Here is a 72,089-nt window from a genome sequence, read left to right on the forward strand (position 1 = left end):
ACCACCTGCCGGTCACCCTGACACGGAAGCCGGTCACCCTGACACGGAAGCCGGTCACCCTGACACGGAAATGAGTGAATCTGAATTCTGGGTTGGTTGAAAGAAAAAGTGTCTTAGTTTCTGCTATATATAGTTTCTGCTATAATTTTTTCTCTTACGTCCTCTGATAGTCGCGCTGCCCACTCATAAAATCTGCACCTCTGTGTATTGGCCTGCTCCACAGGAGTTAGCTAGGCAGAAGATTTTGTTAGAATATTCTCAAAACTTTGTATAGACACACCTACAGGGGGCTGTCCCTATGGTCAATACCCCCAACTAACTTCATTCCCAATTCAGTTTGCTGCTGCCTAGCTTAGGAATAGGCTGGCTTTTCCCTTGCTGGGGCTGCGGTCTCAGCCTTTTTCTTCTTTTTATTTTTTGTCTCTAGAAAAGTAATTTTTCTTTTAAAAGATAGCTTTTTATTTGTTCCTGCGCTTAGTTAGTCGGACTTCAGAAGACTACAGCGTTTGCGGAACTGGGAATCGCACTGGTTATTCTAGAGCCTTACGGAATCCCAGCCTGCCATTGAGCGTTAGCAGGTTATGGTATGCCCAGGCCTCGCAAACGACTATGTCCCTGACTACAAGGTCGAGCCTGCGAAGTCACTATCTTCGCCGGGATGTCTCAACCGCGGTATGCCCGCGAGTTGCTACGGTCCCCTTCGGCTGACGGCACCACCACCCAGAGTGGGAGGCTTCCTGTCACAGAGCGGTACCCACGTTTTTTTACTGGACCGGTGAGTACCATGCTACCCCAAGGCCCAAAAATCGGGTCAGGTTTTTCCTTGTCCCGCAGAGTTTCACGAACCGTGAATGAACAATGGCGCCACTTAAAACGTAATTTTGTAGTGCCAAGGAGATTTCAGTACCGATATCCCTGGGCGGATCCGGTGGATTCTCACTGGACTGCGACTCCTAAGGTGGACCACACTGTGTCCAGGTTAAATAAGGCCACTTTGATGTCTGAGTGGGACTGGGCCTGATGTGGAGTGGGCCAAGGTGCTTAAGCGCACTCTGATTGCTGATTCCGCCTCTCCTGCTCTGGAGATGGTGGATCAAATGGGTCAGGCTGTTTTATATTTGTATGACGCGGCATTGGATGAGGCCCCTTTAGTCGCACGACTTTCAGCAGTTGCGATTCGTCGTATCATTTGGTTAAAAAGCTGGTCGGCCGCCCAATCTTCCAAGAAGACGGTGTCTGATATCCCTTATGGGGGGAGTCGTCTTTTTGGGAACTCTCTGGATGAACTGGTCAAGGGGATCACTGGGGGCAAGAGAACTCTGTTGCCCCAGGTGTCCAGGGGAAAATCATTCCTCGGCAAGCGGGGTCCCTCCTTTAAACCTAACCAGGGGTCCTTTCGTGCCTTCAAGGCACAAGACAAAGGTAAGTCCCTCAAGGCCTCTAGTGGCCAGAAGAAGCCGTGGGCGTGAAAGTCAAAAGCCGCCCACTCTGGCGCAGCGGCTCAGTCCGCTTCGACCTGAAGGGGCGCCCTCACCCGTTTCAGGGGTGGGGGGACGTCTGCGCTATTTTCCCGAACCTTGGCTGGCCAAGATTCAGGACAGGTGGGTTCAGGAACTCATTCGGTCAGGGTACAAGATCGAGTTTCGATCACGCCCAGCAGACAGATTCTTTCCCTCAAATCTTCGTTTAACCCCCGATCATTCCCGAGATCTCCATCGGGCGGTTCAGGATCTCCTCGCCCAGTGGGACAGATTTCGGGGTTTTTACTCGAATCTGTTCACAGTGCCCAGAAAGGAGGGCAAGGTTCATCCGATTCTGGACTTAAAGTTCCTAAACCACTTTGTGCGGGTTCAGAAGTTCCCGAATGGAGTCCCACCGGTCGGTGGTGGCATCCCTCGGTACCTCCGATTCGCAATAGCGGAGGAGCACTATCAGTTTGTGGCGTTGCCTTTCGGCCTCGTTTCGGCTCCAAGGGTTTTTACCAAAGTTTTGGCTCCTGTTCTAGCCTTGTTGCGGGTACAGGGGATTGCCATCCTCGGTTACCTGGACGATCTCCTATTAAGGTCGAGCTCCAGTGCCATTCTGTTCCACGATCTGTCGATCATGGTTCAGACGCTCCAGGAGTTTGCGTGGACTGTCAATTTTCAGAAGTCGACTCTGTCCCCTTCTGTTCGCCTCCCTTACCTGGGAATGATTCTGGACTCCGCCCAGGCGAAGGTCTTTCTTCCAGAGGACAAGCTCCGGAACCTGCAAGACGAGGTCAGGTCCCTCAGGGATAACGAGTTATCCTCGCTTCGGACCTGCATGCGGTCCCTGGGCTTGATGGTGTCAGCTTTCGAGGCAATCCCAATTGCACAGTTTTACACGAGATCTCTTCAAGCGGAGATTCTGGTCCGGTGGGACAGACATCCTCAGTCTTTGGAAAGGAGGATTTCTTTGAGCCCCCTAGTCAGATCGGATCTCCTGTGGTGGCTCCAGTCGCCGGCTCTTTCGTCCGTTGCTATGGACTGTGGTCACCACGGGCTGGGGTGGAGTTCTGGGCAAGTTGTCTGCCCAGGGTACTTGGTCGGAGGGGGAATCCTCCCTGCCGATAAATGTCTTGGAACTGCGGGCGATCTTGGTACGCGGACATCATGCAACTGGTCGTCGAGCCTCCCTGGTGGCTCCCTCTAAGCGACAATCTTCTGTCTCAAGGGCCGATCTTCCATCCTGCTTTACAGTCGCTGGCTTTGACAGCGTGACTGTTGAAAGCCAGGTCTTGAGAGACAGAGGTGTCTCGTCGGCGGTCATTCCTACCTTGCTCAAGGCCAGGAAGGCCTCCTCAGGTAAGATTTATTATCGTACCTGAAAGGCTTATTTCGCCAGTCGCAGGGGTTCCATCCACACTCCTTTTCGGTAGCGAGAGTGTTGACTTTCCTGAAAACTGGTGTGGAGCAGCGTCTTGCGCTGACAACTATTAAGGGCCAGTTGTCTGCGCTGGCCATTCTTTTTCAGCCATTCTTTTTCAGCGCCCTTTGGCGTCGAACTCCTTGATACGCACCTTCATTCAAGGGGTGCTTCATCTGGCTCCCCCTAGGAGGGCACCATTGCCTCCTTGGGACCTGAATTTGGTTCTGTCCGTTTTGCAACGTCCTCCCTTTGAGAACATCCAGGAGATTCCTTCCCCCGGTGCTGTCACGGAAAGTTGCTTTTCTGGTGGCGATCACATCTGCTCGCAGAGTGTCGGAGTTGGCGGCCCTGTCTTACCACTCCCCCTATCTGGTTGTTCATAGCGACAAAGTGGTCTTGCGACCTCATCAGTCCTTTCTTCCGAAGGTGTCCAACGAGGACATTGTCTTACCTTTGCTGTGTGCGAAGCCTAAGCATCCTAAGGAGTTTGCCTTGCATTCCTTGGATGTGGTACGGGCGATCAGGGTTTACCTGTCGTCTACTGAATCCTTCAGAAAGTCGGATTGTCTTTTTGTCCTTCCTGAGGGACTTCGGAAGGGTACGGCTGCGTCTGCGGCAACCATTTCAAAATGGATCAGGCAGACGATTGTGCAGGCCTATTCACTTAGGGATCAGGTTCCACCTTTTTCTGTCACGACGCACTCTACCAGAGCGATTAGTGCGTCTTGGGCCTTCCGCCATCAGGCGTCGGTGACTCGGGTGTGCAAAGCCGCGACTTGGTCGTCCGTGCATACCTTTACAAGATTTTACAAACTTGATGTCTTGGCATCAGCGGATGCCTCTTTTGGCCGCAAAGTTTTGAGTGCGGCAGTGCGTTAGGGGAGACAGGGTAGTTTTTGGCTTGTCTTCTTCTGTTGGGGTTTTTTCCCCCTTGTTTACTTTGCTTTCCTGAGTTTTCGCTCCTGTTGAGCTTTCTTGTTGCCCAGTGTTTACCTTTCTGGTTCAGAAAAGGTTCTTTTCTCTGACCTGGGTGCTGCGTTGCCTTTCTTGACGGTTACGTTTTCCCACCCCTCACATCTACACTGCTTTAGGACGTCCCAGACCTGCAGATTGTATGAGTGGGCGGCGACTGTCAGAGGACGTAAGAGAAAATAGAATTTTTGTAAGAACTTACCGTAAAGTTCTTTTCTCTGAGTCCTCTGACAGTCGCTGCCCCCCACCCCTCTTTTGGGATTCGTGGATCTCTATACTGCTTGCTACCAAACTGAATTGGGAATAAAGCTAGTTGGGGGTATTGACCATAGGGACAGCCCCCTGTAGGTGTGTCTATACAAAGTTTTGTGAATATTCTGCCTAGCTTACTCCTGTGGAGAAGGCCAATACCTAGACGTGCAGATTGTATGAGTGGGCGGCGACTGTCGGAGGACTCAGAGAAAATCATTTTACAGTAAGTTCTTACAAAAATTCTATTTCTATTGGGATTTTATGTGATAGACCAACACAAAGTGGCACATAATTGTGAAGTGAAAGGAAAATGATAAATGGTTTTCAACATTTCTTTACAAATAAATCTCAGAAAAGTGTGGCGTGCATTTTTATTTTATACTTTGTAGAACCACCTTTCCCTGCAATTACAGTTGCAAGTCTTTTTTGGGGATGTCTCTACCAGATCTAGAGAGTGACATTTTTGCCCATTCTTCTTTGCAAAATAGCTCAAGCTCTGTCAGAATGGATGGAGCGCGTCTGTGAACAGCACTTTTCAAGTCTTGCCACAGATTCACAATTGGATTTAGGTCTGGACTTTGACTGGGCCATTCTAACAAATGAATATGCTTTGATCTAATCCATTTCATTGTTGTTCTGGCTGTATGTTTAGGGTCGTTTCCTGCTGGAAGATGAACCTCCGCCCAGTCTCAAGTCTTTTGCAGACTCTAACAGGTTTTCTTCTAAGATTGCCCTGTATTTGTCCCCATCCATCTTCCCATCAACTCTGACAAGCAGAGATGCTGCCACCACCATGTTTCATGGTGGGAATAGAATGTTCAGGGTGATGTGCAGTGTTAGTTTTCCGCCACACATAGTGTTTTGCTTTTGGGCCAAATTTAATTTCATCTGACCAGAGCACCTTCTTCCACGTGTTTGCTGTGCCCCCCACATAGCTTCTCGCAAACAAGACTTCTTATGGCTTTCTTTCAACAATAGCTTTCTTCTTGCCACTCTTCCATATAGGCCAGATTTGTGGAGTGCATGAATAGTTGTCCTGTAGACAGATTCTCCCACCTGAGCTGTTGATCTCTGCAGCTCCTCCAGAGTTACCATGGGCCTCTGGCTGCTTCTCTGATTAATGCTCTCCTTGCCCGGCCTGTCAGTTTAGGTGAATGGCCATGTCTTTGTAGGTTTGCAGCTGTGCCATACTCTTTCCATTTTCGAATGGTGGATTGAAGACTGCTCCGTGAGATGTTCAAAGCTTGGGATATTTTTATAACCTAACCCTGCTTTAAATGTCTCCACATCTTTATTCCTGACCTGTCTGGAGTGTTACTTGGCCTTTATGATGCTGTTTGTTCACTAAGGCTCTCTATAAAACCTATGAGGGCTTCACAGAACAGCTGTATTTATACTGAGATTAAATTACACGCAGGTGGACTCTATTTACTAATTAGGGGACTTCTGATGGCAATTGGTTCCACTAGATTTTAGTTAGGGGTATCAGAGTAAAGGGGGCTGAATACAAATGCACGCCACACATTTGAGATATTTATTAGTAAAAAAAAAAAAAAATGAAAACTATTTATTATTTTCCTTCCACTTCACAATTGTGTGCCACTTTGTGTTGGTCTATTACAAAAAATCCCAATAAGATACATTTAAAATCTTGGTTAAAACATGACAAAATGTGGAAAAGTTCAAGGGGTATGAAAACTTTTATAAGGCATTGTATATAGAGCATGTCTCTTTGCTGAATATATGCAGCATGTCTCTTTGCTGGATATACGGGGCATGTCTCTTTGCTGGATATATGGGGCATGTCTCTTTGCTGGATATATTGAGAATGTCTCTTTGCTGATATTTGGAGCATGTCTCTTTGCTGGATATTTGGAGCATGTCTCTTTGCTGGATATATGGTGCATGTCTCTTTGCTGGATATATTGAGCAATGAGCATGTCTATTTGCTGGATATATGGAGCATGTCTCTTTGCTGGATATATGGAGCATATCTCTTTGCTGGATATATGGAGCATGTCTCTTTGCTGGATATATGATATGGGGCATGTCTCTTTGCTGGATATATGGAGCATGTCTCTGTGCTGGATATATGGAGCATGTCTCTTTGCTGGATATATGGAGCATGTCTCTGTGCTGTATATATGGAGCATGTCTCTTTGCTGGATGTATTGAGCATGTCTATTTGCTGGATATATTGAGCATGTCTCTTTGCTGGATATATGGGGCATGTCTCTTTGCTTGATATATTGAGCAATGAGCTTGTCTATTTGCTGGATACATGGAGCATGTCTCTTTGCTGGATATATGGAGCATGTCTCTTTGCTGGATATATGGAGCATGTCTCTTTGCTGGATATATGGGGCATGTCTCTTTGCTGGATATATGGGGCATGACTCTTTACTGGATATATGGGGCATGTCTCTTTACTGGATATATGGGGCATGTCTCTTTGCTGGATATATGGAGCATGTCTATTTGCTTAATATATGGGGCATGTCTCTTTGCTGGATATATATGGAATGTCTCTTTGCTGGATATATGGAGCATGTCTCTTTGCTGGATATATGGAGCATGTCTCTTTGCTGAATATATTGAGCATGCCTATTTGTTGGATATAAGGGGCATGTCTCTTTGCTGGATATATGGAGCATGTCTCTTTGCTGGATATAAGGGGCATGTCTCTTTGCTGAATATATGGGGCATGTCTCTTTGCTGAATATATGGGGCATGTCTCTTTGCTGGATATATGGAGCATGTTTCTTTGCTGTATATATGGAGCGTGTCTCTTTGCTGGATATATGATATGGGGCATGTCTCTTTGCTTGCTATATGGAGCATGTCTCTTTGCTGGATATATGGAGCATGTCTCTTTGCTGGATATATGGAGCATGTCTCTTTGCTGGATATATGGAGCATGTCTATTTGCTGAATATATGGAGCATGTTTTTTTTGCTGTAAATAAGGGGCATGTCTCTTTGCTGAATATATGGGGCATGTCTCTTTGCTGAATGTATTGAGCATGTTTTTTTGCTGGAAATAAGGGGCATGTCTATTTGCTGAATATATGTCTGTTGTAGGGGTGGAAACAAGCGTGACCTAGGAGGGGAGGTGAGTTCCTGCGCCTTTTCTTTGAGAAAAAAAAAACCCTGATTATAAGTTAGAAGTGAGTAGGAATTTAGATAGAGGAAGGCCAGTAGATGTAGCATATCTGGATTTTGCTACACCATTCGATATACTGGACCTCAAAAATTGAATGTACATGGACAGGAAACTGGATACATGAACAAGTTCAGAAAGAAATGATAAAATATTTATTCCTCAAATGGACTATACTTGTGAATGGTGTGCTTCATGGTTCTGTCTTTGGGTCAATGCTGTTTACCTTGTTTATTAAAGATATAAAGTTGGAATCAAGAGTTCAATTTTAGTGCTGACGTCACCGCGTGCTATCCTGGAAGGATGGGCAATGCTGTGAGAGCCGGCCAGCTTTATTTTATTACGGTTCATTATCTGGTGTTTTATTGCCTTCCACCTTTGGATGTTTGTAAGCGCAACTCTTACATTTTATAAATAAAGTAAAGTACGATTATACACTTGTAGCGGACCCCCCACAACCCCCTAGGGCCTAGTGATGACCTTCAGTGGCAGAGAGGGGCTACATACCTCCTGTGGGTGTGGATTGTCAGGCATGGTGGGTAGTGATGCAGGTAAAATAAAGGTTGGGCGCCAGTCACTTTTATGCTGAAGAACAAGATAGTTTATTTCTTCTCAACAGGTCAGAAATAAAATGAGGGAGAGAGGGGTAGGGTCCAGGACACCCTTTAAGAACAGTCTATTAGGCAGACTCCTATTGCAAAAGACAGGTTATTCAGACAGCAATACAGGATAGCAGACCTTGAGAATTATTAGGTATCCATAGAACTTCAGATCGATCTGGGAGACATCTTCTCTCCACTAGACACAATCCCTTTTTGGTGGTCTGTACTGTCTGGACAGCTATCCTCCATAAGATACAAGCAGGTTACTCACACAGGTTACTGGATGTCTGTGGATGATCTTTTCCTTGTGGGTCGCTGGCTCTCCTCAGCAGAATCCCAGGTGTCTGACTAGGCCTCAGGCTTCAGGCCTAGTCAGCAGCAACAGCAGCACACACCCTTCCCCAAGGGGGGTAGGGGCGGAAGAGAGCGATCATTGGACCTCCCATCCTTTTTATAAGATCCCCCACAATGCCGTAGTGACACTGTGATTGGCTGAGGGACACTTGGACATTAACAGTTTGCTTAACTGTAATTCTCACTCTAGTGCCAGAGGCCACAGTGCCACCTACTGACGGAAGGGAGAAACGCAGTCAAACAGATTAGAAGGGAAGTCCAATTAATCACAGAATAATTACAGCCAAGCTAAGTAAGGCTCAGCAACTAAATTTAACAGCAACCTTGCATAAAGACAAGGGTGCTACACACTCCCCCTGCCAAGGAGACTACGTCCTCGGAGTCTGCCGAGACAGAGACTCTCAAGCCTGAGAGTGGATGTCCTGGTAAAAATAGATGGGTAAGGGTGAAAAAGGAAAAGGTTAAACTTTGGTGTACAAATACGTGTGGCATTCCACACGAAGCAAAAATATGAAACAATATGCACATTACAATACTTCCTAACTGACTAACTGACTGTCAGTACATCCTACAATGTTATAAGGCAAAAACCATACTCACCAAAGGCACTGTCTCACCTCAGCCGAGAGAGAACACTGGGTATGAAAAATTAGCAACATACTCATAATATCAATTACTATACTATAGACATATATACATCTAAAATGTTGTTTAACCTCAGCCGAGGGAAACAAGATTTTAATAGGCAAACACATTTTATCACATCCTAATACTCTACTCAATTTACCATGAATATATACAAAATATTTGCATGTCAGAGAGAAGGTGCCTATCTCCAGGGGTAAAAGACTGACCGAAAACCCCCCAAATAAGGGCACATCCCCTGAAACATACCAATACATCAGAGAAAATAATCCACTTTAAACTATTTTACTAATAGTATAGAATTTTACTGCTCACTAAGATTGGCACTCCTACACCATCTAGTGGAGAAAAAACTTTTCAGTCCATGAGTTCCAAAAATGCAGATGGAGACTTGCCGGTTTCCTATAGCACAGCCTACCTGACTAACTAACTATTTTACAAGGTCTTTGTGACCCCAGAGTCCCAATAGTCTACACAGTCACCTTGCTAGCGAAGATCATTTCTTGCTGGCTCTGTTACACCAAAGTCCAACAGGCACTTTACTTATTGCATAGGTTTCAAAAATAGGAAAACACACTCTTTTCTAGGAAAGTTCGAGTTCAGTAGTTATACCAAACTGATGATAGTGTTGCAAACAGGCAACACCAATAACTGAAAGATACCATCAGCCATTTTCTCCAGGGGGCTGAGGCTAGTTTTCTTCACACCTGGATGAGAAGCATGCTGACCATTCAAAGCATAAGCCAGCAGGTATTTAACTTGAGCTTGTTTGCATGACTACTTCCAGAAGCAACACAGCCACACAAAAAAATTGCAGAGGACTATCATCATATTGAACTTTGCTGGTTCACTTTTCCAGAGCAAACAAAGTCCCACTGCACATGTAATTTCATCTCACCTTTTTCATAGCAAGACACACTGACAATGAAGAGCAACAGGTCAGCATGTCACTTTTCAGGGCACCTCCTGTAGCTGCTGGCAATTCAGAGCACAGCCCAGCAGTAACATAGCACAGACAGGAGTGTCCCCAAAGCAACTTTCAAAAGAGGAACAGCATCTGGTGAGACAGATACAGCTTCAAACTTGACATCACCTAGCTGTATTCCATAGGATTTTGACACAGAAATTCAAGCTTTATACATCACCAATAGTATCGTGGATCAGGCAGTTGAATAGGCTTCCCAGAAGATCCAATAGTGGTGATGTAATGCCTTGCATCAGCTTGATTGGGCCTCCTTACAATGACACAATCCGGGTATATATGCCGACCATAGTCCCAGGTTTTCAGAACTTTCGTGTACTGTTCTGCTTGTCTGGGTGACAACTCAGAGATTTTACGGTATGCAGGAATTCTCAGGTAATCTCTGATTGCACTGTCAATCCATTGAGCCCGCTTGTCTTGAATTTCAGCTACAAGAGACTCTGGCACATAAGGATACAAATAGCCATATTCCTCAGCTATTTTCTTCATCACAATTCGCTGAAACTTAGACAATTTTGACAAGATTCTAGGGTCTCCATAGCCAAGCAACACAGGCGTATCTGGAGCACACTTGACAGGATACCCTGCAACTGTATCTGGTCTTGGAGGGACACTTGCAGGACCAGATTCATGACTTGCAGGCAAAGGCAAGGTAGGCCTAATACTGGAGGTAATATTGGGTGAATGGACATCCTCCTTTGTAGGCTCAACTTGCGGTTCAGTCTCACTATCAGACCAATTTTCACAAAATGACACAGTGTCAGAGAACAGTTCTGAGATTCGGTCAGACATTATATCAGAGTCTGACTCTGCGGAGAACTCTTCAGCTGGGAGCAGGTTAGGCCGGGAAATTATAGCAACAGACTCTCCTGACTCTGCTCCCAAGGAAGACACTGGCCTCACAGTCCCAACAGGTACGCCACCCTCACCCACATCAGGCTTACCAGGTTCAGGCGATTTCTTTTCCGGTGATCCCATCATCAAAGCAAGCAGGCGACCTCGACCGCGACCACGGCGGGAGGTCACTGGAATGTCCGGCATTGCAGCGGTCACTGTAGCTGAAGAAGTAGAAGGAACAGAAGCTTCAGCAGGCAGAGCAACAGTAGTAGTGACCACTGGAGCCGGTCCGGAATCGGCAGTTGCAACACATTTGAGCCAGTCCACTTGCAGCTTCCGGGGTGATAAGGCCGGTGAGACTACTTCCAGGAGCGATTCCCTGCAACTTCCGCAGGTGATCCAGGGCCGAATACTAGTAGCCAGTCCAGAACATTTCACACATGTCAGCCCGATCGCTTCATAGCCTCCAGCCGTGTACAGCACCAGGTTCCCTTTAGGTGTGTACCGCACCCCGGTGTCAGTGATGACTTCCTTCAGCCCAGCGGGGCTAGAACCGATGCCTGGCACAAACACTCTCAGGTCAGAAGAAGGAATTCCAAAGTGCGCCATCTTCACACTCTTCCAACACGTGCAGCCAGGTAACTGCGCACACAAGCGCGGTTTAATTTCCTCCGCGTGGGAACAGCGACCCCTCCCCCTGCCAAGGGATTGGTCCAGCCGTTCAGCAATATCTTCAGCGCCCGCCTCTTTTCCTTTGCGGCGCCAAAAATCTTCTGGAGTCTGCCTTAACCCCTTCAGCCCTGGCGTAAAGTGACAAAAGACCAGGCTGACACTCTCCCCAGAGCAAAGAGACAGTTAGGTTCTTCCCACGTTGTTAAAAGGACAAAACACAGTCTTTGAGGTACAAAAGATGTTACTTGCCACTCTCCCACGGAGCCAAACGGTGATTCCTGCGCGGTTGCTATAGGCGACCACCACAAAAATACCGCTTCGCCCCACGTTGGGCGCCAGATGTAGCGGACCCCCCACAACCCCCTAGGGCCTAGTGATGACCTTCAGTGGCAGAGAGGGGCTACATACCTCCTGTGGGTGTGGATTGTCAGGCATGGTGGGTAGTGATGCAGGTAAAATAAAGGTTGGGCGCCAGTCACTTTTATGCTGAAGAACAAGATAGTTTATTTCTTCTCAACAGGTCAGAAATAAAATGAGGGAGAGAGGGGTAGGGTCCAGGACACCCTTTAAGAACAGTCTATTAGGCAGACTCCTATTGCAAAAGACAGGTTATTCAGACAGCAATACAGGATAGCAGACCTTGAGAATTATTAGGTATCCATAGAACTTCAGATCGATCTGGGAGACATCTTCTCTCCACTAGACACAATCCCTTTTTGGTGGTCTGTACTGTCTGGACAGCTATCCTCCATAAGATACAAGCAGGTTACTCACACAGGTTACTGGATGTCTGTGGATGATCTTTTCCTTGTGGGTCGCTGGCTCTCCTCAGCAGAATCCCAGGTGTCTGACTAGGCCTCAGGCTTCAGGCCTAGTCAGCAGCAACAGCAGCACACACCCTTCCCCAAGGGGGGTAGGGGCGGAAGAGAGCGATCATTGGACCTCCCATCCTTTTTATAAGATCCCCCACAATGCCGTAGTGACACTGTGATTGGCTGAGGGACACTTGGACATTAACAGTTTGCTTAACTGTAATTCTCACTCTAGTGCCAGAGGCCACAGTGCCACCTACTGACGGAAGGGAGAAACGCAGTCAAACAGATTAGAAGGGAAGTCCAATTAATCACAGAATAATTACAGCCAAGCTAAGTAAGGCTCAGCAACTAAATTTAACAGCAACCTTGCATAAAGACAAGGGTGCTACACACTATTAAGGATTGTTATGTCTTTCCTGGCGAGTCACATCTATAGCCATTGGAGTTGGAAGTACGGTTTCGGTATTAGCTGGGATCTCAAGCTTGTCTCCCAATCCAGAGGCCCTATTGGTGTTTTATCACAAGCACTGAAGACCTTTATGGTCATAGGTTTTCGGTAAGGAGCCGTCTATTTTCGGTGACGGATTCACAAATGGTGGTGTTGGCTTTTTTCACACTGAAGAATCGCACGATTGCACATTCGTTTTTATAAACCAAATTTACACACAATTATATGGACTTTTTTATGAGGAATATGGTTATTATATTTATTCACGTTTAACAATCAATATTATTTTTTTCACATTATTTAGCGCAACCCTTTTTGGTATTTGTAGTTCAATTTTAGTGTTCGCTGATGATACCATATTATGCAGGGAAATAAATATGGCACAGGATATAGCAAAATTACAGGAAGACCTTGATACAATAGGGGGGTGGGCAGCTATGTGGTAGATGAGGTTATGTATTCAAAACTGTGACTGGTTGTTAAAACCTATGAAGTTAAAAAAGAAAAAAAAAATCTTAGTGTCAGGATTAAGGACTAAAAAAGAAAACAAGTCACATTTAACCACTTATTGCAAAGTGACGTATCCCTACGTCGGCAAACTTTGCGGGGGTATACCGGGATGATGCCTCTAGCTAGCCATCCCGGTACCGTGGTTTACAGACGACGGTCGGCTTTCCGTCAGTAACGGCCTATGTGGCTCGAGAGCCGCTCGATCGTTACCCGAGTTAGAGGGAGGGGACATTCCCCCCCCCTCCTGCCGCCTTCCGTGACTTTGCTCGTGGCTCCCGTCCCACCGGCTGGCACATCCGCCGGCTGGATGGAGTCCCGATCAAAGCCGGAAACGGCTTCAATCGGGTCTCCGATGACGTAACCCGGAGGCGGCATCCATGACGTCACTTCCGGTTACTGTGCTGCAAAAGGCGGCACATTTAAAAAACGGCTGTATGCAAAAACGCCGTTTGCGGGGTTTTGAATACATGGAAGTGTAGTGAAGGGGTCTAGGGTCTTTTAGACCCTCGATCCCTCCATAAAGAGTACCTGTCACTGCATATTGGTGTTACAAGGGATTTTTACATTGCTTGTGACAGCAATAAAAGTGATCAGATTTTTTTTTTTTTAAAAACCTGTGATAAAGTTAAAAAAAAAATAAAATAAATAGGAAAAAAAAAATGTAGCCGCCCCGTCACCGTTAGCTCGCACACAAAAAAAAAACGTATACGGAAGTTGAGCCGCGAATGAAATCGCTGTTCAAACCACACATGTGAGGTATCGCTGCGATCGCCAGAGCATGAGCAATAATTTAAAAAAAAGAGCTACACTCTACCTCTAAACTGGTAACCGTTAAAAAAATTTAAAGCGTCGCCTATTGAGATCTCTATTGACCGCAGTTTGTCGCCATCCCACGGGTGTGCGCAATTTTAAACCGTAACATGTTGGGTATCTATTTACTGGGTGTGACATCATCTTTCACAATATACAAAAATAATGGGGTAATTTTACTGTTTAGTATTTTTTAAATGCAGTGAAATGTGAGTTTTTCCAAAAAAAAATGGTGTTTTAAAGACTGCTGCGCAAATACCGCGTGACAAAAAATATTGCAATGACCGACATTTTATTCTCCAGAATCTTTGCTAAAAAAATATATATAATGTTTGGGGGTTCTAAGTAGTTTTCTAGGAAAAAATACTGGTTTTAACTTGTAAACAAAAAGTGTCCGAAATAGGGCTGGGGCTTAAAGAGGAAGTAAACCCTCCTCAGGAAGTTGTACCTATAGGTAAGCCTATGATAAGGCTTACCTATAGGTACTGTAAATATCTCCTAAACTTACACCGTTTAGGAGATATTTACCTTTAATGCAGCCAGTGACGTCACTGGCGCATGCGCTCTGAAGGAACGGCTGATCGTGCCGTTCCTTCAGAGCCCCGTGCCGTGACCGTCGGCTCCCGTGCGCGTGCGCGGGAGTGACGTCACCGAGGCTCCGGCCAATCAGATGACCGGATGCCGCGATCCCGGAAGACGGGCGACATGTCATGTCGCCCGTCATACAGGTAAGAGAGCGGCACGGCGGGGGCTCGTTCTAAGGTAAGTATTTCATAATGAGCTAGTATGCGAAGCATACTAGCTCATTATGTCTTTCTCTTGCAGGTTGTAAAAAAAAAAAATTTTTTTTAAATGAGTTTACAACCTCTTTAAGTGGTTAAGGATTGGTAAACTGCCAAAGTAGTTTCATGTAATTCAAGATTTTGAGCTTTTTTTAGCTTTCATGTCAACTGTGTGGGTGGAGATGAAACAAGGAAATCTGAGGATCCAGTAACATTTGTAAAAATCCATCTAGTCTTCATCTAAGTACCAGTCCAATCTGGTAGCAGTTATATCTCTAGCTCATCACATTGATTATTTCTGCCTGCTGCTGTTTAGTTTTTTTCTAGTAGCGTGGGAAGTAACAATGCATGATGCATGGACAATACAATCTGCATTCAAGGCACACTGTATGCATGGGCGTCCGCAGAACTTTTTTCAGGGGGGGGCATAATTTTAAGGTCACCCATGCTCCGCCCCTTTTCAACAATGTCATGAAGGGGCGGGGCTTAGTCATTATATTTATTTATTTTATTTTTAAAGAGCAAACAGCAGCATTTATTTTGAAAGCATTTGTTAACCTAAAAAAAATAATTATCCTGTTCCCTTAATGCATGTTATACAGCACAGTGCTTTGCTGTGTAATTTGGCCTCCCCATATCACCTAAAATGCCTGGCTGATCCTGCCTGGCTATGTCCTCCCCTCTGTAAACTGACCACGGTATACCATGGCTGCTGAGCCCTGACACTGTGGTCAGTTTACATGCCTCCGTTATCCGCAGCTCTCCTGTCCTCCTCTGCCCTCTCTCCCCTCTCTCCCTGTCTGTCTGCTCCTGTGTCAGTGCCCTCCCCCCCCTTCTCCTCCTGCTGCTGTAGTTTCATTTAAAGTTTCATATCCTGTCTACAGTCTATTTAATAATCATGTGTGCCCCAGTGTCTGTGTTTGTTTAATAAAAAAATGCTGTTTTTACAAGTTCTCAGAGCGCTCACGTGACCCGCCGCCTCCCTCCTCGTCTCCCCCATTTCTCCTGACTGACATCAGTGAGGATGCCTCGGCCCTGCCCGCTGCAGGCAGCTGTCAGATCGGGAGAGGGGAGAGCCGACGGGTCATGTGAGCAGCGCTCGGCCCTCTGAAAACTGGTAAAGAACGGCTTATTTTTTTAGAACACATACACAGACACACAGGATTATTAAACAGACCAGACAGGATGGTATAAAGTGGCTTAACAACCACTTCAAAGGGGAAGTTGAGATTCCAGGGGGGGGGGGGGGCATTTGCCCCCCCTTGCCCCTACCTGCGGATGCCCATGACTGTATGTTATAGCAGAGAGCACCGTGCCACGATGGTCAGTCCCGCGGGCACACCAGGAAGTAATGTCATTGTGGCTTGTTCATTCAAACGGCTGGAGAACGCAAACCCTGAAGGAACAACAGCCGGTAGCGCTATGGTCACAGCTGAGTGCTGTAAGGCTCTGAAATGTAAGTCTGTCATAATGTGCTAGTACTGTATGCGGTGCCGACTAACAAATTATGGCAAAAACTTGCAGGGGTCTGTTTTAATAGGAAAAAAGTCTGTCCTAACAAAAGGTTCAACATTTAAAAACCATCATCTTGCATTGTATGTTAATAAGGGATAGCCCACTCGGTTTTTGGGGACAAAGACACTGTGAGACTGTCTAGAAATTCATAGGATCACCTCCTTGGAAACATCTAAAAGTTAACTGCAAAGGTGGAAATACCCTTTACAAAAAAAGTTTGTTTTGCCTAATAATAATAATAATAATAATAATAATAATAATAATGATATTAACCACTTCAGCCCCGGAAGGATTTGCTCCCTTCCTGACCAGGCCCTATTTTGTGATTCGGCACTGCGTTACTTTAACGGACAATTGTGCGGTCGTGCAAAGCTGTACCAAAACAAAATTTACGTCCTTTTTTCCCCACAAATAGAGCTTTCTTTTGGTGGTATTTGATCACCTCTGTGATTTTTTTTTTTTTTTTTTGCGCTATAAACAAAAAAAGAGTGACAATTGTGAAAAAAAAACAATATTTTTCACATTCTGCTATATAACATTCCCAAAAAAAAAAAAAATGTAAAAATCAAAATTTTTTTACATTTTAGGCCAATTTGTTTTCTGCTACATATTTTTTGTAAAAAAAATCACAATGAGCGTACTTTGATCGGTTTGCGGAAAAGTTATAGTGTCTACTATCTACGAAAAAGATTGATGTCATTTTTATTGTTTTTTTTTTTTTTTTTACTAGTAATCTGCGATTTTTAGTAGGACTGCGACATAGCGGCAGACAGATCGGACCCCTGACTGACATTTTTGACACTTTTGGGGGGACCAGTGACATTAATACAGTAATCAGTGCTAAAAATATGCACTGTTAGTGCAGGTTCACACTTCTGCGATGCGGGAATGCTGCGAATATGCAGCGTGATCCCGAATCGCATCTGCACCTCTGGCAGCTCACACTGCCATATGCGATATGCAGGGGGTGTCAATTAAAAGTTAACGACATCCCCAGTTGCGATCGCATATCGCAGTGCGATCTGCAAGTTCGCACAGAATCGGATCGCACTAATGTGAACCACTTTGCGATCCGATTCTGCTGCGGTTGAAAAAAAGCCTCATGTGCGAGTTTATTGCAGATGTGGGGCGAATTCAGCCATACAAAGTGTATGGCTGAAATTCGCACCGCACATGAGATCGCATGTAATTTAGGAGCAGTGCGCTCCGAATTACATGCGATCTCCGCAATCGCACTAATATGAACCGACACTCACTGTAATAATGCCATTGGCAGGGAAGGGGTTAATCCTGTGGGTGATCAAAGGGGTTAATGTATGTCTACTATGCTTACTGAAACTGCTGATCTGTCCCTGCCTGTCTCACAGAAGATCCGCCTGCTTTGTTTACATAAGCAGGCGGGTCTTCTCTCCCTTTCCCTGACGATCGTGGGAGGAAGGTGGCAATCGCCGCATCTCCTCCTGTAGCCCGACTCCCGCTGGAATCACATGCACTCCAGTCACGTAGTACTACGTGACTGGATGCAGGGGAGCCACACTGCCGCAGTTATATTTCTGTTGGCGGTCGGCAAGCGGTTAATAATACAAATAATACCCTAGAATACCGCAATACCCACTTTGATATGTTACAATGCTTGCCTTCCAAGATTCATAGAATAATTATTCACTGCCTTATTCATAATGCAGTTTTCTTGCTGGTTTTACCTTATAAATGTAAGTTTTATGTAATACAACGAGACCCCGGAGCCAATTTGGTTGCAGAGTAAAGCATTGTTTTATTGAAGCTTATAGCTCAGGACATAGTCCAGGTCCAATATCTTAGTGGTTACAATAAAGAGCATTACTTGGGCAGCTGCAAACATACAGTATAGTAAAGATTTTCCTGCATGAATGATCAACAAATCAGAGGCTTTAAAATGTACTAGTAGCTAATTTAAATTTAAAATTGAATTGGGTTTTCATTTTCTATAATCCATCAAATACCAGAAATCATCTTTACGCCTCCCAGCCAGCGAGTTCTTGGTGGGGAGGGCTTCCCGATCTTGCGATTATTGTGATTGGCTATTGGGAGCCATCCCCGACTCTGGTCCATAAACAGTGACTGGGAGTTGTTGGTGACAGTGGTGCCGGCTGTATTGCCACATAAAGAGGTATGGCCAACTTTAAGGGGTCAAGAAAGAATGTTTCAACATTATGAAAGGTGATAGGATGCAATGCACTGGAAGTGCTGTAATAATTGCTTGGTTCATTTACTGGGGACTGCAAAGAGCCACGTTTAGGTGAGCTTAGCACAGGAAAGACCTTTACTACTGTAATGGAGCTTTACTGTAGATGGTCAGCATGGAAGTGAACAAAGGAAGGCAAAGAGTAGAATGTTTCAGAAAAGCGGTGTCTGGTAAAGCACCTTATATAGATTTATTTTTAACTCATCCCTTAGCTCGTCCAAATTATGGCCCTCCAGCTGTTCACGAACTACAATTCCCATCATGCCTAGTGATGTCTGTGAATGTCAGAGATTTACAATGCCTCATGGGACATCTAGTTCCGCAACAGCTGGAGGGCCGCATTTTTTTAATCCGAACTAATGTAATTTTCCTGTAGCATATCCCATCATTCCTCCTTTTTTTTATGCTCGGGATGATGATTCAGTTCTGGTAACCAGCAGTTTTGAATTTTAATCCCCTTCATTTTGTATCCAACCGTTTGGCTGTATTCGTAGTTACAACTCAAATTCGACATGCACCCCCGTGCTGAAAAGTTGGTTAAAACACCATCTGAAAGAATAAAATAATCAGCATTAGCATGGTTAACATCCAAACAAACATTAACATTTGGCCTTTAAAGCTGAACTCAAGGATCACAACAAAGTGCTGGTATCCAAGACAAAAAAATTATATAAAAAGTCAGTGACAGTGAAGGCTCAAATTTCAATGCATATAAAAGTGAGTCCTTAATGCAAAACTATATCAACCAAATCAGGTGATTATGCGTATACATAGGTAGTAGTGGTGGCACCCTCCAATTCACCGCCGGAATGTGGTAAGATTTTACACTTACAAGATAATGTTGATCTAAGCTGGTGTACACCGGATAAAGATTAAAACAGGCTTAGGGGTCTCCTTTCACTGGCAGACTGGAATCCCAGGTAGTGGACGGATGGATATCCTTGTGCGTCTCCTATGTGTACTCTCGGAGGGCAAAAAAATGAAGAAGGCTCCTCATCAAGGGCGTCCACAGAATTTTTTTCAGGGGGGGGGGCATAATTTTAGGGTCACCCATGCTCCACCCCTTTTCAACAATGTAATGAAGGGGAGGGGCTTAGTCATTATACTTATTTTGAGTATTTATTTTTAAAGCATTTGTTAACCTAAAAAAAAAACTATATGTATCCTGTTCCCTTAAAGCATGTTATACAGCACAGTGCTTTGCTGCGTAATTTGGCCCCTTCTATCACCTAAAATACCTGGCTGATCCTGCCTGGTTATGTCCTCCCCTCTGTAAACTGACCATGGTATACCATGGCTGCTGAGTCCTGACACCGTGGTCAGATTAGCTGTCTCCGCCATCCGCAGCCCTCCCGACCAGACCAGACAGAATGGTATAAAGTGGCTTAACAACCACTTGAAAGGGGAAATTGAGATTCCAGGGGGGGGGGGGGCATCTGCCCCCCTTTGCCCCTACCTGCGGACGCCCATGCTCCTCATAGTGCAGTATGGTAATAACACTCCATCTTTTTTTAAAAAGTTCTGCAAACACTGTTAAAAAGTACAAGTGCTGGTGCCCATGCCATGCTCCTGTGTCTATCCAGTACAGGATAAACACAGTAGCATAGCATGGGCACCAGCATTTGTACTTTTTAACAGTGTTTGCAGAACTTTTAAAAAAAAGATGGAGTGTTATTACCATACTGCACTATGAGGAGCCTTCTTAATTTTTTCGCCCTCCGAGAGCACACATAGGAGACGCACAAGGATATCCATCCGTCCACTACCTGGGATTCCAGTCTGCCAGTGAAAGGAGACCCCTAAACCTGTTTTGATCTTTAGCCGGCCTACGTCAGCTTAGATCAACATTATCTGGTAAGTGTGAAATCTTACCACATTCCGGCGGTGAATTGGAGGGTGCCACCACTACTACCTATGTATACGCACAGTCACCTGATTTGGTTGATACAGTTTTGCACTAAGGACTCACTTTTATATGCATTGAAATTTGAGCCTTCACTGTCACTGACTTTTTATATAATTTTTTTGTCTTGGATACAAGCACTTTTTTGTGATATAATTTTTTGTACTTTGTATATTGCACAAAAACAGGCACGACTTTTTGGTCTATTAGCACTATTTTAAGCACTTTATATTGCACAGTAACTTTTTTTATTATATATTTGAAATATTGTGATTTACAGTTGTTTTTAAATATTGCACAGATGAAATATTGGAATATTTGCACAGTTAGTATTTGCACAGAGTGATATGTTTACAGTAGGTGGGAGGATCTAGCGCTGTTTACATCCTTACATAACCACTTGAGTAACTGCCTTTAATACCTCATCTTTACCAGTCTATTTTTCAGTTTTCAGCACTGTGAGATTGTTTGACTGATAATTACTCTGTTATGCAACACTGTACCCAATTGAGTTTTGTATAATTTTTTTCGAGACAGATAGAGCTTTATTTTTGTGATATTTATTAACTGTTGGGTTTTTATTTTTTTACCTTAAAAAGGAGGAAAGCTCAAAATTTCCCTTACTCTCTACTTGCTACTTTCTGTTAAAATAAAAATGCCGGAATAATATGAAAACTCCTGAAATGATCCTTGTTGGAAAGTAGACACTCCAAGGAGCCATTTTGATTGTTAGTGTATATTTTGCCTGTGATCTGAATTGTCTAATCTAAAGAATCAATATTTCCTTGCAGAACTTGCAATTTTCCATACATTTGCCTCCACATCTGCCCCGGGGGGAGGGTGGGGGGGTTCCTTCCAGGGTTGTGTGGAGTGTATTGGTGAGTCCATCATGCTCCTGGTGCATGTCTACTTTTTTGCTGTTTTGTCATACATTTGTATTCATGGTTTGTTTTCTGTTATTTTTAGGTTTTAAGTGCCCCCTGTAACGTTAAAAAAACCCTACCTCGTGAAAATTCCCTACCCTCGTCACTTCCTGTCACATACGTCAAGGAACAGCTGAGCAGCTTACCATTGCGCATGCTCACAGCTCTGGATATGTCATGGAACAGCTGAGCAGCTTACCACTGCGCATGCTCACAGCTCCGGAGGGTAGGGAATTTTCACGGTAGTGTGTTGTAATGTTACACCGCATCAGCTGTTGCTGCGGTTATAATTAAAACATCTTGGCTGCAACATAAAATCATCTCCGCTCCTACCCCTGTGACTTCCCTGATTTTGCCTCCTAAATGTAAAAGCGGCGGGTGTATGAAAATAAAAATCACGGAGATCTCAGCTCAGTCATTTATATTTTCATAGACCCGCCGCCGCTTTTACATTTAGTAGCCGAGATCAGGGAAGTCACAGGGGTAGGAGCGGAGATGATTTTATGTTGCAGCCAAGATGTTTTAATGTAACAGCGGCAACAGCTGATGCGGTGTAACGTTACAACACAGTACTGTGAAAATTCCTTACCCTCCGGAGCTCTGAGCATGCGCACTGCTAAGATGTTCAGCTGTTTAATGACGTAGGTGCACCGGAAGTGACGAGGGTAGAGAATTTTCACGGGTATGGTTTTTCACGTAACACCCCCCTATTTCTCCTGATGAAGCGAGTCTATCCACGAAACACATTGAGGGATGCAAGCTTGTGATGGAATCATCCCCTGCAAGCACACCTTTGCCTAATAACTATTAATTGTAATATTGTTGGTTTCAACTACTGTTTTGGGACTTGGGGATTATTGAAAGGGAGATTATGCTTTTACTTCAGCAACTGAAGTTTTATACTGCAATCATGTTTTGTGAATGCAATTTTTTATTCATTTTAGTTTTGGTCTGACTGCATCTTGGCATCTGAAAAATCCATCCTTTTCTTTTCTGTCGGTTATATTACATTTAGGATGTGGTGCCTCAAGCAACCCACAAACTTACCTTTATTGCATCAGTACCAAAGGGTGTAATATCCTGTCAAGCGCTTAGTTTCATGTTCCTTTTAATGTCTTTTTAGCTAATCAAGGAAACACATCTCTAGAATAATATGCAAAAGCCAGCCCCCAAAAAGTAATAAAACCTACCTGGTTTTTCCATCAATCCAACTAATGTGGCACAGTGGTCATCCTTACTTCTGCAGACTGTATTTGTGACAGGCTTACACACCTCTAAGGTATCATACGAGGTGCAAGATGGACATTCAGGCCCATTAAAGGGGTAGGTTATATTTTTCACTATATGGTAATGGTGTAAAATAGAAAAAAAAAAAGAAAAGAAAAAAGTTTGCATTATGATAAAGAAGAAACGTATTAAAGTTTATCTAAACCCATAAACGATAATGTAATATGTTGAAGATGTGGAGGTTACATTAGTTTTCATTTTTTTTTCAGGCTTTATTCCTTTTATCTTCATCTGGAAAGTCTGAGAATAACATGCTCCCTGTCCTAGGGTGGCTATAGTGATTCCTCCACAGTATTTATGGAAAGAGCCATGGTTGCCACCTAGAGTGGACTACAGTTGTGTCTTCCATTGTCTACAGTGCCTTGCGAAAGTATTCGGCCCCCTTGAACTTTTCGAACTTTTGCCACATTTCAGGCTTCAAACATAAAGATATAAAACTGTAATTTTTTGTGAAGAATCAACAACAAGTGGGACACAATCATGAAGTGGAACGAAATTTATTGGATATTTCAAACTTTTTTAACAAATAAAAAACTGAAAAATTGGGTGTGCAAAATGATTCAGCCCCCTTAAGTTAATACTTTGTAGCACCACCTTTTGCTGCGATTACAGCTGTAAGTCGCTTGGGGTATGTCTCTATCAGTTTTGCACATCGAGAGACTGAAATTTTTGCCCATTCCTCCTTGCAAAACAGCTCGAGCTCAGTGAGGTTGGATGGAGAGCGTTTATGAACAGCAGTTTTCAGTTCTTTCCACAGATTCTCAATTGGATTCAGGTCTGGACTTGGCCATTCTAACACCTGGATATGTTTATTTGTGAACCATTCCATTGTAGATTTTGCTTTATGTTTTGGATCATTGTCTTGTTGGAAGACAAATCTCCGTCCCAGTCTCAGGTCTTTTGCAGACTCCATCAGGTTTTCTTCCAGAATGGTCCTGTATTTGGCTCCATCCATCTTCCCTTTCACTGCTGAAGAAAAGCAGGCCCAAACCATGATGCTGCCACCACCATGTTTGACAGTGGGGATGGTGTGTTCAGGGTGATGAGCTGTGTTGCTTTTACACCAAACATAATGTTTTGCATTGTGCCAAAATGTTTGATTTTGGTTTCATCTGACCAGAGCACCTTCTTCCACATGTTTGGTGTGTCTCCCAGGTGGCTTGTGGCAAACTTTAAACGACACTTTTTATGGATATCTTTACTAAATGGCTTTCTTCTTGCCACTCTTCCATAAAGGCCAGATTTGTGCAGTATACGACTGATTGTTGTCCTATGGACAGAGTCTCCCACCTCAGTTGTAGATCTCTGCAGTTCATCCACAGTGATCATGGGCCTCTTGGCTGCATCTCTGATCAGTCTTTTCCTTGTATGAGCTGAAAGTTTAGAGGGATGGCCAGGTCTTTGTAGATTTGCAGTGGTCTGATACTCCTTCCATTTCAATATTATCGCTTGCACAGTGCTCCTTGGGATGTTTAAAGCTTGGGAAATCTTTTTGTATCCAAATCCGGCTTTAAACTTCTCCACAACAGTATCTTGGACCTGCCTGGTGTGTTCCTTGTTCTTCACGATGCTCTCTGCGCTTTAAACGGACCTCTGAGACTATCACAGTGCAGGTGCATTTATACGGAGACCTGATTACACACAGGTGGATTCTATTTATCATCATTAGTCATTTAGGTCAACATTGGATCATTCAGAGATCCTCACTGAACTTCTGGAGAGAGTTTGCTGCACTGAAAGTAAAGGGCCTGAATAATTTTGCACGCCCAATTTTTCAGTTTTTTATTTGTTAACAAAGTTTGAAATATCCAATAAATTTCGTTCCACTTCATGATTGTGTCCCATTTGTTGTTGATTCTTCACCAAAAAATACAGTTTTATATCTTTATGTTTGAAGCCTGAAATGTGGCAAAAGGTCGAAAAGTTCAAGGGGGGCGAATACTTTCGCAAGGCACTGTATAACAGCCTTTTTCAACCAGGGTGCCTAGGTACACCGGGGTGCCTTCAGATGTCTTCAGGGGTGCCTTGGCAAAATGCCTAGAAACTACCCAGAAAACTGTATACAAGTCAGCGGGTGGATCAAGCCTACCTATTCATTACACAAAGCCACAGGTTTTCATTGTGCACCATTACAACCTTCCAGTCGCCAGTGTACCATCATCATCAGTTGATAACAAGGATGTTGGGCACCTGCACAATACTCTTATTTGACCTTCTCCTGCCCCTCTCCATCAGCGCTGAGGTTAGATTAACTGAGTGAGGGAGAAAAACTGAGGGAGAAGAGAAACACTGGAATACTAGTCAGTACCAGTATGCAAAAGTGTTCGCTTTGGAAGAATAAATCACTACTAGGGATGATCGAACTTTTGACTACTTGTCACTAATTCAGCATACAATTGCTGAAACCGGAAGCAGGAAGCAGGACTTGTGTGTGTGCGTGCGTGCGTGCGTGCAGAGAGAGGAGGAGGTGCTGCGGGGGAGCCGGTGCGGGAGATCTCGGGGAACCGAGGGGTCCGGTGACTGAAGGGGAGGATCGTCTGAGCGGCGTGACTCACCGTCAGGAACTGCTAGTGACAGGCTTAAAGGGACACACACTAGGTAAGTAAGACTGGTGACTTAGATTGAACAGTGACTGAGGGGGTAGTGTAGTACCTGAGTATCTGTGAGTACCTAGTGCTACCTGAGTGTTTGTGAGTACCTAGTGCTACCTGAGTATCTGTGAGTACCAAGTGCTACCTGAGCATCTGTGAGTACCTAGTGCTACCTGAGCATCTGTGAGTACCTAGTGCTACCTGAGTATCTGTGAGTACCTAGTGCTACCTGAGTATCTGTGAGTACCTAGTGCTACCTGAGTGTCTGTGAGTACCTAGTGCTACCTGAGTGTCTGTGAGTACCTAGTGCTACCTGAGTGTCTGTGAGTACCTAGTGCTACCTGAGTATCTGTGAGTACCTAGTGCTACCTGGGTGTCTGTGGGTACCTATTGCTAACTGAGTGTACTGTGAGTGGGTGCGTCTGACCGGGCTGTGCGACTGAGTGTTGTGCGTCTGACTGGGCTGTGCGATTAGTGTTGTGCGTCTGACCGGGCTGTGCGACTCAGTGTTGTGCGTCTGACCGGGCTGTGCGACTCAGTGTTGTGCGTCTGACCGGGCTGTGCGACTCAGTGTTGTGCGTCTGACAAGGGCTGTGCGACGTAGTGTTGTGCGTCTGACCGGGCTGTGCGACGTAGTTTTGTGCGTCTGACCGGGCTGTGTGACGTAGAGTTGTGCGTCTGACCGGGCTGTGCGACTGAGTGTTGTGCGTCTGACCGGGCTGTGCGACTTAGTGTTGTGCGTCTGACCGGGCTGTGCGGCTGAGTGTTGTGCGTCTGACCGGGCTGTGCGCCTGAGTGTTGTGCGTCTGACCGGGCTGTGCGACTGAGTGTTGTGCGTCTGACCGGGCTGTGCGACTGAGTGTTGTGCGTCTGACCGGGCTGTGCGACTGAGTGTTGTGCGTCTGACCGGCTGTGCGACTCAGTGTTGTGCGTCTGACCGGGCTGTGCGACTCAGTGTTGTGCGTCTGACCGGGCTGTGCGACTGAGTGTTGTGCGTCTGACCGGGCTGTGCGACGTAGTTTTGTGCATCTGACCGGGCTGTGTGACGTAGAGTTGTGCGTCTGACCGGGCTGTGCGACTGAGTGTTGTGCGTCTGACCGGGCTGTGCGACTTAGTGTTGTGCGTCTGACCGGGCTGTGCGGCTGAGTGTTGTGCGTCTGACCGGGCTGTGCGACTGAGTGTTGTGCGTCTGACCGGGCTGTGCGACTGAGTGTTGTGCGTCTGACCGGGCTGTGCGACTGAGTGTTGTGCGTCTGACCGGGCTGTGCGACTGATTGTTGTGCGTCTGACCGGGCTGTGCGACTGAGTGTTGTGCGTCTGACCGGGCTGTGCGACTGAGTGTTGTGCGTCTGACCGGGCTGTGCGCCTGTGAGTGTTGTGCGACTGACCGGGCTGTGCGCCTGTGAGTGTTGTGCGACTGACCGGGCTGTGAGATTGTGAGTGTTGTGCTACTGAGTGTCAAGTGAGTGAAGGGGAATACCAGAGGGTGAAAAGGTAGCGTTAGGAAGCCAGGAAATAGCCACATAGGATAGACTTAAATCGCTGAATCCCCATTAGATTAGATTAGTAGGTACAATGCCCGGCGGGTGTGGAGATGCGACTCGGTGTACATCTTGTGATATGTATGCGTTCCTCAGACATGTGATCGAGGGCGAATACAAATGCGCAAAATGTAAGCACGTTGCTTCCCTGGAAGCTCAGGTCCTGAATCTAGGGAAGCAGCTGGCAACACTGAGACGAATGTCCATACCGGAGGAGAGCCAGGATCGTACCAGTCAGGTGCAGACAGGGGTCTGCCCAGAGGTGGGCGGAGTATTGGAGGTGCAGGCATCAGAGCAGAGTAGAGGGGTGACAGTTAGGAGGGGTAGAAGGGGACAAGGCAAGGAGGCTGATCCTGGGCTGGAGCACCCCAATAGATACGCCCCATTGTGTGATGTTGGGGAAACCAGTCAGGGACCAGCATTGCTGGAGCAGAGTGACGCCCCTAGCTGCCAGGGGAAGAACTCCTCCAGTGAGGCCGGGAGAAAGGGAAAGGAAAGAGAGGTGCTGGTGGTAGGGGACTCAATTATTAGAAGGACAGACAGTGTAATCTGTGACAAAGACCGTGTGCGCCGAACAGTCTGTTGTTTGCCGGGCGCTCGGGTTTGGCACATCGCGGATCGGGTGAACAGATTATTGGGTGGGGCTGGGGAAGACCCAGCTGTCATGGTACACGTGGGTACAAATGACATAGGCAGAGGAAGATGGAGAGTCCTAAACGATTTCAGGGACTTAGGCGCTAAGTTGAGGACTAGGACCTCCAAGGTAGTATTTTCCGAAATACTACCTGTACCTCGAGCCACACCAGAGAGGCAGCGGGAGATTAGGGAAGTTAACAAGTGGCTGGTGTAGTAAGGAGGGTTTCGGGTTCCTGGAGAACTGGGCCGACTTCTCAGTCGGCCACCGGCTCTTTGGTAGGGACGGATTGCACCTAAATGGGGAGGGTGCAGCCGTACTGGGTGAGAGGATGGCCAAAAAGTTAGAGGGGCTTTTAAACTAGGTGACGGGGGGAGGGTACAGATGTAGAATTAGCCAGTGGAAAGCAAGTTTCAGAGGGCAGAAATGGGGGCATTAGCGGTAGGGTGTTCGGAGCTCCTATACCCAGGGTGGGTACGGGGAAAAATCAAGAGAGCAGCCTAAAAACATCAAACGAGGATATATGTAACCGATCAAAATTAAGAGGTTTGTATACCAATGCCAGAAGCTTGGCCAACAAGATGGGAGAGCTGGAGCTGCTGATGTTTGAGGAGGACTTAGATTTTGTGGGGATAACTGAGACTTGGTTTGACAGCTCTCATGACTGGATGGCGACCATTCAGGGGTATTCCCTTTATCGCAGGGATAGAGAGGGTAAAAAAGGGGGAGGGGTATGTCTGTATATTAAGAACAGTATACAGGTAAATATGAGGGATGATATTAATAATGGAGCTATGGACGAGGCAGAATCCCTATGGGTAGAGCTTCAAAGGGAAGGCACGGTGGGGAAGGTAATATTGGGCGTATGCTATAGGCCCCCCAACCAGAGGGAGGAGGGTGAGGCGGACCTCATGTTACAGATAGGATTGGCAGCAAGGATGGGAAATGTCATTATAATGGGGGACTTTAATTATCCGGATATAGATTGGGCAGAAGGAACCGCGCACTCAGCCAAGGCTCGGCAGTTCCTAAATGTTTTGCAGGACAATTTCATGGGTCAGATGGTGAATGCACCGACAAGAAACAATGCGGTACTTGACCTACTGATTACCAACAATACAGACCTGCTCACGGATATAGAAATACGGGACAACTTAGGGAACAGTGACCATAGGTCAATTGGTTTCAGTATTAATTACAGTAATAGGAAACACAAGGGTAATATAAGGACACTGAATTTCAAAAGAGCCAATTTCCCTAAACTGTGCTCGCTGCTAGAAAATATCAAATGGGATAGAACCCTGGGAACAAAGAACACGGAGGAAAAATGGGAGTGCTTCAAGAGCATACTTAACAAGGGGGTGGGCCAGTGCATTCCACAGGGAAATAAATTTAAAAGAGCAAAACTAAACCCTGGGTGGCTAAACTCCAACATAAAAATGTATATTAGAGCTAAAGAAAAGGCCTTCAAAAAATACAAGACTGAGGGGTCATTGGCAGCATTTAAGCATTACAAAGAGTGTAATAAGAAATGTAAAGATGAAATCAGGGCGGCTAAAATAGAACAAGAGAGACATATAGCGGAGGAGAGTAAAAAGAACCCCAAGAAGTTCTTTAAGTATATAAACAGTAGGAAAGCGAGGCCAGAGCACATTGGCCCCATAAAAGATGATAAAGGAAAAATGGCCACTGAGGACAGAGAAAAGGCGGAAGTGTTAAATAATTTCTTCTCTTCAGTCTTCACAAAGGAATCGGGGGCTACACGAACCTTGCTTGTAAGGCCGAACTAAATAATACACCTCAGGAAGTGCCGCCATGGCTAACAGAGGATAGACTTAGAGCTAAACTAGAGAAACTTAACATAAATAAATCCCCGGGACCGGATGGCTTGCACCCGAGGGTTCTTATTGAGCTCAGCCAGGTGATTGCCAGACCATTATTCTTGATCTTTAAGGATAGTTTACAGACGGGTATGGTGCCAGCTGATTGGAAAAAAGCCAACGTGGTACCAATATTTAAAAAGGGGCCGAGATATATCCCGGGTAACTATAGGCCGGTCAGCCTAACATCAGTAGTCTGCAAAATTTTGGAGGGGATGTTAAGGGACCACATACAAGACTTTAGTAATGAAAACGGTATTATAAGTAGTAATCAGCACGGATTCATGAAAAATCGTTCGTGCCAAACCAATCTATTAACCTTCTACGATGAAGTGAGCTGCCACCTAGATAAAGGAAAGCCTGTGGATGTGGTGTATCTGGACTTTGCAAAGGCCTTTGACACCGTTCCCCACAAACGCTTACTGTACAAACTAAGGAAGGTAGGTATGGACCATAAGGTGAGTACCTGGATAGAGAACTGGCTCCAGGGGAGAGTACAGAGGGTGGTGATTAATGGGGAGTACTCGGATTGGGCGGGTGTGGAAAGTGGGGTCCCCCAGGGTTCTGTCCTGGGACCAATCCTGTTTAATTTATTCATAAATGATCTGGAGGAGGGGATATCGAGTACAATCTCAGTATTTGCGGATGATACTAAATTAGGCATGCCAATATCTTCTATGCAGGATGTGGAAACCTTGCAAGCGGACCTGAACAAAACGGGGTGGGCAACTACATGGCAGATGAGATTTAATGTTGAAAAATGTAAAGTAATGCACTTGGGGGCCAGAAACCAGAAAGCAAGCTACTCACTAGGGGGGGAACCTCTGGGTGAGTCTAGGATGGAAAAGGACTTGGGGGTACTGGTAGACAACAGGCTTGGCAGTGGCATGCAATGCCAAGCCGCCGCAAGCAAAGCCAACAGAATACTGGGATGTATAAAAAAGGGGATTCACTCCAGATATAAAGAGATCATTCTCCCGCTCTACAAGACTCTGGTTCGGCCACATCTGGAGTATGCTGTCCAGTTCTGGGCACCGGTCCTCAGGAAGGATGTGCTGGAACTGGAGAAAGTCCAGAGAAGGGCAACAAAAATAATTAGGGGAATGGAGGACATCAGCTATGAGGAAAGACTACAAGCACTGAACTTATTCTCTCTGGAGAAGAGACGATTGAGGGGGGGATATGATATCAATGTACAAATACTGTACTGGCGACCCAAGCATAAGGAACAAACTATTCAGAGAAAGGAGATACAATAAGACACGTGGCCACTCACTAAAACTTGAGGAAAGGCGGTTTAACCTTAAAGTGCGTAAGGGGTTCTTCACTGTAAGAGCGGTAAGGATGTGGAATTCTCTTCCACAAGCAGTCGTATCAGCAGGGAGCATTGATAGTTTCAAAAAACTATTAGATGGACACCTTAAAGACCACAACATACAGGGGTATACAATGTACGGTTAAAAGTAAACACACACACACATCATAGGTTGAACTGGATGGACTGATGTCTTTTTTCAACCTCACTAACTATGTAACTATGTAACTATATACTACTTTTGGGTGTCCTACACATATAGTTGTCCTGCATTATGTAAAATTATGTACAATTATTCATTTTTTTAAATTTTTTTTTTTAGAATGGGGTGCCTCAAGATTGTGCGGAATTGTAAAGGGTGGCTTGACTGAAAAAAGGTTGAGAAACACTGAGTTATAAATTGATGTATGTAAAATGTATTTCATTGTTTCATACTGTGACAAATTTGAGAAGAGGTATCAAATACGAAACAAACAGAAAACACACACACAAATACATTATACTCACTCGCAAAAGTCCCATTGTTGCACAAATCATTTTCACAGCAATCATATGTCAGGTCATAGTAAACATCATCATTAACATAGGCATACATGCTATGATTGCATTTCAGATTTAAAGCACAGCGCTTCTCAATGGAGTGGTAGGTATGATCTGCAAACAAAAAATATTTTAAATATCAAAATATTTCTAAAAATGTACAATTCAAAGACAAACTACAGGAAGATGGAAAAAAAAAACATGAATAATGCAGCTGTGCATTTATTAACCACTTGACCCCTGGAAGGTCCCCCCCCCTAATGACCAGGCCATTTTTTGCTATTCAGCACTGTGCTAATTATTATTATTATTATTTTTTTTTTTTTTAAGATCTGTTTATTTTTGAACAAGACAACAACACAGTATACGTTGAACATATAAGTACATCGTTGAAATCCTCAGAAGATCACATCTCTGATATTGTGACAAGTATACATCTTCAAATAATAAAGGAGAGTGACAACGGTAACATAGATGGTACTTCTCCTTCCAGTCACCACAATAACGAAAGAATATAGACATTTCCAAAAAATAAAAAACAGAGAAAGCAACATTAAACATTGCATGATGCCATCAGCGCCATGTAATTAATACGAGGGAAGGCATGTTGATACAATACTTAGGGGCTTGTGGAGATGTCCAAAGCTGTAGAAGGCTCTGCCAGCTATTTAGCCCAAACCTTATCATATTTACAGGGCCATACCCTGTTAGTATAAGTGTCTTTAAAAAGCTGTTATTAAAGCAGAGTTCCGGGCACAAAATCGACCTAATCGATTTTGTGTCCATCCGCTTGCTCTTCTTCACCTGAAAAGAAATTGGATAGTTAGGGTTATTTTTTTTTTTTTTACTTACCTTGTAATTGTAGATAGAAATACTCACCTATTTTCCACTTCCTCCCTCTGTGGCCGCGGCCCGCGCCGTCACTTCCGGTTTGCAATGATTCCTGGGAGCTGAACGTCATCGCTTCCAGGAATCAATGCAACGGCACCGGCCCCGCTCGTCACTTCCGGTGCGACGACGCATTCCCTGCTAAACAGCTTCTGGGCATGCCCAGAAGCTGTGGAGGAATGCGGCGCCGCACCGGAAGTGACGAGAGGGGCCAGTGAAGGTGCATTCTGGGAGAAGACGACGCGGAAGAGGACGCAGAAGAGGATCGCGCTGGCTTCAGCTGCCCACAACAGAGATGGCAACGCTGGAGAAGAAATTTTAGAAGTGAGTATTTCTTCTTGCAGGTAAGTGCGAACCGGGACAGATCAGAGGCTAGCCATTGTGGAATGTAATACCCCTGACTGTCCCGGGGGTATGTTCATTGAAAAAAACGATACTGTGCCCGGAACTCCGCTTTAATCAATTGTTTCCAAAATTGGAGCGTAGGAGGGGTGGATTTTTTCCAATACGGGCCAATAGCTTTTCTGACATAAAATAGAGTAAGATTGGCTAGCGTTCGCTCCACCACTGTGGGCAGAATATCCTCCACCAGTCCCAGGCGGACATTGAGGATTGAAAGGGTGAGGAAACAAAGGAATTCAACAAGGTCACTACCTCTTCCCGGAATCTAGCAATGAATGGACAGGTCCGGAATATGCGTGAGAAGTCCTCTGGAACCAAGCCACACCGCCAGCACTCGGGGGGACATGTGGAATTCATTTTGTGAAGTCTGTAAGGGGTGAAGTAGGCTCAGTGTACCAATTTAAATTGAATTAAGTGGCCCCTCAAGAAACTAAAGATCGGAAGGGGAAGTCCCACAAATCGTCCCAGTTGTCACTGCCTAGATCAGGTATATCTCACAGCCATCTAGCCCTGAGACCCTCCAATACTGGGAGAGAAACTGAAATGAAGTGGGAGTACAATCTAGAGGTTGGTTTCTCCCAACAATCAGAAAATAGTACCGTCCCCAGGATTGATTTTTAAATCAATGGATTCGCTGGTGGAAACTGAACACAGAAGGCTGGTAATACTGATAATGATATGAAGTTGGTAGATTGAAGGTAAAGTAAGTAAGGAGAGGGGAGACTCTGCCTGGCCAATGACAATCTGTGAAACGAATTTAATTTTATATTTAGTCCACTCGATGCGTTCCGGTAATTTATAGAACTGAGGGAGGGTGGGGTTTAGCTACTAGGGGGCATTCGGAGAGATTGCTGCCCTGGGGTAATGCTCACATCTAAGACCAGCCCCCCAAGCTCAGATGGTAGTGAGCATTGGAGGAGTCAAATTATAGGGGGCCCAGGGGCCTCTAAATAAAATAACTTTGAGAGCTTCCAGGAAGTTTACTACCGTGACTTCCAGCAGGGTGGAAGGGCTGTTTAGGTCTGGACTCAACCATTACGCGGTCGTGACCAGCTGGGTGGCTAGATAGTATTTGTAAAGGTCTAGAAAGGATAGGCCACACTGAATACAGGGACGCATGAGGGTCAGTTTATACCTAGGGTTTTTTTGGCCCCCATACAAAGGAAGAGAATAGTTGATTGAGTCTTGCAAAAAAATGATTTAGGGATCCATTGTGGGGGATGTCTAAACAAATACGCAAGCTTTGGGAGAATTTTCATTTTCAGCAGATTATTACGCCTCTATAGATATAATGGTAGGGATTTCCATGACTTATATACACATATATTTATATACATATCTCTATCAAAAACGACAATTTTTAAGAACTTTTTTTTTGTTTGATTAATAGTCCCTGGGGCATGACCCAGAACCCTAGGCACTTTTTAGGGGCATTTATTGGGTTTTAGGACTTCAAAATTGTGTTTTTTGATTCTATATATATATATATATATATATATATATATATATATATACACACACACACACACACACACACATATATTTATATATATATACACACACACACACACACATATATATATATATATACACACACACACACATACATATATTTATATATATATATATACCCCTATACAGAAGTTCAGATGTCATGCCTGCCTCCAAAGACGCCCAAAAAACGCCCAATAAATGCCTGAAGCAAAAACGCCCAAATTCTAAGAAAAATTATCTTCTTTTTCTGGTTCTGGACATGCTACAGAGCTGAAACTTCACAGGTACACTTTTTAGATCCCCCAGACACTAAATCCAAAGAAATCTCATTTTTTTTTTCAATAATCTTTTCAATAATTGGCTCTCTTTCAAAAACGTTAATTTTTAAGAACTTTTTTTGTGTGATTAATTGTCCCTGGGGCATGACCCAGAACCCCAGGCACTTTTAAGGGGCAATTATTGGGTTTTAGGGCTTTAAAATTGTGTTTTTTTATTCCAGAAGTTCGGGTCCCATTGATTTCAATGGGGTTCTGGAATCCGAACCGAACTTTCGGGAAATTAGGGTGTTCTGGTCGAACCAAACTTTTTAAAAGTTCGATCATCCCTAATAAGGACAAAAAATATATATAAATTATTACAGAGACTAAATAAAAACAATCAGTTTAAAAATATGGAACCCGTGCCATAAGTTTAAAACTAACAAAATATACCTTATTTTCTACACCCATAGAGAGATGGAAGATGGTTACTTACTGAATCCAGATTTTTCATAGACTGTCATACAAGAGCTGCCTTCTGGGCATTCAGTTACTTCACCTTTGCAATACTCAGAATTACGACCATGGCACTCATAACATTTGATATTTTCAACTAGAAAAAAAACATAAATAATATGTAATATGTATATATAATATATAAACACATACTACTACTAATAATAATAATAATAATATTCTGTTCTGATCAGCCAGTTAAACCCACGTGTTATCTTATCTATAGTGCACAATTTTACATATTATGCTGCCAATGGCTATAAACCATCCAACAGGAAATCTGCTATATATTTGTAGCACTATCCTCTTGAGGGCTGCTGGATTTCTCACCTTTTTGGAACCCTCAATACATTACAGCCGCGAGCAAGTTTAAATTACATTTTTTCCTTTAGAAATGTCAGTATTGCTGCAGCAGGCTACATACATTGTACAAATGCGCCACTTTACAGGCACATTGAGGGGACCACCCAGGCATGCTATTTCAAGAATGTTTTCATTTTTTTTTGTTTCACTTTAGGCATTATTAAAATCACTGCTCCTGTAAAAATGATTGTTTTTAAAAAAAATGTTTGTATTGATGCATGTCCCCCCAGGACAGTACCCAGGTCCCAATACACTTTTTATAGCAATAACTTGCATATAAGCCTTTAAAATTAGGACTTTTGATTTTTCATGTTCATGCCCCATAGACTTACTTTAATAGAGTTTGCATGTTAGAACTTTTTCCCTGTTCGAGAGGTTCTGGTGCGAACCGAACATGGGGGTGTTCGGCCCATCACTAATGTCAGGCACTAAATATTGAAACCTACTGACTAAGACTGGGATACAATTAAAATTCATGTGTGTGTGTAAAGGCAGGTGTCCCAATACTTTTGACAATATAGTGTATATATACAGTATATCTTCTGTAAACTGGAATAGACTTAGGCACTAGCAGTTTTTTTCAGAAGTACATCAGAGCTGATCCCACCACACTCCTCAGCCTAGACCAATGATGGCGAATCTTGGCACCCCAGATGTTTTGGAACTACATTTCCCATGATGCTCAAGTACACTGCAGAGTGCATGATTATCATGTGAAATCTAGTTCCAAAACATCTGGGGTGCCAAGGTTCGCCATCACTGGCCTAGACCTTAACCTGCCTAGCGGCATCCCCTAGCGTGACTCGGGGTGGATTTTCCATGCTGTTATCTGTATCCCCGAGTCACGCTCGAGGTGGATGTGCAGAGCGCGCAGGCCTATAATACATAACGCCAAATTTCCATGCAAAAAATTGTACCGCTTTTGGTACAGAATTCCTGACATAATCATACCGCCAGGGAGGTTAAACAGGATGTATTCAAGCTAATTCTTGTAGCATTCATATAGTCATTACCTTGAATAACTGTGGAGTTGTGGCATGACTTGGAGATACACATAAATACCTAATGCCAATACTATTATCATGCTTTTTTTATTTAACTGTTGTCTAACTTTGTTTGTACAAATCATAATCATTTAAAGCAGATATAAACCCTAACTGGATGACAATTAATTTGCTAAAGCACTGTGTATTAAAAGAATTGACAGTTTTTTTTTACATAAAATTCTGATGTTTACCTTTTTTTCATCCCTTTTTGTCGGTGCTGCAAATCTCCCACGGACGTTTTTAGCAGCAACTTCCTGCCCTTGCTACAGCATCCATTACACAACATAAGGGGCCTTGTTGAAAGAGCTTCTGTAACCCTAAGGAGCCATTTAAGGTTCCTCCAATGTATTTCACCAAAATTGAATTTTTTTGGCGAACTTGCTATTTTCAACAAAAGTTTTGGGTTAATTAAAGCCACCCATTCAATCCAGCTCTTCAGTTCTCAGAGAATGTTTCTGTGCGGGCGATTGAGAACCACACAGTCACCTCTGAAAAATTCTTCCAGACTGTCAGTGTGTCTTTGACACATGAGCAGAAGATTCTTCATATATTCCTATAGGTTATTCCTATGGGTTATTTATTATTACGAGTTGGTTTTAAATTAATAGCTTGTATAACTTTTTGTTTCCTGTTCTATGTTGGTTTTTGCCAAATAAAATTGCTGTTGCAAAAAAGTCTCGTATAAAAGCTGAAGAATTGTCCATGGGAGGTCTGAGATGACTTACAAGACTCGGGCCAAGGTCTTTCTTTTTCAGTTGTTTGAAAGAAGAGTAAAGGAGACTTGTATTTTGTAAATTACATAGGTTACTTACCTGTAACTAGACCAAAGGAGAAAAGTAACAGGATAATAGCAACAGTCTTCATTTTATTGTTTTTGAATGTCTTGGATGCTGGTGATCTTCTTCCAATGCTTCTCAAGAGATTTTAAGTTCTTCCCAAATACTGGTATATATTTGATGCTAATGGTCCTTGAGGCAGATTTATTATGAGGTCATTATTTCATTTTGTGGTGGCGTTTGTTTGATAAACTGATACCAAACAGTATTTAATAAATGTAAATGTTTGGAGATAATATTTGCATTGAATTTGAATTAAGTTCAACAATCTGGATTCCGTAATGGCTGAACTCACTATGTATACATAATGTGTTTGCTTAGCCCTAAAAATAAAACAAATATTTTTTTGTGTATTTCATCTGCATCATAAAGAAATAAGGAAATTGTATAGAATTTTTTTTTCTTTTTTTTTTCTTTTGAGAATAGTAGTAAGGCACTTGTTACACTAGCACTTTTATGCAGGACATATCAGGATAGTGAAACACCTAATTGCTTGTAAGATTCCCACCCTTGCTTGCTGAAAACTTGCATTCTTCAACATTTTTGTCAGTGAGCAAGCAATGCATTGTAGGCAAGGCAGCGGCTCATACAAGCAGGTGTGTATTTTTCCTGCCAACCTGTCACTGGTGAGTTTTTGCCAGCCATGGGCCTCAAATAGGCACTGAGCCAGATTCAGGAAGCTTTGATAACAGTGGCGGCTGGTGCTCAAAATTTTTGGGGGGGGCGCAAAAAGAAAAATTTGCGGCAAAAAATGCGGTAAAAAATTACTTTGATGCCACACAAGTGTTAAAGGGGCCATCAGTAATCAAGGAAGAGTGCCTTGATAAAGTATTCATAATTACCCCTTTAAATAATACATATTTTGTCATGTTATTTACCACCAAAAAACGTACATGTATTTCATGTGATAGACCGGCACAAAATTGTGAACTGGAAGGAAAATGGAAGAAAAATGACAAATGTATTGCTTTGAACATTTTATTAACAAAATTCAAACATGAAAGAAGAAAACTAAAACCAAACCGCAAAAAGCCAGCGTCCTTATCTGAAAATAAATTTTGCTCTTCTTTCCCTTAGGGATGCAAATTTCTCGATGACCTTCTGGTTGAAATCGGTCATCTCTGTCACCAGTCTCTTTTCCATAGACAGCATGGCCAATGCATTCAACCTCTCCTGGGTCATGGTGTTCCTCAGAAAAGTCTTGATCCTTTTTAGGGTTGAGAAGCACCTCTCAGCCTCTGCTGTGGTCATGGGTGTGGTAACACTTATAGTATCCTTAAAGGGACTACTCATCAACCTTATTTGATGGGATATTACTTGATTTATCAGAGAGAGAAAAGCTTAGACGTTATACTACATTGCTACATTTTGAGTCTGGTTTGAAAGACTGGTCACACACATGCACACTGTCAACTGCTTAGCAATGGTAGCCATGGTGTCAGAAGATATTTCCCAGTGGGATCATGAATATGGCACATACGATTGGTGACAGAGTGAAGCCCTGTCAAATGGAAGATGGGGGTGTGGTACTATACTCAGATCCCTAACCTGTAACAAAGAATCCTGGGTTACGTCCAACTGCTTGGCTGTGGCAGCTCTCCATAAAGGGAGGAGGCTCCCTTTAGAAACAGGGGTCACCCAAACTGAGAAGTCTATCTAAAGACAAAGTAGAATGGGCAGTAACTGTCTGAAAAGTCCAAGATCCTTTATTTTTTGCTACATTATTGAAGCCCCGATGAAGAGGGATTCTTGGACCACAAAACTAATGGGATGTCTTATTGTTATGTGTGTTAACCACTTAAAGCGGAGTTCCGGCCACAGAATAATTTTTTTTTTTTATAAATACTTCCCAAACAGCTATCCACTGCCCTTCATACATCCGCTAATCCGGTTTTAGACAGTTTAATAATTGATTGGCAATCATAAAATCTTACTTTATAAAAAGTTTGCTGAGCGCCGCCATCTTTGTCCTGGTAACCCGAAGCCGCAGTATGCAAATGTATGCCCTGCTTCCTGGTTCTAGCTCATTGTGCAAGCTGTGAGAGTAGCTCCTCCGCCTACATCACTGCCCATTGCCTCCTGGGAGTGATGAGTAAGAGCTCCCAGGATGCATTGCAGGACAGGAAGTGATGGTGCGGGCCTCGGCCACAGAGGGAGGAAGTGGAAGGAAAGGTGAGTATATTTTCTTCTGAAACAAGGTAAGTAAAAAAAAAATAAAAAAATTCGGGAATATCCAATTCTTTTTCAGGTGACAATAAGGAAGCAGGTGGCACAAAATATAATGTAACGATTTTGGGGCCGGAACTCCGCTTTAACCACTTAAGCCCCGGAGGATTTGGCTGCTAAAAGACCAGGGGTTTTTTTGCGATTTTTTACTGCGTGATTTTGACAGACAATTGCGCGGTCGTGCGACGCTGTACCTAAACGAATTTGACGTCCTTTTTTTCCCACAAACAGAGCTTTCTTTTGGTGGTATTTGATCACCTGTGCGATTTTTTGATCATGCGCTATAAACAAAAAAAGAGCGTAATTTTTGCAAAAATAACAATATTTTTCACTTTTTTTTATATGAAATTCCCCCCCAAAAAAATGTAAAAATCAAAATTTTTTAACATTTTCGGCCAAATTGTTTTACGCTACATATGTTTGGTAAAAAAAATCGCAAAAAGCGTATTTTGATTGGTTTGCGCAAAAGTTATCGCGTTTACTAACAAAGGGAAAGATTTTTGTCATTTTTGGTGTTTTTTTTTTTAACGAGTAATGGCGGCGATCTGCGATTTTTTTTTTGCGGTACTGCGACATTGCGGCGGACAGATCGGACCCTTGACTGACATTTTTGACACTTTTGGGGGTACCAGTGACATTACTGCAGTAATCAGTGCTATATATATGCACTGTTACTGCAAAAATGACACTGGCAGGGAAGGGGTTAACTTTATTGGACAGGGAGGGGTTAAGTGTGTCCTAGGGGCGTGTTTCTAACTGTGCAGGGACATGGCTATTGGTGTAAAAGCAAAGATCAACGGTTCTACATAGTAGAACTGTCAGATCTTCATTTTTACACCAGGGAGAATGACGGGCGGCTTGTTTACATAAGCCGCTCTGCCTTTCTCCCTTCACAGGAGCGATCGTAGTGTGACCGGCGGACATTGAGTCCGCCGGACACACGCACTGACTTGTCTGTGAACGAGCCGTGGCGGGCGCGCGCCTCGGCGGGCGCGCGCCCGCCCGCAATAGGCTCGCAAGTCAGTGACAGGCGAGTGACGTATCGATACGTCACTCTGCCTGGCCGGGGCTGACCGCCGCAGTATATAGTCGTGCGGCGGTCGGCAACCGGTTAAGGACAGAGCCCATTTTTGACACATTGTTGTTCACAAGTTAAAATCAGTATTTTTTGCTAGAAAACTACTTAGAACCCCCAAACATTATATATATATATTTTTTAGCAAAGACTCTGGAGAATAAAATGGCGGTCATTGCAATATTTTTTGTCACGCAGTCTTTCAAATGACATTTAAAAAAAAAAAAAAAACGACATTTCACTGCATTTTAAAAAAACTAAACAGTAAAGTTAGCCCATTTTTTTTGTATATTGTGAAAGATGATGTCACACAGAGTAAAGAGATACCCAACATGTTACAGTTTATAATTGCGCACACCCGCAAACTACGGTCAATAAAAATCTCCATAGGCAACGATTTAAACATTTTTAATGGTTATCAGTTTGGAGTTAGCGAATAGCTCTTTTTTTTAATTATTGCTCTTGCTCTGGCAATCGTGGCAATACCTCACATGTGTGGTTTAATTTGCGGGCGCAAATTCCGTATATGTGTTCTTTCATGCGCGAGCTCACGGCGACACAGGTGGCTAAAAATGTTTTTTTTTTCCTATTTATCTTATTTATTTTTTTAATATAAGCACAGGTTTTTAAAAAAAAAAAAAATCTGATCACTTTTATTGCTGTCACAAGCAATGTAAACATCCCTTGTGACAGCAATAGGCAGTGACAGGTACTCTTTATGGAGGGATCGGGGGTTTAAAAGACCCTAGACCCCTCCACTACACTTCAATGTATTCAAAATGCCGAAAACTGCATTTTTGAATACTGTCACTTTTTAAATTCGGCGCCTTTAGCTGCCAAGTAACCCGGACGTGATGTCATGGACGCCGCCTCCGGATTACGTCATCAGAGACCCAATCGAAGCCGCATCCGGCTTCGATGGGGACTCCAACCAGAGCCGTGGGAGGGGGCGGGCGAGCTGCATCGGTCGTTACCGCCTGAAAGCTGATCACCGGCTCTAAAAAATGGTACCGGGATGATGCCTCAAGCTGCAGGCATCACCCCAGTACAGCCACTTATTGCAGCCGACGTAGGTCTATGTAGATTTGCGGTAAGTGGTTAATAACAATAAAGCATATTAGACTCTTGAGAAGATAATTTTGTGCTCTCTTTTATATTTTCAGAATGAAACTATGTGGCATCCCACAATGTAATGGAAGTAAAGATGATGAGTGTATTCCTGCTGATGTGACCCTTTGTGATCTCCCTAACAAGAAGGATTTGAACCAGTTCAAGAGCACTGTACCCTGTAGCCACTTGCTGACCGCCTAATGCACATGTACTGCAGCAGGTTGACTCTTTTGCCCAAAATCACATACCTGTATGTCATTTTGTGCAATAACCACTAGGGGCAGCGCACATGCCCCTAGAAGCGCAATAGCATGCTGATTGGACAGAGGGGGAGCTAATCAGCTTGGTCAGGCGGACCCGATGTCCGCTGACCACTCACGATCGCTCCTGAGAGAGGCAAAACGGTGATCTGCCTATGTAAATAAGGCAGATTGCCGTTCCGACAGGGGAGAAGATAGAGATCTTGTGTTCCTCCTAAGCAGGAACACAAGTCTCTGTTTCCCCCCAGTCAGAGCAATCTCCACACAGTTAGCGAGCACCCCCTAGGCACACATTTAACCCTTTGATCGCCCCTGATGTTAGCCCCTTTCCTGCCAGTGTCCTTAGTACATTAACAGTGCATATTTTTAGCACTGATCACTGTACTAACATCACTGGTCCACAAAAAAAGTGTCAAAAGTTTCAGTTAGGCGTCCGATTTGTACACTGAAAAAATCACAGTCCTGCTAAAAATCGCTGATCACCGCCATTAATAGTAAAAAAAAAAAAAAAAATGCCATAAAAATATCCCATAGTTTGTAGACACTGTAACTTTTGCGCAAAGCAATCAGTATACGCTTATTGGGATTTTTTTTTACCAAAAATATGTAACAGGGTACATATTTGCCTAAATTAAGAAAATATTGTTTTATTTTTTTTCAAAATTGTCGCTCTTTTTTGTTTTTAGCGCAAAAAATAAAAACCAGAGGTGATCAAATACCACCAAATTAAAGCTCTATTTGTGGGAAAAAAAGGACATCAATTTTATTTAGGAACAGCTTTGCACGACCGTGCAATTGTCAGTTAAAGTAACGCGGTGCCGTATCGCAAAAAATGGCCTGGTCATTAAGGGGGTATAATCTTCCCAGGCTGAAGGGGCTAGACCACATTTTTTTTCACCCATGGTGTCAAATGCAGTAGAAAGATCAAGAAGAATAAGGATGTCTCTAGGCATCAATGGGTCATTTAGTAGGTGGACCTATACTGTTTCTGAACTTTGTTTTTTTTTTCTAAAACCAGATTTAAACTTGTAAAAGATTTAATTTTTTGTCAATTTTCAGTCTTTTAGCTACTGCATTTTCAATCCCCATTCCTAAGGCCCCTTTCACACATGCTGTCCGTTTGTCCATTTTTCATCCATCTGTTGACGGATGAAAAACGGACATCAGTGTATCTCTATGTAAAAACGGATGACAACGGATGATCATCTGTTAACATCAGTTTTCATCCACTTCCGTCAATGTCCGTTTTTTTGAACGGATGAATGCCCTATTTTTTATCCGTCAAAAAAACGGATCGGACGAAAAACGGATGACAACGGATGAAAAACAGATAACAACTGACGAAAAACAGAAGAAAAACAGATAACAGCTGACGAAAAACGGATGACAATTGACGAAAAACGGATGAAAAACGGATGAAAAATGGATGAAAAACAGATAACAAATGACGAAAAACGGATGAAAAACGGATAACAACTGACGAAAAACGGATGAAAAATGGATGTAAACGGATGGAAAACTGATACATTTTGACGTGACTGAACTGATGAACTGAACGGACCCTATGTGTGAAAGGGGCCTAAAAAAGGAGATGTTTTACACTGGTTTGTAGTTGGCTAAGATCTATGAATCTAAGAAAGACTTTTTTGAGCAATGGCCTGATATTGGCCTCTTTAACACCTCACAACTGGCCATTGTAATTAAATGACCCATCGGGGGACCTTCTGTTCTCAGAGGATGTTTTAACCACTTGACGACTATCTACGTCGGCGGTCAGCCCCTCACAGGCAAACTAACGTAGGGCTACGTTGCTTGCTTGTGAGGGTCTAGGGAGCGAGCGCGCGCCGCCGGAGGCGCGCTCCCGCTCCCGCGTGGTCACGGACCCCCCCCGCGCGTGTGACCAGCGGACCCGATGTCCGCCGGCCACTCGGCGATCGGCGGGGGAGAGGGAGAATGTCAGGCAGCTTGTGTAAACAAGCCACCTGTCATTCTCCTCGCTGTAAAGACACTGATCACATGGATCTACTATGTAGATCAGTTGATCAGTGTCCTTACAGCTCAAGCCACAGCCAATCACAGTAGAAAGCACGCCCCTAGGGACACACACAGCCCCTCCCTCCCAAATAAAGTTAACCCCTTCACTACCAGTGTATTTTTACAGTAACAGTGCATATATATAGCACTGATTACTGTAGAAATGTCACTGGTAACCCCAAAAGTGTCAAAAATTTCAGTCAAGGGTCCGATCTGTCCGCCGCAATGTCGCAGTACCGCAAAAAAATCGCAGATCGCCGCCATTACGCGTTAAAAAAAAACAACAAAAATGACAAAAATCTTTCCCTTTGTTAGTAAACGCGATAACTTTTGCGCAAACCAATCAAAATACGCTTTTTGCGATTTTTTTACCAAACATAGGTAGCATAAAACAAATTGGCCGAAAATGTTAAAAAATTTTGATTTTTACATTTTTTTGGGGGGGAATTTCATATAAAAAAATGTGAAAAATATTGCTATTTTTGCAAAATTGACGCTCTTTTTTTGTTTATAGCGCATGATCAAAAAATCGCATAGGTGATCAAATACCACCAAAAGAAAGCTCTGTTTGTGGGAAAAAAAGGACGCCAAATTCGTTTAGGTACAGCGTCGCACGACCGCGCAATTGTCCGTTAAAGTCACGCAGTGCCGAATCGCAAAATACCCCCTGGTCGGAATGGGGGTAAAATCTTCCGGGGCTTAAGTGGTTAAAATGTCCTCTCAGCAACATGCTTGTGTGGGCCAGGTGTGCTCACTATGCCTGTAATCAAAAGCTTTCACAAGCCTCAAATCCACTGGGAAACCCTGTCGCAGTTGGCACCTTACTCTCCACATGGGCCAACATCAGACGCTGAGGAGAAATTAGGAAAAGACTCCAAAAAGAGGGAGAGGTCAGCCGCCATGGGCTTGTGATTAGTGGGCTTCCAAGGACTCCAGCTTGTTTTTTGGGACAAAAAAAGGAGGTTGGGGTTGTGGGCGCATTACATGGAGGTTGGGGTTGTGGGTGCATTACATGGAGGTTGGGGTTGTGGGTGCATTAGCATACAGAATACAGTATCTTTTTGCTGATTGCTTATTTTGCATAATAAGATAGTGCTGATCTCGGCAACAGCAGCAAAGTGGAAAACTAAAGTGACATTGTTGTATAAATAGACTACGTAGGTCTGGGCTCTGCTTCAGGGTGTCCAGGATCACCTCAAGACACAGGTTGTTTGTTTCCCTGCTTGTGTTTTATTTGCCTTGGTTTTTATTTATTTTTCCAATCATTGTTTTCTCTTGCATAACAGTAGACACCCACACTTCACATACCCTGGAGTCTCCATCTATGCCCTTTACAGGGGTGTTGCTATAGACTTAATATACCTAGGGCACCCCCACAAGCTTAATGTCCCTTGTTTGCCTCCTGGAAGACCAAAATACATGAAACTTCTAGGATATATTAGGAAAGTTAAAAACTTAGTCTGTGCAAAGTTTCACGGCAATTGATTATGGTTTGGGCACTTTATTACACATTAAGCTACATTAAGCCATTTTCACATTAAATGTTTTAGTATGTCCCCACCCCCAAGCACCAATTTTGCAATGCTTTGGAGCATTCAGCACAAATGTAGTATATGCCCTCTCTTCTCTCCTACTTTTTATTTATACTTGTTATATTCCCTTTATTCCACTTTCTGCTGTACTCTCTTAAAATTAAGCTTGAATGTGTATCAAAACCCAAGAACAAAACTGTAATATATTGCAGATTGCCAGTTCTTAGATGAGGCTGCATTCGTTTTCTTATTTTCTGACTTTTTTTCCTTTATTTTTACCTGGTGATCCTGCAAGTAACACACTTTCTGTTCTAGAGTGACAACATTCACTCACTGTGCTATATCTATGGAGAAGTATCATTGTCACCCTAGGACAGAAAGTGTAGTAGGAATACACAACACCTCCTCTCAATGACAAAGGGAGAACTCAGATATGGATGATAATAGTGTTTGAGATTTCAGTGTAGTACTGTCCACTCACTAGAACAAAAGAACAACAGAAGCCCTCCCCTCTATGTTATAAAGAAGAGGAAGAGAGGGGGGGGGGGGGGGGGGGTGGTAACTGCCCAGCAAGATGGTTGCATGAGCTGGGAGCTTTTCATGATCTCCGGGAGATACTCTTCCCAAGTGATCCCTCAGCGCCATTTACCTACTTCCCTAACCGCCATTGGGTGTATGAACTTCTGCAGCATGCCTCAGCGGTAGAGGGATGCGCCGCAGCCCCACAAACGCTCAGGCTTCTTTAAAACTGTAGCCTGCGGTCTACGTCAAAATAGTGGTGAAGCCCACCTCTAGTGGCAGCCACACTGTTAACTCCATCTGCCTGTACGAGCAACACAGCATCCACAGTGCCAGCAGCTAGTGATGGACGAACATCGGATGGGGCGGTTTGCGAACGCCATCCGCAAACTTTCTCAAATGTTCGCGAATCGCAAGTTCGCGGCGGACCCCATTCACTTTAATGGCAGGCGAACATTAAAAACCTCCAGGTCAACAAAACGTAAAGTAATGCACTTGGGAGCTAAAAATATGAATGCACATTACTTGCTAGGGAGATAACCTCTGGGGGATTGGAGGATGGAAAAGGATCTGGGGGTCCCTTTAGATCACCGATTCAGCAATAGCATGCTATGCCAAATTTCAACAAGCAAAGCCAGCAGACTATTGGTATGCATTTAAAAAAGGGATATACACAACAGATAAAACAGTAATTCTACTGCTTTACATTACTCTGGTTAGGCCACATCTTGAGTATATAAAAAACAATGTAGCGCTAATCATCTGCAAAAAACTTTCAAAGTGACCGAACATAAACAGTCCATATAAAGTCCCAACTTGATCAGATGAATGATAATGTAGGTCCGTGATACCACCACCAAACACCCAGTTCACACTGTCCCTTACCAGATGGAGATGATCCCCATGACAGAGATCACAAATGCCAAACAGACTCAATAGAGGTCCCAGATGGTAATCCTCCTCTCTCGCAATCTCCAAGCAAGTAGTCACAGGTGGGTATAGAATAAAAAACAGGGCAGCATCATAGCGCAGACCATTACATTTATTGGTAAAATCAAGAAGGGATAAAAAAAACTTACAAATGTAGAGTAAAATCGAGCATGTCAATCAATAAACGATTCTCTCCAGCATGTTCCGCCAGCAGCAAACCACCAAAAAGATGGCCGCCACGTCTCCTCCGTGTGGGCGAGCGTGACCGAAAGCACCGCCCAACGTACGTTTCGTCGTAACAGACGTCTTCTAGGGGCGCGGTCTCACGGTCATCTTCGCCTTAAATAGCGATGGAGAAGAGCGGATATGGCGTGTAATCCGGAAACAGGAAGCCGCCACATCTTGAGTATGCCGTCCAATTTTGGTCACAAAGCCTGAGGAAGGATGTGATCAAACTGGAGAGAATCCAGAGAAGGGTAACAAAGCTAATAAAGGGTCTCGAAGACCTCAGTTATGAGGAATGACCACAAATATTATATTTATTTTCCCTAGAGAAGAGGTTCTTAAGAGGGGATATGATCCTGATAGTCAAATCATTAAATGCGGAATCTAGCATTGGGAGGAAACTACTTAATCTAAAATCTCTAAAGAATACACAAGGCCACAAAATAAAGTTGAACGAGAATCGGTTCAATCTTAAACTGCATGAGGTTTTCTTTACTGTTAGAGCGGTAAGGATGTGGAACTCCCTTCCACAGGGCAGTCTGATAAGGGGATTGAACGCAGACTAATAAAGAAGCTTCTGGATCTGTTGGGTGTTCAAAAGTCCAGAATGACCCCCTATCACCTGCAAGGGGTTCTGCAGCCTGAAAGGTTAAACCTCACCCTTCTTAACGTGCTTGGGACTCTCATGACAGAGAAGGAAACACGGGGGTAAGCACTTTCAGCAGTTCTGCATGCTGACAACAGCACTAAGAATGGTGCCACAGTTTGCGATAAAAAACGGTTGCTGGTTGACATAGCATTTGATATGTCACTGGATCAGATATCTGTGACAGCCCATAGAAGGTATGTGGATCGCCTGAGGAGGAGCTTGAAAGTGGCTTATGAAAAAGCTCAAGGGGCCTCAGATGCTTGAGTCCAACAAAACAAAAGGAACTTTGATATAAGGGTTAGAGTCCAGTACTTACAGCCGGGTGACCAAGTGCTGCTGAGAATTCTGGGTATCCCTGGGAAGCGTAAGCTAGCTAACTGGTGGAGATCTCAGCCTTATGTCATCTGCAAGCAGTTACTGTACCTGGGTTACTGGTGTATTAGATCCGTCTGGAAGGGAAGACGGGTCCATTGAAGGAATCATCTTCTACCTCTAGAAGAAGGGCCATCAAAAACAAAGGTGTGAGGTTCCCTTACCAAACCCATATGTGAATACGAATTATTTGATTTTGTGTACCTGTTAACCCAATATTGCCTTCCATAGTTTATTCCAGTTATGTATAGGTTAGGTACATTTATCTGTTGTTGGACTCACTCCCTTCTTTGGGGTCCAAAGATTCTTTGGTGAGGGAATGTGTAGCCCAGTACCTGTCTGGCTAGATGAGACCGGAGGCAGAGCACTGAGACTCAGATGTGTCTTGTGAAGCTGCCCTACATGTGAAGTTGGCATGCTGAAGGTGTCTGGTAAAACAAATGGACAATACAAAATTTTGTCACAAATTATTTATTTCTAGATTGTTTTTATCTTTTTCAATGGGAAAACATACAATGGGGTTGATTTACTAGAACTGGAGACTGAAAAAAATGGTGCAGTTATGCATGGCAGCCAGTCAGCTTTTAACTTCAGCTTTTTCAGTTAGGCTTTGACAAAAAAAAAATTAAAATAAAACTGGAAGCTGATTTCAATGCAGAGCTGCACCAGATTTCACACTTTCCAGTTTTACTAAATGAACCCCTTGGAGTCTTGGGATCACAATGAATCTTTTCAGGATGTCAGGGACACTAGGAAGTATGGGGGATAATAGGAATCCTGGGGGCATGGGATTTGTTTGTGTCCATTCCTGATTTTATAAGCAGCTTTAGGCCCCTTTCACACAGGCAATCTGATCCGATTGTCAGTTTTTCAGGCGGACCTGATCGGATGCTCCATGCATCCCTATTAGGCAGCGGGTGTCAGCTATCTGATCCGATCCTGTCCGTGAAATCCGGACGCATGGAAACCCTATTTTCCATCCGTCTGGAGGACGGTCCATTCTCATCCGATCTCCCCATAGAGGAATGTAGGGATCTGCCAGCTCGGTCTCTGCTCACAGAGCAGAGATGGAGCTGTCATCCGCTTGCTGAGCGAGGATCGGCGGATCGATACCCCGCTGAGCAGAACGGACTCCGTCAGGCGGTGCGCCCATGTAAAAAGGGGCTTTAAAGTCCCATCTTTTGACATATATACATATTTAAAAAAAAAAAAACCTTTTAGATGTGTTTCTTTTTTTCTTTTGGCCTAGGCCAGCAACAAGGCAGCAACTGAAGAAATGTAAAAAAAAAAAAAAAAAAGGTTAAAACAAGTAAATATAAATATAATATACCTTCCTATCTATTTACTAAAGCTAGTAGTATTGGGATTAAAAATCGTTAGTGTTGATTGAAAGATTAAAGTTCTGCTTTATTTCAAACTCAATCAAATCAAAATCAAAGGGACGTCGTAGTGGGCAATGTGCATTGTACTTGCTAAAAAATATCTGAGCATGTTTGTGATGTGGTAAAAGCTTGTTGTGCAGTCCACAATTATGTCATGTCATTATCTTAGTGAATGACCAAATTAACCCCATGGATAATTTTTCCAGGATCTTGCATTATAAACTGTGCACATTCTTGAACAGTTTGCCAACTGCTCTATGTCAGAAGCAGGTGTTGTACCCTGGGAAATGTCAAGCATATTAGGACACCATTGTTTCAGTAATTAATACACGTAGCCACTCCTTTGAACACTTGATTGTTCCCTAAACAATTGCCTTTAATGTATGTTCTTTCCTTTTGGTCCAATAAAGAGAAAAATTATTTCAGTCTCTAAATCTTTCTTTAGCTGTTATTTATGGTTATGCGGGTCACGGCTACATGAAGCTTGGATGTCACTAGGTTTCTGGAAGGTCAACAAGCACTTTTTTTTACTTGATGCATTTGTAAAGGACTAAAATATAGGAAAATCAGACAAAGCTTAGATCTAGTAAGTATACTTTCAACATAGATTCCCCCCCCCCCCAAAACAAGTTAATAACAAACCAAATCATTATGTAGCAGCTTGCACCAAGTCTTGGCTAAAATAAAGGCTTCAACACAAGCTTTTTCCATAGTATAACTTACCTTTTAAAGCTGGTCACATGTTGTGCCCCTACAGATAACTAATGTTTGCACACCCTGCTATAGGATTTTGCATACATGTGCATGCTGTCATGTCTCTAAAATAGTAAGGATGTCAGGCAAAAATATACTGTCACATCAGCAGTTGCAGACTCAGATGTCTGCATAACACAGATTGCTCGCTCTGAACAATACAATCATAGATACAAAGCACAGATGTGGTCTATTGCAGTTCCCCTGGTTGGACAATAAGTGTGGCCAAAGTTGGAGACAGACACCCTGGATAAGGGTATATCAGAATGGGGGAGAGTTTCCGGATGGCTTGCACCCGAGGGTTCTTAAAGAGCTCAGCCTGGTGATTGCCAGACCATTATTCTTGATTTTTAAGGATAGTTTACAGACGGGTATGGTGCCAGCTGATTGGAAAAAAGCCAACGTGGTACCAATATTTAAAAAAGCCTCCAACCAGGTTCGTGACAACACTAGAAGAAAAGGAGGAGCCCCTCATGACCATAATCGCTACCTAGAGGCTCCACAGTCTTGGCCGCTGCTCTTTATGCATGCTGGACCAGCCAATCATTTTCAAGAAAGACGTTTTAACCCTTCCAAATACAAGGGGAAAAATCTGGAGGATCTATTGCCACCATCCAAGAGTGGACCCGAAATGACCCACTTTGAGGATTTTGTGCAAAGAAACTCTGATGGTGTTTGGATTGCTGGCATTGCTTTGGTTTGACACTTGCAGTATGTCACTGCATACTTGTGCAGTACAATTTTTGTTCTTTAAGGGTCCTTTCACACAGGCTGTCTGATCAGATCCGCCTGTCAGTTTTTCAGGCGGACCTGGTCGGACCCTCTATTCACCCCTATGGAGCGATGAATGTCAGTGGTGACATGTCCTTTGACATCTGCCGCTATCCAATCTGATCCTGTCCGCAAAATCCAGATGGATGGCGGTACTATTTTCCATCCATCTGGCGGATCGGATATGATCCGATGAAAACGGACAGGCGGTCTGTTTTCACCCGATCTCCCGGGTGAAAGAGGAGATCGGGACTGTGTATGTACATCTCCGCTCTGCACAGTGAACGGAGACAGACCCGTCATCCACCTGCTCAGCGGGGATCAGGGGAGCAATCGGATCCCACAAAACAGAGGCGCCCGTGTGAACGGGGCCTTATTCTGTCACTTTTCAAACGTGCTTTTTTATTAAGGGTTACATAGTTAGTGAGGTTGAAAAAAGACACTAGTCCATCCAGTTCAACCTATGATGTGTGTGTGTGTTTGCTGTTAACCGTACATTGTATACCCCTGTATGTTGTGGTCTTTAAGGCGCCCATATAATAGTTATTTGAAACTATCGATGCTCCCTGCTGATACCACTGCTTGTGGAAGAGAATTCCACATCCTTACTGCTCTGACAGTAAAGAATCCCTTACGCAATTTATGGTTAAACCGCTTTTCTTCTAGTTTTAGTTAGTGGCCCCCTGTGTATTGTATTCCTTTTCTCTGAAAAGTTTGTTCCCTATGCTAGGGTCACCAGTAATATTTGTACATTGAAATCATATCCCCTCTCAATCGTCTCTTCTCCAGAGAGAGCAAGTTCAATGCTTGCAGTGTTTCCTCATAGCTGATGTCGTCCATTCCCCTAATTATCTGTTGCCCTCCTCTGGATTCTCTCCAGTTCCAGCACATCCTTTCTGAGGACCGGTGCCCAGAACTGGACAACATATTCAAGATGTGGCCGGATCAGAGTCTTTTAAAGTGGGAGAAAAATCTCTATCTTTGGAGTTAATCCCCTTTTTTATACATGCCAGTATTCTGTTGGCTTTGCTTGCAGCGGCTTGGCATTGCATGCCATTGCCAAGCCTGTTGTCCACTAGGATCCCCAGGTCCTTTTCCATCTTAGATTCACCCAGAGGTTCCCCCCTAGTGAGTAACTTATTATTTTGTTCAGGTGCCAGTCGTCCTGCATAGAATATATTGGTCAGTTTAGCTTAGTATCCTCTGCAAATACTGAGATTGTGCTGGATATCCCCTCCTCTAGGTCGTTTATGAAGAAATTATTCAGAATTGGTCCCAGGACAGTGTAACGCTCCTGCGTTTTACGTATGATGTGGATTTTCAGCTGCAGAAATATTCCACCTCAGTAGTCATGTAGAGAAACGCTGAGACACCATTCCCAACTCTCAATGACTCATCATGTGTGGATGATCTCAATTCAGCAAGTAAATACACACACTCAATAAGATGTTTCCTAGAGTGACTTATGTATATAGTAACACAGTGATGATAGGCTGAAGAGACAGGTTGGGTAGAGATGGTAGATGACAGACACTTGAAAGGAAATGTTCTTGGAAGTAAGATAGTAGCAGATGGGATGCAGATAGGTTTAGCAATCATGTATGGTAGTAGATGACAGAGTAGCAGGTGGACATACAAGAGAGATCAACCCAGTGCAAGAACAGGTGGTAGTAGGCTCAAGAGCTAGCAATCTTAGATAATGCAGATGTAGTAATAGTCCTTAGTATGCAGAGCTAGATAGTGTAAGCTTTAGTATAAAGGTTATAGAGGTTTCTCCTGTGGGGTACTTATCACTAATAGCAATGTAGCAGAGAAGAGGTTCGGCAAGAGCGGATGATCCGGTAGCGGGATACAGGGATCAGCGCAGCGTGGTTCCGACAGCGAGGTATGCTTGCAAGCATGTGAGCTTCAAGACAGGTTAGCATCAAGGCACAAAGCAGTTTGAACGAACACATGTGAGTGAGAGCCGGCGATCTAAATAGCCATCCAGTCTGGCGCTCAGTGATGACAGCATCAGTCTTAAAGGTGTATGCGCACCTTACCAAAAGAGAATGGTGGGGCGCATACACTTATGAAAGAGTAATTAGGGTACCCAAAGGTACCAGAACATTACAGTACCCCCCCCCCCCTTAAGGCCGGCTCCTGAAGGCCTCTGGAGCTGGTTTGTCTGGGTACTTTGCATGAAAATTGCGGATTAATCTAGAGGCATGTATGTCAGAGGTGTTTAGCCAGGTGTCGTCTTGGGGCCCATAGTTCTTCCATCGAACCAAGTACTGAAGTCTTCCTCTGTGGATATGAGAATCCAGAATCTCTTTTATCTCATATTCTTCTCCACCTTCAACTTGTACAGGAGGAGGAGGAGGGATAGTAGGCCTTATTCCTTGGTCAGGAACATGGGGCTTCAGTAGCGTCACATGGAAAATGGGATGTATTTTGAGGTCTATTGGCAATGTAAGCTGTACTGCAGCTTTTCCAATAAGTTTCTTGATTGGGAAAGGTCCCAAGAACAGAGGTCCAAGCTTTTTGCTAGGGATTTTCAGTCTTAAATTTTTTGTTGAGAGCCAAACGAGGTCCCCGATAGCGTACTGAGGAGAAGGTCTTCTGCGAAGATCATAGTACTTCTTTTGTTGACTATGAGCGTGTGCAATGGTAGTATTAAGCAAACCCAGAGAGTCCTTTATTTGGGTAAGATAGTCTGAAGCTACTGGGTTGTTTGAAGGAAGGATGCGTGGTGGAAGAATAGAGGGATGAAACCCATAGTTCAAGTAGAACGGACTCTGCTTGGTCGTACTGTGGGTTGCGTTGTTGTAGGCAAATTCTGCCAGAGGGAGAAGATCCACCCAATCATCCTGTTGGTAAGAAGTGTAACAACGTAAATATTGCTCGATGCATTGGTTGACTCTTTCAGTCTGTCCGTTGGTCTGCGGATGGTAAGGAGAAGTGAGCTTCTGCTCGATCCGTAGTATGTGACATAGTTCTTGCCAGAACTTGGAAATAAATTGTGATCCACGGTCAGACAGAGTTTTTGGGATACCATGTAACTTAAAGACATGTTTCATCAGGAGTTCTGCCGTTTGTTTGGATGAAGGTAGTCTGCGAATAGCAATGAAATGTGCCATTTTTGTCAGATGGTCCACTGACACTAAGATGGTATTAAATCCTTTGGAAGGAGGCAATTCCACTATAAAGTCCAAGGACACAACTTCCCATGGAGTTTGGGGTATTGGTAGACTGCATAGTAGACCGGATGGTCTCGTAGTGTCAATTTTGGACCTGGCACAGACATTGCATGAAGAGACGAATTTTTGTATAGATGTTTTCATGTCAGGCCACCAGAATTGCCTGGTAATCAGATTAAGAGTCTTTGTCATACCCATATGTCCTGCCATAGGCACATCATGCGATAATTCCAAGATCTTGGTGGTATGTAAAGTTTGTCGTTGTAGTAGAGGAAGCCTTCTGCATCAGTATTTAGTTGTGGTGGGGGTGAATCCAAACTTATACCATGCAAAACCTCTTCCTTCAAGGAACGGACAACTCCAATAATGCGTTTGTGAGGTATTATAGGAACGGAAGGGATTTCGAAGTAGTTTTCTTCAGTTAGTCGTGATAGTGCATCCGCCTTTTTGTTCTTATCTGCAGGTGTGTAGGTCACTAGGAAGTTAAACCTTAGAAAGAATAGTGACCATCGTACCTGTCGGTGCGAGAGAGTTTTGTTAGTCTGAAGATATTGGAGATTTTTATGGTCCTTGTATATACTGTAAGTATTGGTAATTGGGTGCCTTCGAGTAGATGTCGCCAGTTCTCCAGAGCCAATTTTATAGCAAGCAGTTCCTTTTCACCCACGGGGTAATTTATCTCAGGACTGCTTAGGGATTTAGAAAAAAAGGCGACTGGATGAAGTGGTGAAGTGTGAGTTGGTCGTTGGGAGAGTATTGCTCCTACTGCCATGTTTGACGCATCTACTTCCAGAATGTATTGGAGGGATGGGTCTGGATGGCGTAGTATGGGAGCAGAAGTAAACCTTGTCTTTAACAGGTGAAAAGCTTTATTTGCTTCATCTGACCATTTGAATGTTTTTTTAATGCTAGTGAGCTGTGTGAGGGGTCTCACAATGGCAGAGAAGTTTCTAATGAACTTCCTGTAGAAATTCGAAAATCCAAGGAATCGCTGTAGCGCCTTGCGTGTGGTTGGTGTAGGCCAATCCTGAATGCAGGATATCTTACTCATGTCCATCTCGATTCCTGTTTTGGATATGATGTAGCCTAGAAACAGTACCTCTTCTTTATGAAACAAGCATTTTTTCAGTTTCATATAAAGGTTGTGTGCAAGCAATCTCGATAATACTAGTCTTACATGTCTTATGTGTTCAGACAGGGATCGTGAATATATAAGTATATCGTCCAGATATACCACAACACAGACATCTAGTAAGTCTCTGAAAATATCGTTTATAAATCGTTGAAAAACTGCAGGGGCGTTGCATAGCCCGAATGGCATTACAAGATATTCGAACAATCCGTATCTGGTTCTGAATGCAGTCTTCCACTCGTGTCCATCACGGATTCGAATGAGATTGTATGCTCCTTTCAGGTCCAATTTTGAAAAATAGGTAGCTCCACGCACCTGCTCAATGAGCTCAGGGATAAGCGGTAGAGGATAGCGATCTTTTATTGTAATAGCATTCAATTGCCTATAGTCGATGATAGGCCTGAGACTTGAGTCCTTATTGCGGACAAAAAAGAGTCCTGCTGCTGTGGAAGAAGTGGAAGGTCTAATAAAACCTTTTTCCAAATTCTCATCCAAATAGTCTTTGAGATGGGAAAGTTCATCCTGTGAAAGAGGATAAACATGACCGAACGGCAATTTGCTATTTTGGAGTAGATCAATGCTACAATCATAGTCTCGATGGGGAGGTAGTGCTTGAGCATTTTTCTCAAGAAAAACCTCAGAGAGATCCTGATAACATAGTGGTGCAATCTCATCTGTCACCACAGACAGGATCTTCCCGAAAGACGGGAGGTTACACGTACCCTCGCAATAGCAAGAGAGGAAGGTCAGGGTCCGTTCCTTCCAATCTATGGTTGGTTGATGTGTGTGCAACCAGGGAAGTCCCAAAACAATGGGAAAGTGGGGTGAAGGTATTAGATCGAAGGTAGTGGTCTCCATATGAGACCCGTTAGTAGTGACTAGGAGTGCCTGTGTCTGATCAGTGATCGGACCAGAGGATAAAGGAACACCGTTAATAAGACTCACTGAGACAGGTTTAAGTTTAGAAATAATAGGAACTTTATTTAAAGCAGCAAAATGTATGTCAATATAATTTCCACAAGATCCTGTGTCAATCATGGCCTTAGTAGTAATCCTGTTCTGGTCCCACTGTAATGTTAAGCAAACAGAAAGGTAAGGGTTAGTGATTGAAGATGTCAATCCCCCTAGGAGGACATGTGAACACTCACACTTCTTTTTGTAGACTAGGGGACAGACGTTTATCTTGTGATCCGGGGATGCACAGTACAAGCAGAGATTACCAGATCGTCTTCTGGCTCTTTCCATAGTTGATAGAGGTGTGCGTATGGTTCCTACCTCCATAGGAACGGGGTCAACGGCCGAAATCTGAGAAGAACTGGATAATGGCATTCCCATTTTCTCAGCCTTTCTTTCTCGTAGTCTTCTATCTATGGTGATACTGAGTTGTATCAATGCATCCAGGGTTTTTGGCAGATCCGCTCGGGCGAGCTCGTCTTTAACGGCCTCTGATAGGCCAAGCCTAAATTGGGATTTCAGAGATGCATCATTCCATTCTGAATCAAGGGTCCATCTCTTGAATTCTGCGACAAAGTCGTCTACAGGTCTCCCACCTTGTTTCAAGGATCTTAATTGAAGATCGGCAGTACTCTGCCTATTGGGATCATCATATAGGCTAGTGAGTTCTGCTAGGAACAAGGGCATAGGAGTTGAGAAGCTGGTCGCTTTTCTCAAAAAGAGAGTCTGCCCAGGCCCGAGGATCGCCTGTTTGGTAAGAAATAATAGTACAAACCTTAATGTGATCAGTAAGGTAGGTACGGGGTTTTAGCAAGAAAAGTAACTCACATGCGTTTTTAAATTCGCGAAATTTTTTGTGATCGCCTGTAAATACCAAAGGAGGATTTATTTTGGGTTCAGGGGACTGAGCAGTGGTAAGTTGTGTCAGTCTAATTACCTGCTGAGACAGAGCCTGATTGTCTTATTTTAATTCAGCAAGTGCGTATATTAACGCAGGTACTTGCTGTTTTAATTGTGTCATCTGAGTGGTTATTTCTGCTGAATCCATTTGTGGTTCGTTCAATCTGTAACGCTCCTGCGTTTTACGTATGATGTGGATTTTCAGCTGCAGAAATATTCCACTTCAGTAGTCATGTAGAGAAACGCTGAGACACCATTCCCAACTCTCAATGACTCATCATGTGTGGATGATCTCAATTCAGCAAGTAAATACACACACTCAATAAGATGTTTCCTAGAATGACTTATGTATATAGTAACACAGTGATGATAGGCTGAAGAGACAGGTTGGGTAGAGATGGTAGATGACAGACACTTGAAAGGAAATGTTCTTGGAAGTAAGATAGTAGCAGATGGGATGCAGATAGGTTTAGCAATCATGTATGGTAGTAGATGACAGAGTAGCAGGTGGACATACAAGAGAGATCAACCCAGTGCAAGAACAGGTGGTAGTAGGCTCAAGAGCTAGCAATCTTAGATAATGCAGATAATAGTCCTTAGTATGCAGAGCTAGATAGTGTAAGCTTTAGTATAAAGGTTATAGAGGTTTCCCCTGTGGGGTACTTATCACTAATAGCAATGTAGCAGAGAAGAGGTTTGGCAAGAGCGGATGATCCGGTAGCGGGATACAGGGATCAGGGCAGCGTGGTTCCGACAGCGAGGTATGCTTGCAAGCATGTGAGCTTCAAGACAGGTTAGCATCAAGGCACAAAGCAGTTTGAACGAACACATGTGAGTGAGAGCCGGCGATCTAAATAGCCATCCAGTCCGGCGCTCAGTGATGACAGCATCAGTCTTAAAGGTGTATGTGCACCTTACCAAAAGAGAATGGTGGGGCGCATACACTTATGAAAGAGTAATTAGGGTATCCAAAGGTACCAGAACATTACAGACAGATCCTTAGGGAAGCCCACTTTCCACACCCGACCAATCCAAGTACTCCCCAAGGGTTAAGGGTTTAAATCACGTGTGTCAAACACAAGGCCGGGGGCCGAATGTGGCCCTCCAGATTATTTCATGTGGCCCTCGCATCTCTCCTGCAGCTGCGGCACCACCCTCGTCTCCACCTTGTCTCAGCAGTTTACAGTAGAGAGGAGGACAGAACTCCTCCGCCAGATCCTGCACTTCTCCCTGCAGCCACTGAAAGGCTCATCTTGGCCCCTCCCCTTCTCAGCAGTCAGCAGCAGAGAGGACAGAACTCCTTCTGCAGATCCTGCACCTCTCTGTGCAACCAAAGCACCCTCTCGTCTCCACCATTCCTAATCTCAGCATTTAACAGACTCTGGCAGCGGACTCTAGCCCTCCTCAGGTCCTCCTCTAGGCCCTGCAATTTCTGCTTCGCAGTAGCACAAGGTAAGTGGGGTGCACTGTGTTGTAAGAGAGGGTAAAGGACCCTTGACTTCTGATGGTGGGGGGGGCTCTGAAAATCTAGTTCAACAGATACAACCGGCCCCTTGAGGGCAACCATAATGCTAATACGGCCCCTGTTGAAATTGACTTTGACACCCCTGGTTTAAATGATCACAGGTGTGATATAAGCAATTAAAGTAACTGTTTAGCTCACATCGTTCTTGCCCACAGATACTTGTAAACAAAATGGATTTTAAGTAAATGGCGTTAAAATCCAGGAGTTGTGTTTCCATTTTAGATACAATACCTTGACTGCAGAGTAATTGTTTTTGGAGCAAGTGTTTCCTCTTTATGTTTTTCTTTGCTATCAGCCTTTAAAACAAAGAACAGCACTTTTTTTCTGCTTCACAGCTCACTGATTAGGAGGAGTGGTTACATGGTCCTGGGTGTGAGATCAGCAACTGCACAAATCACATTGAACTTATTCACAGAGGCTTGTGAACAAAGTGCCTTGAATTGGGAGCAGTTGAAACAAAGTTTAAGGAGACTACAAGTAACATCTTAAACTTACTGTAAGTAACATACTTTAACTGGGATCACGTATGCTAGCAAGTTTGGGTTGATGTGGAGGGTTAAAGTGTATGCTACTCTGTGTATGTATATATTTTTTTATTAATATGTGTGTCTTCACATATGTGCATATAGCAAATGTTAGTGTCTATTATGTTCATGTATTTCTTCCACCTGTAGTACCTGGTTGATCCTGCCATTTTATTCCTTGTTCTAAACTGACTATGGGAAATAATCTGTAATTGTATTGTTTGTGTTCATGGGCTTGCCGTTCATAAGCAAAGGATGCCATGCACATACATAGCACATCTTTGATTTCTGTAGTTTGTTCGTCTGTTACACCCCCTTCCTGACCATCCTTGATTTGAAGTTTGACAGCAGCTTTCAACCCTAGCCTCATTCTTTCCAGTCTGTTGTGATGTATTATGTGAAACAAAATGAGGTTGAAGGATTGTAAGAGGTGCATGAAAGTCTTGTTATAGGGATGGAGACGCCGGGCAACACCAGCTTGGGTCTCATTTAAAGTCCCACCTAGTCCAATATGTTTAAGCAACCAGGGATGGAGACGCCTTGCTTACAGCTTGGTGCCTCATATAAAGTCCCACCGTGCTGTTTTCGTGCGTTTTTGGTGGATGCAGTTTTGATTTGACCTTAGTGTTTTCCGTATACAGGGATGGAGACCAATAGCATGACCTGCTTGTCTCACATAAAGTCCCAAATAGGAAAGTAGGGATTTCAAAGGCAGTGTGCTTTACAGGCCATGCCCCATACATAAAATCCCTTCCTATCTATATACTGCATCCACCAAGGGGATGGAGGTGTAATGCTTTTCAGCTGGTCTTTTCCAGTTTGCACCATGGTTATAACTTAATTATTTGAGTCTTTGAGACAACAGCCAGTCGTGGATGAAGGTGGGTTAGGGGAGGTTGGGCTGTCTCCCTCTCACCTGTTCCCCCATTCATCCATTAGCGGCCATGTGCCTCCAGTGTGAGGACACTAAATTAAGAGTGTTAGGACTGCAGATTTAACAGGGTGCCGTGAAGTGGCTCTGCAGCTTTCACATGCGTTTGCAAATGTGTGTCAACTAAACCCCTGTTCTTTGTACCAAGAGACAGGTTTATTTGGTTGGTGACAGACTGGAGGGTGAGTACATCAGACTGGGGGCTGGCTGACTTTCATGCACCTCTTACAATCCTTCAACCTCATTTTGTTTCTTGTTATAGGGATGGAGACGCCGGGCAACAACAGCTTGGGTCTCATTTAAAGTCCCACCTAGTCCAATATGTTTAAGCGATGTTTTATGTAACTGCCCTATTGGGAAGTGAACCCATCAATCTGATGCTGCATCTGTCCCTCGCTGCCTGTACTCTGAGAACTTTGCAATTAAACACAGCTGATCACTCAGTCCCCCCTCCACTCTGAGCAGTTATTGTCAGTTACCAGCTCTCTGTTCTTCAGGGGCAGGATCAGCTTGCTCAGTCTCCCAGCAGCTAACTGAGAGGCTAAGCCAGTTCTGGTCCAGGCCACTGAGTGGATCCCACCTTTAAAGTTGGGATCGATCCAGTGCCTGGACTGGATCTCAAAACACGCCATTCCTGTTATCCATAGGAGAGGTAGGACCAAAAAAGCTTTGGCTATACTTTATTTGGAAAACTGGGCTGCAAATTGAAGGGATGGACCTCCAGGATCATATTCTCTCTAATATTGCCTGTGCCATGTGCAACACAAGAAAGAAGACAAGGAGCTTAGACAACTAAATTCATGGCTAAAGACCTGGTGTATAAGGGAAAGATTTACGAGTAGAGTTGAGCGGACACCTGGATGTCCGTGTTCGGCGGGTTCGGCCGAACTTGAAAAAAAAGTCCGGGTCCGTGTCCCAGACTTTTTCCGAACTTTACCCGGACACCGAACCCCATTGAAGTCAATGGGGACCCGAACTTTCAGGCACTAAAATGGCTCTAAAGCACCAATGGAAAGGACCAGAGTGCTGCAAATGGCAGCAAAATGTAGTTAAGAGCATGGCAAGTGCTCTTAAAAAAAAAATTCCCCTTTAAATTAATTTTTTAATAGCAGATTAGAACAGCAATCTGTAGTGAAATATAGCTGAACGCTGCACACAACAGACTGATAAAAATAGATTTTTTTTCTCCCTCCTCCTCCTCAGTGGGCTCAAGTGAGGGCAAAAAGATTGTTCACTGCACCACCCCCCACACAGCAAAATCGATGTAGACTGTCCCTGCCTAATCTCCAGCCTGTCCCTAATATGCTCAATAAGATCGTTCACTGCACCACCCCCCACACAGCAAAATCGATATAGAAGACTGACCCTGCCTAATCTCCAGCCTCGCCCTAAAATGCTCTAATAACTTTCCCTGCCTGAACTCCGACCTGTCCCTGCATTCTTTTCGGACACAATTTTTCACAGAATCACTGTCTGTCCCTAATCAGCAGCCAGCACGTATGATGTGTGCTCTGTCCCTAAACTACAGCAGAATGACGCGGCGCGCTGGGGCTCTCGAACTTATAAAGACATGGTCACGTGCTTCAGATGGCCAATCACAGCTACTAATACATTAGTAGGCATGGCTGTGATGGCGCACACCAGTTAAACGCTTGTTGATTGGCTGTTGAAAGCCCGCAATTAAAAGCGCTATTACATACAAAACAGGAAATAAAATGACCGAACACGGATTTTAAACCCGAACATACAGTAAAGTTTTCGGGTCCGTGTTCGGATAACAAAAATCCAATTATTTGGTACAAACCCGAATAATACAGTCCGTGTTCGCTCAACACTATTTACGAGTTCTAGAGCACTGTGCTGACTTTTTATTGGGGGTACAAACTAGATGCCAAAAATGATTTGCACCAAAATGAAAGGGGGTCTGCTGGAAAAGTTGGAAAAGTATTTAACCTATTTACGACCGCCCGCCGCAGATGTACTGCGGCAGGCAGCCGCTCCTGTGCAAATCGCAGTAACTGTACGGCGGTCGCGAGCAGGGAGCTAGGGGGTAAGTGCGCGTCGCTGGCGGCAGCGGGGAGGCCAATGCATGGGTCAGGCGGCTCCGATTGCCGTCTGACACTCGTGATCGCTCCCCGCTGAGAGAGAAGGACAGTCGGCTGTTGTAAACACAACCGACCGTTCTTCTCCCTGGAATGATCATAGAGCCAATGTGATCCTTCTATATAGGATCACATGTGTCTATGGTCATTTCAGAAGCCATGCCCCCCCCCCCCCCCACAGTTAGAATCACTCCCCTAGGCTCACATTTAACCTCTTTATCACCCACAGGGTTAACCTCTTCCCTGCCAATGGCATTATTACAGTAACAGTGCATGTTTTTAGCACTGATTACTGTAGTAATGTCACTGGTACCCCCAAAAGTGTCAAAAATGTCAGTTATGGGTCCGATCTGTCCACTGCAATGTCGCAGTCCCACAAAAAATTGCAGATTGCCGCCATTACTAGTAAAAAAAAAACAATAAAAATTACATAAATCTTTCCCGTAGTTAGTAGACGCAATAACTTTTGCGCAAACCAAACAAAATACGCTTATTGCGATTTATTTTTATTTTTTTTTTACCAAAAGTATGTAGCAGAATACAAATTGGCCTAAAATGTTAAAATATTTAGATTTTTACATTTTTTTTGGGGAATGTTATATAGCAGAATGTGAAAAATATTGATTTTTGTCGCTCTTTTTTTGTGTATAGCGCAAAAAATAAAAATCACACAGGTGATCAAATACCACCAAAAGAAAGCTCTATTTGTGGGAAAAAAGGGACATACATTTTGTTTGGGTACAGCATTGCACGACCGCGCAATTGTCAGTTAAAATCTCGCAGTGCTAAGTTGAAAAAAGTGGCCTGGTCATTAAGGGGGCAAATCCTTCCGGTCTTAAAGTGGTTAAACTATGATTGAGGGGGAGAGAAAGTTAGGCAGCCCATACATGAGTCATTTTTTTTTTTGTTCACGGTCGATGGGGGAATTCTCCTGCTGACCTAATGTATTTTGACAGAGGGGAGATTTCCTTACCTTCAGAATACACAAATCAGTGTTGATCAAGCAACAAAAAAGACATGGTGGTTGTACAGAAGTTGATTAGTAGATCGATTTCTGCGCACCCACAGTGTTGATACATGGATTAAAATTTTTCCAGTTTCTGCTCAACTAGCTGAATTTCGATTTATTTATGGCCAGCTTTAGAATAAAATGGAGCAGACAAGCCAGAGATGGGGGTCAGACACTAATGGAGGGTGGAATGGGGAAAGATGAGGGGAGGACTATGGAAGGTGATAAGGAGTTTTCCATGTTGCAAACAAACAATGGCAATTGCAGTACTATTTGTACTGCGAAACAAGATATGATTAAAAACAGGCGCAAAATGCAATCGGATTTCAGATGAAATAATTTGTTTACCATTGCTAGAAGTCTGTCAAGAAAAATAGAAAACTGGGAAGCGTTGGTGAATGAATAGAACAATAATTTAATTGGCATCATTGAGCCTGGGTTCACACTATTGGGAACAGAGACATCACATGTGATTCGCACCGCATTGCTGGGTAGATCACATGCGATGTCTGTGCGATCTAAATTTAGCCATACAAACTTGCATTCGCATGAAAATGCTGCAGGACCATTTTTTTCCTGCACTGGAATCGGATTGCATGGGTGTTCACACCCAATGCGATCTAAATCCTGTCCGAATTCACAGTTCGCACTGCGATCTGCAAATCGATCTGGGGGTGTCAATGACTTTGTATTGACACCTGCAGCGGTTCACGTAGGGTAGTGTGAACTGCCTGCGAGGGAGATGCAATGCGGTAACCTGCACTGGAATTGGGCTGGTTGCTGCATCGTAATAGTGTGAACCTAGGTTGAAACTGACTTTGTTCTTCTCATAATTAAGATGTTAATATTTCTGGCTATTCTTTCTTTCTGAGAGAAAGGGTAAATGAAAAGATGCCAGTGTCTGTCTCTGTGTGAAAAAGGGATCTAAAAGTGAGCATGAAAGAGGACTTTTTTGGTGGAGAGTATGACGGTGTGGGGGCATTATGGGTGGATTTTGCATAATGCACAGGTAACTATTTGATATTTTCATGTAGCGCTACCCCAAGAGGAGCTGCTGAAATTGACCACTTCTTTCCAAAAATGAGTGCATAGAGAGCGAGGCACCCAGCAACATTTTACTCGCTCTGACTCAATTAGATTAGGGGATGTCTTTTTGCATTTTTATTGCAGGAGAACTTGGAGAGGGAGATACGAGATACTCCAGATTCCCTGAACAGTTGCAGGAGGACACTTCACATTGTTAAGTCTCTCTAGTCAGTTTCTTATGCAGAAGAAGGTACACGTGGCATAACTGAGTCTCCTTTGTACAACCACTGGAAAAAAGTATGGAATCACCACTCCTGGAAGATATTAATTAAATTGTTTAATTGTGCAGAAAAAAACTAATCACAGACATGCCTCGAAACTATTTTTATTTAACATTCCAACCTTTCGGCTTTAAGAAACACTTAAAACTGTAATTAACCACCTAAGGACCGCTCACGTTGCTGCTACTGCAGCAAGGTGGCAGCCCTGGGTCTAGCGACGTAGACCTACGTCGCTGGACTCCTCCCTGTCTTGGCGCCGAGCGCGCGCCGCCGGAGGCTCGCTCCCACTGTGTTTAGACACATCGGGAGTCCTTCAGGGGAGGAGAGACGGTGATCACCATCTCTCTTCCCCAATCGTCGGGGAAAAACTGAGAAGATCTGCCTGCTTGTGTAAACAAAGCGGGCGGATCTCCTCTGTGACAGGCAGGGGCAGATCACCGGATTCAGTATAGCTGAACCTGCGATCTGTGTCTGTGTCACACAACCCCCTCCCCCCACACACGTCAGTAAGCATGAGGCACACATTTAACCCCTTGATCACCAACAGTGTTGACCCCTTCCCTGCCAGTGTCATTATTACAGTAACAGTGCATATTTTTAGCACTGATTACTGTAGTAATGTCACTGGTCCCCCCAAAAATGTCAAAAATGTCAGTTAGAGGTCCGATCTGTCTGCCACAATGTCGCAGTCCTGCAAAAAATCGCAGATCGCCGCCATTACTTGTAAAAAAAAAAAACAATAAAAATGATAAATCTTTCCCGTAGTTAGTAACTTTTGCGCAAACCAATCAAAATACGCTTATTTTTTATTTTTTTTTTACTAAAAATATGTAGCAGAAAACAAATTGGCCTAAAATATTAAAAAAAACGTGATTTGTACATTTTCTTTGGGGAATGTTATATATCAGAATGTGAAAAATATTGTTTTTTTTTTCAAAATTGTCGCTCTTTTTTTCAAAAATTAAAAATGGCACAAGTGATCAAATACCACCAAAAGAAAGCTCTATTTGTGGGGGAAAAAAGGACCTAAATTTTATTTGGGTACAGCATCGCACAACCGCGAAATTGTCCGTTAAATTAACGCAGTGCCGAATCGCAATATATGGCCTGGTCAGGAAGGGAGTAAAATCTTCCGGTCTTAAAGTGGTTAAACATACGCTCAACGACAATTTTTTTTGTCAAAGACATGTAGCTAAATACATTTTGGCCTAAATATATGACAAAAATTAAATATATTGGACATTTTTTAACTGTCAAAGTAGAAAATGTCAATTTTTCGCAAAATGTTCGCTCTTTTTTTATTAATATTGCAAAAATTAAAAAGCGCAGAGGTGATCAAATACCACCAAAAGAAAGCTCTGTTTGTGGGGAAAAAAGGACATAAATTTTTCTTGGGTACAGCATTGCATGACCATGCAATTGTCAGTTAAAGTCGCGCAGTGCCAAGTTGGAAAAAGTGGCCTGGTCATTAAGCAGGAAAATCCTCCGGGGCTAAAGTGGTTAATTGCAACTGTTCTTGCAGATCAAGCATAGGAAAAAAATATGGAATCACTCAATTTTGAGGAAAATATTAAAGAATCATGAAAAAAAAAAAACACTACAGTACACCACTAGTACTTTGTTGCACCACCTCTGGCTTTTATAACAGCTTGAATTCTCTGAGGCATTGATTTAACTATCGACAATCCGATTTCTTCATCATTCTGGCTCCAACTTTCTCTTAACGCAGTTGTCAGATCAGCTTTGCAGGTTGGAGCCTTGTCATGGCCCATTGTCTTTCATTTCCACCATAGATTTTCAATTGGATTGAGGCCTGGACAATTTGCAGGCCATGCCATTGACATTATACAGTATGTCTTTCTTGAAGGAAAGTTTTCATGGCTTTTGCCCTATGGCAAGATGCATTATTATCCTGAAAAATTATCTCATTATCACCAAACGTCCTTTTATCTCCCCCGTACCTTTGCCAGAAATGCAACCCCATATCATCAATGATTGTGGAAATTTGCATGTTTTCCTCAGGGAGTCATCTTTACACTTTTTATTGGAACGGCATCAAACAAATGTTCCAGTATCATCACCCTGCCCAATGCAGATTCATAATTCATCACTGAATATCACTTACATCCAGTCATCCACAGTCCATGATTGCATTTCTTTAGCCCACTTTAACCACTTAAGCCCCGGAAGATTTTACCCCCTTCCTGACCAGGGCCTATTTTGCGATTCAGCACTGCGTGACTTTAACGGACGATTGCGCGGTCGTGCGACGCTGTAACCCAAATGAAATTGGCGTCCTTTTTGGTCCAACAAACAGAGCTTTGTTTTGGTGGTATTTGATCACCTGTGCGATTTTTTGATCATGCGCTATAAACAAAAAAGTGCGACAATTTTGCAAAAATAACATTTTTCACATTTTTTTATATGCAATTCCCCCCAAAAAAATATAAAAATCAAAATGTAACATTTTAGGCCAATTTGTTTTCTGCTACATATGTTTGGTAATGGGGTCCGCTGGTCACACGCACGGGCTTCGTAGGGAATGAGCGGGGGCGGGAGCGCGCCTCCGGCGGCGCGCGCTCGCCCCCCTATTTGCTCCCAGGCTAGTGACGTACCGGTACGTCACTTTGACTGGGAGGGACTGACCGCCACCGTATATAGTCGGGCGGCGGGCAGCAAGTGGTTAACCTTGTTTTTTTCCATTTAGGTGTTAATGATGGTTTTCATTTGGCTTTTCTGTATGTTAATCCCATTTCCTTGACATTGACTCCAGTTTCTGACCATTTGTTCCTCATTTGTTTTGTTGTGCATTTTCTTTTTCAAGGCATATTGCTTTAAGTTTTCTATCTTGACGCTTTGATGTCTTCCTTGGTCTACCAGTATGCTTCCCTTTAACAACGTTCACATTTGATTTGTACTTGGTCCAGATTTTAGACACAGCTGACAGGGAACAACCAACATCTTTTGAAACATTCAGTGATTATTTACCTTCTCGAAGCAATTTTATAATACTCTTCTTTGTTTCAGCTGACATTTCTTGTGTTGGAGTCATTATTTATGTAAATTTATGTCAATTGGGTTGATGCAACAGCTCACCAAGGTGTGCAAGTATTCTTTTTTTTTTTTTTTAACTGCAGACTAATAAGCAGATGTAATCTGATGCACATGTTGTTTTAGGACTGCAAAGTACTCCATAATATTTTCCTCAGAATTGAGCGATTCCATATTTTTTTCCTCTGCTTTATCTGCAAAAACAGTTGCAATTGACTACAGTTTTCTTTCTTTTTTTATTTTTTTTAAGTGTTTCTTAAAGCCAGAAGATTGAAATTTTAATGAAAATAGTTTTGAGGCATGTCTGTGATTTGTTTTTTTTTCTACACAATTAAACAATTGAATGAACATTTTCCAAGAGCGGTGATTCCATACTTTTTGCCAGGGGATGTAAAAACTATCCCAGTCAGAAATACAATTAGCTTCTCTATACAGCAGACAGTCACAAGAGCTCTGAGCACAGGTTAGTAGTACTCACATGTATATCACAGGATCACCAGATGCCTCCTTCCAGTATCCACCAGACACTCTTCAGTGAGGGAGGGATCAATGTTCACAATGCCACAGGACAGCCAGACCCCTTCTAATGTCCACCAGACACTCTTTAGTGAGCTCTCCAGACCAGGTTCCTGGGTAAGGCTTCCCTTGACTAGCTTCAAAAAGGGATTCTTATAAGTAGGCCTCCAGCTTTGCCACAGCTTGGACCTCAATGAATACTAGCTTCTGCAGATGGGGGTAGCCACCCACACCCATACGGATTGATTCCCTTCAACAGGGAGAAGAGCCCTGCTGCTCTAAATCTCAAACAATTTATTCAAATCTTTAGCCTCTCTGGGCACACCTTCCTAGGGATTGGCTGGAGCACAGTAAATATTCAAAAGTCCAAAAGCAATCAGCAATCGCTTCACTGATCAGAGGAGTCACAAAAACAGCCACATTTGCCCAGATCCTAGCAACCTAACCATATATACAAACGCACACACATATAGAGGTGCATCTCATAAATATTAGAAAATAATCAAAAAGTTAATTTATTTCAGTAATTCAATTCAAAAAGTGAAACTCATAATTTATATAGTTACACACGAGTGTTGTATTTCAAGCATTTCGTTCTTCTTATTTTGATGAATATGGCTTACAGCTAGTAAAAACCCAAAATTCTGTATCTCAGAAAATTAGATTATTATATAAAATCACTAAAAAAAGGATTTTTAATACGGAAATGTTAACTTACTGAAATGTATGTACATTTATGTACAGTATAATATGCACTCAATACTTGGTCTGGGCTTCGTTTGAATGAATTACTTCATCAATGAGGCGTGGCATGGAGGTGATCAGCCTGTGGCACTGCTGAAGTGTTTTGAAAGCCCAGGTTGCTTTTATAGCAGCTTTCAGCTCATCTGCATGGTTGGGTCTGGTGTATCTCATCTTCCTCTTGACAATACCCCACAGATTCTCTATGGGGTTTAGGCTAGGCGAGTTTGCTGGCTAATCAAGCACAGTGATACCATGATCATTAAACCAGGTATTGGTACTTTAGGGAGTGTGGGTAGGTGCTAAGTCCTGCTGGAAAATGAAATAAGCATCTCCATGAAGCTGGTCAGCAAAGGGAAGCATGAAGTGCTCTAGTATTTCCTGGTAGAGGGCTGTGCTGACTTTGGACTTGATAATACACAGTGGACCAACACCAGCAGATGACATGGCTCCCCAAATCATCACGGACTGTGAAAATGTGCAATAGACTCCCTCACTAACAAGTTCTGACCAGCTCAGCTTGTTTTTTGGACAAAAGTAGACACACTCCTAAATGTATACGATAAATAATAACAACCAGGAACAGTTAATCCCGGGACTACGAGATTGCCTTAGGGAATTAGCAATTATTTTTTTCCTTACTGAAGCAAATTGGACCATGCTTTAACATTTTTTTTGCCTTCTTCTGGATCACATGTTGGTATAGGGTCCTGAAAATGGAGATTTTCTATTATTAGTTGAACTCCATGGATTGTGTCTTTTTTTCAAGACATTGTTACAATGTTACATTTTTATCCCTCTATTTGCTATTAGAGAAGAGCTTCAGCTTTGGATTGACCATGAGTTTGACCCTGACTCTAGCTGTTTTCAGTTCGAGAAAATGTGGAATGTTTGCATTAATTCACTACCATAGAAACCATTACTGTGTTGATCTGGCGGCCACAGAACTATGTTGCTATGTTACATTTTTATTCCTCTATTTGCTATTAGGGATGATCTTCAACTTTTGGATCAACCACAAGTTGGACCCAAAGTGTACCTGTTTGGAATTTGAGAAAATGGCTAATTTTTGCCTTTATTCACTGCCATAGCAACCATTGCCATTAATGCACTTTCAGGACTTTGAACTGCTTACAGGGGACTTGGAAGGGCCAATCAGGGGGGTTTACCTATGTGTCAGCACCTTCACTATAGAAGGATAAAAGACAGCATTCCCAAGAACCTTCTTTCATTGTGTATTGCAACAGATATGAATGAGTTAGGACTTACATAATGTAGGGAAAGCTAGGGATTCATGCTGTAACTCAAAAGTGCAAAATCATCTCTCTATGTTTACATGCAATCGCAGAAACACAAAAATGGTGTTTTGCAGTTCTCTAGAACAGCCTATCTCAGCCTTTTTGCTACAGAGGAACCCTTAAAATATTTTTTAGGTCTTGTGGCTAGTTTCCACTGAGCTTTCTGCTATGGTTCGGTACGGTACGCTATTTATGCCGTTTCCATTATAAATGGTACCCTAATTCCGAACCGTACGTACCACTTTTTTGGTACCCTTTCGTTGGGGTACCAAGCACATTAGTACCGTACCAACAGGGTGGAGCTACACTCTGCAGAACTTTGATTGGTTGACAGAGAATCGTCTATCACAGCTTTCCTGCTACACCACGCCTATCATGAAAGGGTACTATTGGCAGTGCAAACGCAATGTGTACCGTTCCGAACCGTACCGTACTGAACCGAACTGTACCGTACCACTCAGTGAAAACGAGGCATTAGTGAACCCATGCTAAAACCAATTCATTGAGGGTCAGTGGAAAAATGCCCCTTAGATTGGTGGCCAGTGAAAAGAATTCTCCTTTCCCGCATACAGACAACTACGAGTAAAAAGATCCTTGTTGTCCTACAGCAAACTATGCTAAGTGGTGTTGACCCTAGCTCAACAAAATCAGAAATTTCTCCGCGTTACAAAAAACAAGCCACTAAGTGAAAAAAATTATATGCAACTAATAATATATGTAATCTGGTTGCAGCAGCTGGTGTCATGTGTTCCCACACTAATTGAAAGTCTCTAATGTGAAAACCAGAAGAAGACATTTTAGCAATTTTTTGGGTTGAATATTTGGACACCTGAGATATACTGTATATAGTTTGTTTATATATTTGCTGATGATTCACTTTTTTAAACCCTGACATGTTTAGTATCTTTTTACCTTACATAATCTTTTACATTTTACCTAAAAATTGGGTATTCTATTTGTGTTTGTGTACACTACAATTCAATAAAGTGTATTTTTTTTCAAAACATTTGTGTTTGAAAAACTGCTGCACAAATATCATGTGACATAAAAAATTGCAACACCCACCATTTTATTCTCTAGAGCCTCTGCTTAAAAATATATAATATTCGGGGATTCTAAGTAATTTTCTAGCACAAAATATGATTTTTGCATGCATGACAGAAATGTCAGAATTGGCCTGGGCTTGCATAGTAAGATCTTGCATAGTTAGTCTGCTTGAAAAAAGACACAAGTCCATCTGGTTCAACCAATAAAAGAGGTGTAGCCAGGTGAAGAAATGGTATACGGTATAATTTAGGCTGAAGTATTGTTCCTTTAAGGCTGGCCATACACTATACAATTTTCTTATTCAATTTCCTTTAGATTTACCTTAAACTATGTAGTGCAAGGGCCTGCCTGATTGCATACAAATTGAAAGTGTTTAGGTTTGACCCTACATTACATGGTTTTGGTAAATCTAAAGGAAAGTTGAACAAGAAAATTGTATAGTGTATGGCCAGCCTAAGACTGGTGATCAGTGTGGGTTCTTCTGCAAGAGCGGTGAGTTGGATTATGGGAAATGTAGTTGGAGAAAAGATAAAGATTGTGCAGGATGGACCTTACTGGACTACACTCCCAGGGAGCCAAGGGATCCGCGGAGGATTGTGGGAGAGAAGATAACTAGGGGGCGGAGTCGGATGTACGCTCTCTTGCTTCGGGGACCTCGTGGAGATCGAAAGGGTCAGAGGCCTGAGCTAAGAGAGCACGTTGGAGAGGCACCGGAGGTTACGGTGAGGTGACCAGCTCTGTGCGGAGTCTCATTTCAGGAGAAGAGAACATGGTCACCAGGGCCGGACTGGGAATAAAATTCAGCCCTGGAAATAATTTCATACCAGCCCCATAGAATTGTTATACCGGCCCAACAGCATAACGCCATTATTTTCTTGTTCATAATAGGGAAAACCATGAGTTTTAAAGCACATTTGAAAAGTGTATTATATATAGATAAGACAGACATGAAAGCACATAGGACTTTATAAATATAAGAGCAAACTTCTTTCCAGGCTCCCTCTCAGAGACTGCAGACACGATAAAAGAAAAGAGATGGTCAGAGGCTGTGGACATGTTACAGGAGATGGTCAGAGGCTGCGGACATGTTACAGGAGATGGTCAGAGGCTGCGGACATGTTACAGGAGATGGTCAGAGGCTGCGGACATGA

The 72,089-nt window shown here is 43.4% G+C and overlaps 1 protein-coding gene across 1 annotated transcript; it reads right to left on the reverse strand.

The window, feature by feature from the left end:
* Positions 1-18,853: 18,853 nt before the first annotated feature.
* LOC309568948 (uncharacterized protein) lies at positions 18,854-36,954 on the reverse strand (the record flags this gene model as incomplete). Its single annotated transcript, XM_082274714.1, has 5 exons — positions 36,861-36,954; positions 34,620-34,736; positions 31,050-31,196; positions 22,485-22,634; positions 18,854-19,017 (listed from the first exon to the last, which is right to left on the reverse strand). The coding sequence occupies exons 1-5, from the start codon at positions 36,910-36,912 to the stop codon at positions 18,854-18,856; spliced, it is 630 nt and encodes a 209-aa protein (XP_082130840.1). The 5' UTR covers positions 36,913-36,954.
* Between the last annotated feature and the right edge of the window lie 35,135 nt (positions 36,955-72,089).

The sequence above is a fragment of the Pelophylax lessonae genome, assembly GCF_965119305.1.
Source record: "Pelophylax lessonae genome assembly, chromosome: 12".
In the NCBI taxonomy this organism is placed as follows: domain Eukaryota; kingdom Metazoa; phylum Chordata; class Amphibia; order Anura; family Ranidae; genus Pelophylax; species Pelophylax lessonae.